The sequence below is a fragment of the Polypterus senegalus genome, chromosome 4 (genome assembly GCF_016835505.1).
Source record: "Polypterus senegalus isolate Bchr_013 chromosome 4, ASM1683550v1, whole genome shotgun sequence".
NCBI classification, from domain to species: domain Eukaryota; kingdom Metazoa; phylum Chordata; class Cladistia; order Polypteriformes; family Polypteridae; genus Polypterus; species Polypterus senegalus.
The window spans coordinates 251,310,695-251,382,783 of record NC_053157.1 but is presented as its reverse complement, the minus strand read 5'-3'; the positions used below and the strand labels follow the sequence as shown (position 1 = coordinate 251,382,783).

Here is a 72,089-nt window from a genome sequence, read left to right as displayed (position 1 = left end):
AATGTCATGAGTCTATGGGATAAACGTAAGCTGGCACCGAATGTAAAGCTAATTCCTAGCCTGACGAGACTAAAACTATATTCGGGGGAGGTGATGAAGTCAGTGGGCCTTTTCCACACCGAATGTCTGATAAAGGGACATACCCTTTGGCGTGTCAGTAGCTCCTGGGGTGTGCCAAAGAAAACAACATGAATTATTACCAAGCAGGCCTGCTCCCAAAGCCTGCTCCCAAAGATTCAAAGGGTGTGCAAAGGTTCATCAGATTCATTATATACCTGTCGAAATTCATGCCCCGCCTCTTAGAGGAGTGCGAGCCTTTGCGCAGGCTCCTGGATAAACACACGCAGTGGCACTGCAGGCTGCTGAAGCACCATAAGGCCGTGGACAAAGTCAAGCACCTTATCGCTGTGGCGGCAATACTAAGATACCGTATTTACGCGTGTACCACACGCACATTTTTTCCTGAAAATTATCATTAGAAAATCAGGTGCGCGTCATACACGAGGAAACTTCTTCTGCTTGGGCTCGCTCGCATACTTGCGCTCTCTCTTGCTGGCTTGCTCGCCCACTCGCACTTTCTCTTTCACTCGCTTGCTCACGCACTCGCGCTCTCTCTCGCTTCGCCCACTCGCGCTCTCTCTTGTTCGCTTGCTTGCCCACTCGTGCTCTCTCTCGCTCGCGTGCTCTCGCTCGACAGTGAAAGTATGATACTCTCACTCCAAAACTACACTCTGGAAGTAACCTATAAACCGGGCCTGATTATGTATGTGAGCGACACGCTGAGCTGAGACACGATACGCTCTCACGGAACACACACAGCATATGTCCAGCATTCACTGTGCAATGAACAGAACAATATAGAGGACATAAACCAGGCTGACCATTTGAATGTCACATGCCAGCGTCTGTCACATATCAAAGAGTCCCCCGAGAGTGACGAACACCTCCAAATCCTCAAGTCATTAGTGCTGACCGGATGTCCCGACACGAAGGTGGAAACACCAGTGGTCATTAGGGAGTATTGGGCCTACCTTGGCAGAAATCAGTCTACAGGACGGGCTACTTTATAAAGGCCAGTGTGTAATTATTCCAAAGCAACTACCTACAGAGATGCTATGGCCCATACATTGGAGCCACATAGGGGGTGAAGCCTGCCTTAGACAGGCACGTGAGACACTGTTTTGGCCAAATATGCACGGGGAGATTAAAGACTATGTAAGACAGTGCACCATGTGCAATGAATATGCACACGTTTAGCAGAAAGAGACCATGATGTCACATCCACTCCCCACACATCCATGGCAAATTCTGAGTATGGACATATTTAACTACACAGGAAAGGACTTTCTGATGATCGTTGATAACTACTCAGATTTCTGGGAAGTTGAACTATTGCCTGACCTATCAGCAGACACAACTATTAAGAGATGCAAGGCTAAATTGGCCAGGTACAGCCAGCCTGACCAAGTCATTACGGACACGAGTCTGCAATTTGCTTGCGGTATGTTTTCTCGGGAGTGGGGTTTCAAGCACGTTACTTCATCCCCAAAGTGCCCTAAAGCTAACGGCAAAGCAGAATCAGCGGTGAAAATTGTAAAAAGCCCTTGGAGATGAGTGAACCGTGCGGGTAAGAACCCATGGAAAGTGATTTTGCTCTGGAGAAACATGCCAACTATGGGCATGGACACCAGCTCCGCACAGTGGCTGATGGCCCGCAGGCTGTGAAAACTGAATGACTGACGCACTGCTCCAACCATGTGCAGTTACGGATGTCCCTGATTTTAAAAGGCAAGTCGCAAAACAATCACTTGATAAAATGATCAGAGACCTTCCCGAGCTGAATGTGGGACAAAGCATAAGAATGAAACCTCTTCCGGGAGACAGAACCAGCATATGGGGACGGGGAACTTGCCTCCAACAGGTAGCACCATGCTCCTATCTGGTAGAAATGGACGGAGCTCTGTACTGGCGCAACCAAGTGGACCTCAGGCCTACTGAGCCTACGCTCACTGAAAAGTTTCAGGCTAACACAGAGCCCAGCGAGGTACAGCGCCAAGATGTGCCAACAGAGGCCAAAGTGGAGGACCAGCCAGAGCATCCACCTGAAACCGACAGCGTACCCATCTCAGACAGGGAAGAAGATGAAAACTGAAAATGCATCTCGCACTATACACGCAGTGGCAGACGGATTCAGCCGCCAAAAACAGTCGACCTCGGAATATTTACTGGATTTGGTTATGTTTGTTCACTTTCATGAAATGTTCGAGTTAAAAAAACAGCAAAAATTTTCTGTGTAAATAAATAATAACTAATACCGGAATAAATGTGCTGGACTACAAAGTCAGAAGAACCAGATGGACTTCAATGTTGTTAAAACACTTGAAACACATCTGCAACATAGTTTTTTACAGAAATGAACTGTTTTGAACAGTTTCCTGGTGGAAAACAAACCGTCAAACATGTGTACACAAAGTGATTTTCAGCACTTGGAAAGTGTTATGGTGAATTCAGGTTACCTTCAACTCTAACTCTTTTGAAAGTCAAAATACTCTGGTAAAGCAGTTCTAAATGATGAAATCCCCAGTACCCTTATGGTTAAGAATAGTTTGGATGGTTTGCCAACTGTTTTTCAAAGTGCACTTCAACATCTCAAACTTACTTTTTGAAATTCCTATTGACTTGCATTGGGCCAAAACTGAAGTTCAGTGGAACTCAATGAGTCTTAACGTCTCTGTTGTGAACACTCTTGAAACACATCTGCGACATAGTTTTTTACAGAAATGAACTGTTTTGAACAATTTCCTGGTGGAAAACAAGCCGTCACACATGTGTACACAAAGTGATTTTCAGCCCTTGAAACGCATTATGGTGAATTCAGGTTACCTTCAACTCTAACGCTTTGGAAAGTCAAAATACTCAGGTAAAAGCAGTTCTAAATGATGAAATCCCCAGTACCCTTAAGGATAATTACAGTTTGGATGGTTTCCCAACTGTTTTTCAAAGTGAACTTCAACATCTAAAACTCACTGTTTGAAATCCCTAGGGAAGAAGATGAAAACTGAAAATGCATCTCGCACTATACACGCAGTGGCAGACGGATTCAGCCGCCAAAAACAGTCGACCTCGGAATATTTACTGGATTTGGTTATGTTTGTTCACTTTCATGAAATGTTCGAGTTAAAAAAACAGCAAAAATTTTCTGTGCAAATAAATAATAACTAATACCGGAATAAATGTGCTGGACTACAAAGTCAGAAGAAGGGGGATGTTAAGGGGTTATAATGCCACCTAGAGGCAGACACTATATAAACAGATTGGGAGTCCTTTTGGCAGTTGACTGTAATGCACAGTTAGAATAAAGCAGACGGAGTTCGCTTGTGGAAAACGGCTCCGCGTGGTCTGTAAACACAAACAGTGTGCCGACCTCGGACAGTCTGGCTGTGCAGTGTGGAGGCGGCCAAGACGGGGGTCGGCAAAAAAGAGTTTGTGCTGCAGAGTCTTACGAGTGATGGGTGAGCCGGGGAGACAGAAGGAGGTGGGCTGATATCACATGATGAGAGACCCTGCATTTTAACCTCTATTTTAACAGAACACTGCACATGTGGACACTTTTGATTTTAATTTTTGACTGTTTTTCAAAAACAGCATTCAAGCACTTTCCACCATCCCCTGACTTTAATGAGATTTGTCCGCTCATAACTATCGACGGTGTTGGTTCAACAGACTCCTATGTGGGAACAGGGAGTATGGAGGGGCCGGCATCATCACATATTACATACTGAAGGCCACATCAGAATCCATGTTAGTCCTCTTTATTAGTCAAATTGTCCATCCCATAATAAGTTGTTGTTTCCTGCTAATCAGAGTTGTGTAAATGCTATTGGTGAGACGAATTGACTGACTGATGTTAATCCACTCAAATAATGGATTTTTGTTTATGTCTTTGTCTATCCCAGTAATTTATCAGATAATTCAATAAAGAGCCCACCAGTTAGATTCTCTTAAGGTAACTGAAGACCACTCAGTCTAAGAAACAGAATCATAGGATTCATTAAAAAACACAAGGATTGTAGAAATATGAAAACTTCTTAAAAATTGAAAAGAGACGGGATACAAGGCAGACAGACATACAGACAGACACGTAACACACAGCAGCCGTTCACCACTCTCGACTCCTTCACAGTTTTATTGGTTGTCAGGATTTGTGAGACTTAATCAAGTCTGTTGAACAGGCTCGTCTACTCCTGCACCCTATGATTAACACACACAGATCCTAGTCACACCATTGGGTATAATTGATGCCGTGATGCCAGTCCCACTGTAATAGCCCACCTCAGACTCATTCCACTTAAATACATAAGAGTGACCCCTCCAGCCTGTCACTTCTCAGTACTCCACACTGGGACTCGCTGTCACCAGCACTAACAAATGTACAGATGTCTTTGAGACACATGAAGGCTCGTATAAGATTTGGTTTTATACCAGTTACCAACCAAGGGTGTCTTACTTCTGCCACACTTGCTCTTCTGTACCAGCAGACGCACCACATGCACTTCAGATCAGGTCATCTACCTCAACCTAAGCATATTCAGGCCTGGTCAGTACTTGGATTGGAGACCATCTAGGAAAAGCTCGGGTGTCTGCTGGAAGAGGTGTTGGTGAGGCTAATAGGGGGCTTACCCGGTGGTCTGAATGTGGATCCCAATGCTCCAGTGCAGTGATGAGGACACTGTGCTGTATAAATGGTGCTGTCCTTTGGATGAGGCGTAAAACTGAAGTCCCGACTCTCTGTGGTTATTAAAGATCCCTGTGTATCCTACATGAAGATGTCTTGGCTAAACTGCCCTCCAAGGCCTTGTCATTGTGTCCCCATAATCGTCCCCTGTCTCTCTTTAGCTGTTTCTCTCATCACTTCACCATTTAATAGCTCATGTGTGGTGAGCATACTGGCATAAAAATGGCTGTCGTTACATCATCAGGTGGATCCTGCACATTAGTAGTTGTTGAAGTGGCTCCCAACTCACTGTGTAGAAGAGCTTTGAGTAGTGAGAAAAGTACAATAAAATATAAATAAGTATTAATATTATTCAAGTGCAACCTCTCAGAGCTGATAACACCCTGGGCAAGAAAGCAGCAATTTCCAACATCCATTGACCTAATATCTACTTCAGTCACTCAAGAAATAAAGTCAAAGTATAGAAATGTCAAAGGAATATTGCATTTAATTAGCTGGTATGAAACATAAGTGATCAGCATGGACCTCAGCGTTATCATTGGCAGTGCACCACCTATTGGAATGTACTTCATTATTAATAAAATGATGAACTTTGTGGTGACATTACAGTTTCAGAACATGCTAACTGATAAATAACAGACTTATTCAGTGCATGGTCACAGATTTGAAATCAAAAACACATGAACTTTGAAGTCTGAATGCCACGGCTATCCTCAACAGTCCACTCAGGAGTGACTGACAGTTCTTTCCACCAATCAGCTTTCTTCTTTTGTTTACTGTTGGTACCTGCCTTTTCTGTGCTGTCCTTTCTGATTTTGTCCACGTCACCTCTGCCACTGAGCGTATGTCATCGATGTCACCTCTTTATTTTGTGATTTACACTTTTAATATTTTTCTGCCTTCATCCATTTCATGGCCGATGTACCCCTTTTAGATAAGCCATTGTAGGAGTCAAGCTATACTCACACATTTGAGAACATCAATGAAATGAAATGTAAAATGAGTGTGGCCAAAAAATGAAACATAAACTTACAAAATACAGAAAGTCCAAGCAGAGTGAACCAATGCCGAGTAGTGATGGGTCACATCTGACCTTCAGTGGTGGGGGTACAGAAGGGGCCACTTCTGCTTTTTGGAGTTTTCTGTCAAGTCAATGTAGCCGAAGCTTTGTGTAGCTGACACTCTCTCAAAGCAGAGCTTCTAATCGTCCATCGTGCTGTTGGAGTTTATTGTGCTCCTGTGGCCTCCAGCTTGTAGACTTGAAGTGAAGAAACGTTGTCATGGGTATCGATATGAAGAAGGTGATGAACACAAACAGAAACCTGAACCAACACATTCAGAGTATTGAGCATTCTTCACACACCACCCAGAACAGGTGTACTGCTACTCTCCAGTGTGGATCCTTCTGTGGCACCTAAGTGTGCTTTGACGTGAGAATCATTTGCCACACTGTGGCCAGCAATAAGGTTTCTCTCCAGAGTGAATTCTCATGTGATCTTTTAGAGTTGTGTTGTCTGGGAAAAGCTTGCCACAGAGAGAACAGCTTTGTCCCTTACTAGAATTAATTATTTTATGATTGGGAAGAGAACTGTTATAAGAGAATCACATTCCACATTCAGTACACCCTTAAGGCTTCTCTCCAGTATGACTTCTATGATTATACAGAGAATTGAGGCCTGAGAATTGTTTGCCACATTCTCTCAGATGTGAAGTCTGATGTGACTCTGTGAGGTGCTTTATAGGAAGAACTGCTTATCTCATTCAGAACAACAATAAGGTTTCTCGCAAGTGTGAGTTCAGATGTGGGAACTGAAGTATGCTTAAGTCTAAGAATCGTTTTCCCCATTCAGAACAGCAAAAATATTTTTCTGCAGTATGGATTTTGGTGTGTCTATGAAGACTTTGCTTGCTTGCATAACATTTGCCACATTCAGAACAGATATACTGCATCTTCTCTTCAGTGTGAGTTTGTGTGTGAACTCGAAAACACCTACTGTTGAAAAACATTTTTCCACATTGAGAACAGCAATATGACTTCTCTCCAGTATTAGTTTCAGTGTGCCTTTGAAAACTGAGTTTGTCAGAATATTGTTTGCCACATTCTGGACAACAATAAGGTTTTTCCCCTGTGTGGCTTATTCTGTGCCTCTGAAGATGGCATCTCCTTGAGAACGACTTACCACATTCTGTACAGCAATGAGGTTTTTCTCCTGTGTGGATTCTCATGTGCGTCTGAAGATTGCTTATATTTAAGAATGATTTACCACATTCTGGACAGCAATGAGTTTTTTCTCCTGTGTGGATTCTTCTGTGCGCCTGAAGATTGCTTCTCCTAGAGAACGACTTACCACATTCATGACAACAATGTGTTTTTTCTCCTTTGTGAATCTTCATATGCTCATTAAGATCACTTTTTTGCATGAATTGTTTGCCACATTCCAAACATTTTTTTCCAGTATGAATTTGGATTTCTTTCTCCACTTTCTGTCGATCAGTTTTGATGGCTTCTGTCTGTGTTACTCCAGTAGCAGGGAGAGAACTGCACTGCAAAAAGGCTGCTGTCAGGTTTTCGGATCCTCTTACTGATTTCTTCATACCTTTCTCTTTGTATTGAAGACAGGGCTGATCAAATGAAGGTGGAGAGAAGCTGCCATTATTCTGTAAATCTGAAGGAACACAAACATTTAAACTATTATTATTTCCCTGACATGTTTATCCAAGGTGACTCACAACATTTGAGACACAATTGGTTAAATTTCTCTTGTTTTTCAACAGGAGCACAGGCAGGTCACTCGACTTGCTCATGGTCACATGGTGTCAATAGCTGAATTTGAACCTGCAACTTCAGGGTTTGACATCCAAATTCCTAAGCACTACCCATCTGTTAAATGAAACAGTCTTATGGTGTATAAAATCTGTACATTTTGGTTTCCATTATATTTTATTCAAGACAAGACAACAGATGAAGTAAGACAAATTAAAGCAGGTTTTCTTCCCTTACACCTTACTTTTTGTTCATAGTGTAGTGCTAATTTGGTCTACAGCCTGGGAAAGAATGCTCAGCTGATACCTCAGGCTATGGATTACTTTATGGATGGACATCTGGAACAATAGTTTGGTTTACAGCCCAGGAAGAACTACTGATACCTCAGAGTACACCAAAGGTTTTGTTGTTTGGGAAAATGGACAGTGAATGAATTCATCAATCATTTTGACAGCCAGCCAATCAGGTGCATGTGTTGTGAAACCAAGGCTTGACATTTCATAATAAACATGCCTTGTTTTGAGAGAAGCAAAGAGAAGAAGCAAAGAAGAAGGAGAAGAGGAGGAAATACGAAGACGGTACTGGTCATTAGAAAGGCATCATGAACATCGATTGCTAAATCAAACGCCTCCCTGGGACATTCATCTTTGTCATCTGTAACTTTTTCGTAAGCTTTTTCTAAAGACTATATATATTCAGACTTTCCTATCAGTACCCATTTTCTAGTATTCTTTGTTCCTGTGATATTATTATTTTTCTTGTAACAAATACCATGCTGCTTTTAACTTGTAATGCTTTGTCTTAATGTCTAGAGTGATTGAAGTAATAAGTTAGATTTCTTTGAGCACCTGGTGAAAGCCGGATTTTTGCCATTATTTCTGTGGTGCGAGGTTTATAAGGCTGAGAGTGAGAGTGCTACTCAACAGAAGGGACAATACAATAAATGTTTTCTTGGCTGATAAATGGCCTATAGTCAAGAGTGCCGAGTCTTTGTATGTTTAAATGTATTCTTGTAGACTAAAATATTTGGGTCTGCGATATCACTAAAACATCGTATGTTGTTCATGCCGAAAATAAGTAAGTCTCTTGAAGTGCTGAATGACAGGCTGTTATTCCTATAGCACTTGTGTGGTTCAAAGGGTTAATCGGCGTGTGTGTGTCATTCATAGGGCACTGTTGTGGTTAGGGTCTCTGTGTGTGTGTTCATCTTAAAGTGCAACAGTAGACCAACCCGATAACGAACTTGACGAGAACACTTACCCTTGAGGAAACAGGTAAAAGGGCAAGTAGAGGGAAATACTACAACAATACACAGTACAAGGAAAGTGGTGGTACACTGGTTGGAGTTCTTTCCTCACACTAAGGTGCCATTTATGGTGTCACCACTCTGTGTGTGGTCTTCACATGTTCTGCTGCTGAATGTTAAATTTCTCCACCTTTCTCGCATATGTGAAAGAAAGGCCTGATCTGATCAATTGATCACAATTCAAAATCAGCCAATTTCCCCTCCAAATGACTTGACCAATGATCAGCAAATTAGTTGATCTTAACATCTGATCTTGAATGATAAAAAGCAAGCTAGGCAAAGGTCCAACATTACCAAAATACAGAAACAGCTCCTCGCCAGTCTAACAGTTTTATTGCCTTCCTACAGAAGATAACAAATTTGCAGTTTGTAATCCATCCATTATCCAACCTGCTATATCCTAACTACTGGGTCACGGGGGTCTACTGGTTTGTAATATTTGTACAAAAAGAAGTCAGTGATGGAGGATTCTCTGCTAACACTTTCAACAATACAAACCTTATTCGGTATCTGAGAAGTCAACACAAATGGGACTGGTGTGAAGAAGGAGCTGTTCAAAGACTGAGGTGACCATCAAGCTTAGTCTAGCTCAGTCACCTACTCTCACTCAGCCTCAAATAATGGCAGCACTCAGAAAACTCAACCTTATAATACTGACAGCAAGAACGCCAAAGACTTACTGTGACAATAGAAATTTTGTAAAATTTGTAAGCCTGGACAAACAGCCACTGGCAGTTCTGGGCGATGTCACCTTCTAGATCATTTAGATCCACGATTTAATCTGCCAGCGAGTGTTTATTGACTGATTAATTGACATGCCTTTTGTTCTGCTCAACTCGTTTTTGCTCCATTATGTGTGCATTATGGGTAAATGTTCTTTGTGTATGCTGTATGCCTTAGCACTTTATTATGGAATGTGAAGTTTATGCGTGGCTAAAAATACATTCATTAGTAAAAAAAAAACATTATTATTAAAGATATCAGCAGATCCTAATGGAATGGGTGAGCAATATCAGATCTAAACACTCAGATCAGCCTTCCTACCCAATAATGTGTCTGAATTTGGGGTTTCTCTTCGTAATTGTAATGTATGTGATGATATTTACATCCTCTAGAACCTAATCTGGACTAAAAAATAAACATACAAATATATCCTCTTGTGTTAGGGGGCACAGTGTTTAGCACAGCTGCTTTATTGTTCAGGTGTCCTGGGGTCAAATCTAGATCCCAAGATCATCTCCAAGTGAAGATTTCACACCACTGCCAACTTGTACAGGCAATGCTACCCCCACAAGTTCAGACTAAGAGCAGAACACAAGATGCTGAAAGAAGACCCTGAGACCCCCTTGAATGTCATCATGTCTCGCACAGGTAGCTCTTGCCACTGTTAACGTCAAAGTGCAAAAGATTATCATTAGAAAGATGAGGCACATATTAGGTGAGCACTGGCTTGAGCAAATTCACTCTTAATTAGTGCTCGGGGTGAGTATTTTATTCTTATTTATTTATTTCTTTTTGTGGACATTTCTACCTCAACTGCCACATAATTTAATAAATATACATGTCTTTAACAAAATATGACTTTGGATATTTTCATTGTACATAATGAGCTGTTGGCCTAACATACGTCACAACTTCAGTCAAAGCTTTATGATATTCAAATCATGTGCTCAACACTTTAGATTTTACCTGATTCATCAAGTTATTCTAATTTATCATTTATTAGGTAACCTACTGTTTGATATCATGCACCTGAGCAGGTGGTCTTTATCCAAGTTCAATTAACCGTGTTTTCAATTCTCATTTCAATCTGCTAAAAACATCAAATCACCCACCATTAGAATTAATAACTGTTCTCTTTCTTTTATATTAAATCACATTACTCACTTATTCCAACACTCCCAGGTGACTCTTCTCCTTCTCTCCCATTTCCCTCAGTGATTTTCTCTTCATACTCCGATAACTCTGATTTCAGCTCTGCAGGATTCTCCTGTGTATCCAGTCGTCCCGTATTAGTGGACCAGGGCTGTAAACTGGATGGAGATTCTTCGCATGCCTCTTGCTGGAAAATATCCTCAGTTTCATGCTTTTGAAGTTCAAGACCAAAGGAGAAATCATTCATATCCTCAGCTTTAATGGCAGCAGTCACCCACTTGCACTCCTCCTCATCTTTAAAAACTGAAATTCTTTCTTCGTGATCCTCCAGCTTCACACACACATCCTCTGGTGTGAGCCACTCACAGTCCTCTTCTTTAATGTCCACCATTCTTTCATCCACACCGTCTTCTTTGGCAGAGGCCATGCTCTGTGGGAAACTCTTCTCTCTAAGTGTCTGTTCTTCTCTTCTCAGATTCACTTCTCACAAGGACAACCCTGGGCTGGAGGTCATTAGACACCTCAGTGTATGGATAAGTGAAATGGTAAAGACCTGTGAAAATAAAAGTGAAATATTTAACTTCATAAAGTCAGTAAAAACTAATGAGCACACTTCAGGGTCACAGTGTCTTCCATTAATTTAGGGCCAAAAAAAATATTTTTCTTGATTTCCTCTTCTGCCTCACAGGTGTGACTATACTCATAGAAAGGCTTGATGTTGTGTTGAAAGGAGATAAAGGATCGTATCCATGAGGATATTCAGATTTTACAGAGTTAAAAGGGCAAATGTAGATTCTATGGTGGATTATATCATCGATTTGGAGAAGAGATACTCTTGATGGTAATTCCACGTCAAACCACCACTTTTGGACCTCATCACAGATTTTAATGAAACTAAATTCTCTGGAAATGTTCATGACATTATGAGGTAGTTTTACTAAAAAAACGGCCGATTTAAAATACAGAATTTTTTTGCTATTCAAATTTTAATATTATAATCACTCATTCATAAAGTGGTAATTTCCATTTTGGGGATAGCAGTATTTTCACAAACTACAGAGCTGGAAAAGAGCTTTAAAACGATATGAGAACCATTTATGTTTTAGGTAGAAATAGCCAGTCAGAACCCTAATCCTGCACAGTGTTCAAACTTAATTATCTTAAATCTCATTATTATTGTTGATCCAAGAAAGGTACAATTTCAGTTCCATGGGTCATTCAGATGATCAAATCAGCAGGCCAAGTCTCATTAAAATCTGTGACGAAGAGGCCGCTAAGTGGGATGATGTTACATGGAGTCACCTGCATGTGTAGATATAAGCTGTTGGACACTGCGTGTTGAGATACAAACCAAAGGCAGCTGGCATTAACAGCTGGGATGGCACTTACTTTTGCTTCAATGGAATTTGCACCAGTGAAAAGTTTTGCAGTAAAGTCAAGTCTGGTGAGAATGGCCATTACTGTCACACTATGAACTGATATTCGTCCACCTACTGAGGCCAAAAGTGCAGGAAAACTGGAGGCTCAGAAATGTCTGTGTGGTCTCACAGTCACAGCACTTCACTGGTACAATAAAGTAAAGGAGATCACGCTGAAAACAGGAGAAGTTTTAGAAGTGGATACCACAATTTATAACTGGCTGGATGAAGATGGAATGACAGAATTAACACAGAAATGGATTTAAGATTTAAAAAATGGAAATGTGCTTAATATATTAAATGATTGAATACTCTGTAGTTCTATCAGTCAGATACTATTTTGTAGTTTGTTGTTTTTCAAGCGAGTGCAACTCTTTGTAGAAATTCACTCGTGCCTCTGTCTGTTTGTGTGCGTCTTTCCTGTATGTTTTCTTGTTATAGACACGCGAAATAGCTAGCTCCATGAGACAGAAATATCAAAGCGAGCAAAGTCAGATACCTCAAAAGTCTAAAAAACTAAGAAAGACGAGATTAACTGGAAAACAATATCCCGGTGACTTTTATGAATCTGGACGACAACTTTTCTGCAAGTTTTGCCAGCACAAAACACACTGGACACAAGAAGATACTTGCAATGGCCGCGTCAAATCTAAAACCCATCACAAGAACAAGGAGAAATTAAGATTAGGAATCCACCTCCAGGAAACAACAAAATCGTCAGATGGAAGACGCCAGTCTGTGGAGGATTCTGTGTCCTTGTGTGCGGAGTCGGACATAACGCTCGAAAAAACGATTAAGATGCGTCCTTTCTTTATCAAGCATTGAAAACAGGGAGACGCGCTGCCAGAAACCGAGAGCAGTCTTCGTCAAACCCGTGTCTCTGGACAACATACGGAGGACGTTCTTTGAAATATTCTTGGCAAGAAAATGTATGTTGTAGTTGATGACAGCACAGACAGCCGAGAGCACCGCGTTCTCAACTCAGGGCCGGCACAAGTGGGTGTGCAAGTTGTGCATTGCATAAGGGCGCTAAGCTAGAGGAGGAACCAAAAGGTGACGGGGAAAAGCCCACAACAAATAAAAGGATAAAAGACATTAAATAAAATACCGTTTAAAATATCACAAAAATGTACTCGCAATGCCTGCCAGCTGTAGACTTTACTGTATCCCTCCAGCAGCACTTTTTGTGTTATTTCCCATTTAACAAATCAAAGTCTCCCTGTTACAGTGAAACCTTACGAGCAAATTTCCTGAGAAGAAAATACAAAAAATGAAATCAAACTACTGGAAATGTAACTTTACAGGACGCGTTCAGGTTTCATCTTGTGACGCCACTTTAACAAAGTTTGACGATGACGGCTTTAGAGGAAAAAACACAAAGAACTCGCAGAAATGGAGAAAAATCAGAAATGAACGAGCGCGTGCCCAACGGACAGTACAATTCGGAGCATGCGAGAAATCAAAAGGCGAAACAATAAATTAACGTAGCAGCAGCTAAAAAGTGCGCGATACCCGTCATCCACAATAAACTCGTAAAGGTGCGTGCGATTTGCGGTGCCTCCTCCAAAAAGTAGCGCACAATCCCCGGCTCCTAAATGCGAACCACGCAGCGTCAGGTACCTCCTGAAATTTAAAGCCGTTTAGCATATCATGGTCTTCCTCAATACTGGCATTCTCACCCGTACGCGATCCCCACGTTCGACTTTGTCTCACCTTCTGCACCTTTGCTTGATCTTCTGGCCGTGAAGAAGTCTGTGCGCGAGAGTCTCTCATAAGAACAAATACTGTAGTCAGTAACTGCTGCACGCGGTAGATATCTACTACGTCTTACACGGAACGCCCACAACTCTGCGACACGCCCACAAAGTCTTTCACGGGACGCCCACACCCTGACGATACACCCACAACACCAGGACACGCCCACTGGAAAAATGAACTGTCCGCTTATCGGAAGGCAGAATCAATGAAGCGACGGCCGCTGTAAGAAAGACAGCAATTGATGTTACCTGGGACAAGCAGAAATGTCTTTCAGTCTTCAGACTTATGCTATCTAACCATTTAAAACTAACGTAACTCATTTCTAAGCACCTTGTCAAAAAGAGTTACTGTTTCAAAAAGCTGCTGAATAAGTTTTATTTTTTCCTCAAGTGTCACATTATAATGAAAGTAAAAAGGCATATTATTATTCCAGTGTTTCAGACATGGCTGTCTGCTCGTCTCGCTAATCTTTGTTTTAACTTCGTTTAATTGTATTAGTTTATCTCAGCGGCCACTGTCCAATGATCGTAATTCTTTGCTTAACATATTTTCTTGCAAGCTTTCTTCTTGATTTTCATCTCCTGATGGGATATTATGTGAACTCCCACCGTTGTTTTATTCATCTCCTGACTTCTTCACCGGGACGCAATTGGGAAGATTTTTGGGAAAGGCCTGGATTTTTCAGAAGAGATGGTCTTCATCCTAACTGGAGGGGATCTTATGTATTATCCCAAAATAATGCAGCAAAACTGCCTGGCTGACTGTTTACAGCACCATCCAGGCCGCAGTCATGTGATCTTAAATCACAGGCTGCTGTTTATCCCACCTGTTACTATCCTGAAGCTGTTACCCAAAACCCTGTTGTGGGGAATCCAGCAAATTTAGTCTGTGATACAAACCTTAAATTACTTGATAACCAAAACCTAAGGTGTATAATTAGACCAAGGGATAAGACCAGCCCTTCCACCAGGGGCACCTGTAATAGAAATTTACTTCAAATTATTATAAAAAATATATCAGCAGTTCAGAAAGAAGCACAAAGTTTAAAATGCTGCTTATTGAACATTCGTTCTCTTGGCAGTAAAGCTGTTTTGGTAAATGATAATATATGAAGTACAAAATCTGATCTGTGTCTTCTCACTGAAACCTGGCTTAGTAAATGTGACACTGTTCCCCTAGCTGAGGCGTCACCAGATGGATACTCGTTCCTTCATAGGTCTAGAGATTCTGGTCGAGGAGGAGGCCTTGGAATAATTCATTGTAACAAAATGCAAATCACTTCTAAAAATTTAGGCAGCTTTACATCCTTTGAGGTATTCATTCTAAATATTAAAACAGATTCCAGCACAATTATAGTGCTAGTCTACAGATGATCAGGGCCATATGAGAGACACTCATAAAGCCATTGTTCTGGTTGGCTCTGTGCTCTCTCAGGCCAAGTGCCAAAGGTGCTAATGTCTCTAATCTCATTAATGGTAATTAGACTATTTTTATATAAAAAATGAGCTTTTGAAAGGCCTTAGTTAACAGTGACTTTGATCCCTGCTTTTTAATGGCACCCAGGAAAGTGTGTGATACTTATGGGGGGAGGGAGGGGGGAATTGGGGTGTTACAGGTGAGACAATGGCCAGAGTCGTTAATGTCTATGAGCTTATCTCAAGCCTCAGTGGCTAATGTTTCTTTAGCAAAGACTAAGAGAGTTCATAAGCTGAAAATAATTCCTCCAAGTCTTTTTGGGTAGAAAAACACAAGATTGAAATTGAATAAAAACAAGTTTCTTTTTTAAAGATGATAGGGGAATGTGTCAAGTAAAATGCTACGAATTATAGCATAAATTATTTTACTGACCAATTTGTGTTTCCCCAAAAATCTACAATTGCTTGACACAGTTTTTCAGATGGTATTGGTTACGCAGCTGATGTATATATGTATTTTGTGTGCCAAATTGACAATTTAAAGAATATACAAACATGATAGCATGTATGTAATAACAGTTAAGGCTGATATTATTATTAAACCTTTACTACTGATGATTAGATAGATAGATAGATAGATAGATAGATAGATAGATAGATAGATAGATAGATAGATAGATAGATAGATAGATAGATAGATAGATAGATAGATAGATAGATACTTTATTAATCCCAAGGGGAAATTCACATACTCCAGCAGCAGACTGATAAAAAACAATATTAAATTAAAGAGTGATAACAATGAAGGTATAATAGACAGACCATAACTTTGTATAATGTTAACATTTACCCCCTTGAGTGGAACTTAAGAGTCGCATAATGTGGGGTCTCCTCAGTCTGTCAGTGGAGCAGGACGGTGACAGCAGTCTGTTGCTGAAGCTGCTCCTCTTTCTGAGATGATCCATCTTCTTTATGCTGCCTTCCCAGCACACCACCGCGTAGAAGAGGGCGCTCACCATGACAGATGCAGATATTGCAGATGTTGAAGGACGCCAGCCTTCTAATGAAGTATAGTCGGCTCTGATCTTTCTTACACAGAGCATCAGTATTGGCAGTCCAGTCCAGTTTATCATCCAGCTGCACTCCCAGGTATTTATAGATCTGTACCCTCTGCACAGTCACCTCTGATGATAATGGGGTCCATGAGGGGCCTGGACCTCCTAAAATCCACCACCAGTTCCTTGGTCTTGCTGATGTTCAGGTGTAAGTGGTTTGAGTCGCACCATTTAACAAAGTCCTTGATTAGGTTCCTATACTCCTCCTCCTGCCCACTCCTGATGCAGCCCATGATAGCAGTGTCATCAGTGAACTTTTGCACATGGCAGGACTCCGAGTTGTATTGGAAGTCTGATGTATGTTGGCTGAACAGGACCGGAGAAAATCCAGTACCCTGCGGCGCTCCTGTGTTGTTATCCACAATGTCAGACCTGCAGTTCCCGAGACGCACATACTGAGGTCTGTCTGTAAGATAGTCCACGATCCATGCCACAAGTAGATTCATAATCAGAGGTAAACGTTAACATTATTCAAAGTTATTGTCTGTTTTTACCTGCATTTTTATCACTCTTTAATTTAATATTGTTTTTTTTTTTGTATCAGTATGCTGCTGCTGGATTATGTGAAGTTCCCCTTGGGATTAATAAAGTAAGTAAGTAAGTCAGTCAGTCAGTCAGTATGTATATGTATGAATCTATGTATCTATCTATCTACTCCCTTCTCAGTCAGCTTGTCCCAAAGTAGCAGAGGTTGGATGGTGTTGAAGGTGCTAGAGAAGTCCAAAAACATAATTCTTACAGCACCACTGCCTCTGTCCAGGTGGGAGAGGGATCAGTGTAGCCTATAGATGATGGCATCCTCCACTCCCATCTTCTCCTGGTATGCAAACTGCAGAGGATCGAGCCCTGAGGCTGTAGGTTCACATCCCACTACTGTCCCTGTCTCAGCCTGATTAATTCACTTGCCCTGCATGTGCGCCAATCGGATAACTTAAAGAACTATAATAAATGCATAACGGATGTTGTAAGTCGCTAAGGGTAAAGGCATCAGCATAATAAGTAAATGTGTCCTTGAGGCAATGCACATGAGCCCTGCATGTTAAAATAGCACCAAAATATATGACTCTCAGGATTACTCAACTGTATATCCAAACACTATGCACATATTTGGTTCTCTTTACACCAAGGAAAGATTTATCAAAGTGTGATTTTTTGCTTTATTACAGATTGTTGCATCTTTAAAATGAAGGGGACCTCCAGTCAGTACCTGAACTAACATGTGTAACTAACAGTGTAAGTACAGAACACAATTTAGCAGTACCAACAAAAGCCTCCTCGGGATTATGAATTTAATGTGTTTGTGCTTCTGCTCTGTGTATTTATTTGCAGTATTTTCATATGTTTCTGTATGCAGGCAGTGTGGCGCAGTGGCGAAGGACTATGTATGTGTTTATATATATATATATATATATATATATATATATATATATATATATATATATATATATATATATATATATATATATATATATATATATATATATATATATATATATATTATAGCAATGTTTGTATGTCTGTATGTATGTGTGAGACTTTTGCATTACAAATGAATGGTAGATCAACTAAGACAATATTTATAACTAACATGTGTAACTAACAGTGTAAGTACAGAACACACTATTAACAATACGACAAAAAGCCTCCACTGGACTATGAATCAAAGTTATTTGTTTAGAAAACATTAAGCTAGTTGGCAGTAATGACATACTTATGTATATGCAGACAAGGTGGCATGGTGGATAAGGAGTTGGAAGTCAAACTCTGAGGTTGTGGGTTCACATCCTGCTACTGTGCGTTGTCATTTAGGACACAATGCATTGTCACGCAATGTCACAAAAAAACAAAGAAACAGCGCAGTCCATGCAAACACACTGCCTCCTTGAGGTTAGATTCGCCCAGTGCCCCCTGCGCCACACAGACGGGTGAAGTGACTTGTTTATGGCCACATAGTGTCATTATCAGGACTTGAACCCATGAACTCAGTTTAAAAGTGCAGTCTTAAACACTACACCACAATGCTTGCTCATCTACAACGTGTATATTAATTGTCATAATATAAACTTGTCCAGGTCAGATTCCATTGTTAAAGTTGAGTTTAACATTTTCAACCTGTTCAAGTTTTGGTTGAAAATCTCAAATATTTATTTTTTCAAATAATGTTTGCGGATTAATGTACACACTGTAGAATATTTTGCCTTGCTGTTAATATATAAGAAGAAGAAGCTGGTTTGTGAATAAGTAGCTGACTGCAAGCTTATACTGGATGTAGCTAGAAGTGAATAAAAAGGCAGCTTAATGCGCACCTAACTTAAAATAATTACCACTAAACCATTTCACAAACATACTGTGGCGTGTAAAAGTATTCAATCCCCTTGAAAGTTGTCATAATTTTATGCAACACAAAATATTTGTACACATACTTATTCATTCCGTATTTTTTCTTATGCTGTAACAAAACATGTCCAAAGTCAAAATAAACTATTTTATGTAGACATTTAATTGAAGAAGAAATCTCCAAAGTTAGGTTTACATAAGTGTTTAAAGCTCTGTGCTTTGGAAGCTCCAGGTTTACACCAATGACAAATTAATTACAAAGGTGGCAGACATTTGACAGTCATATTAAACATAATGAGGTGCTGCTCTCTCTCTCTGGATATAAAAGCCCCCTTCATAGGGTCCGTAGTCTTTGGTGGACAGTCACTGAGAAAATGAAGACAGAGGAGCATTCTGCTGATGTGAGAAATAAAGTTATTGAAATGCAAAAGGTAGCAGGAAACAACTATAAAAATATCAAGAGTCTGATGTCCCATTGCGCACTGCTGGATCCATCATCAGAAAGTGGAAGGTTCATCACAGCACCCTGACTCTTACTAGAACAGGCCGTCCCTCAAGACTGAACATCAGAGTTAGACATCAACTGGTGAGAGAGGAGACTAGAAATCCAACCGTCACTCTCAGATGTTTGCAATGCTTTTTGGCTGAAACTGGAGTGAAGGTGCAGGGGTCCACAATTTCAAGAGCTCTCCATTAAACAGGCCTCTACAGGAGGGTGGCAAGAAAGAAGCCATTCCTTAAGATGGTCCACATAAAAGCACATATGGCGTTTTTCCAGTTAAATGTGGGGAGAAGGGTTTATGGTCAAATGAAACCAAAATAGAACTTTTTTCTCAGACTTCAAAGAGGTACAGAATGTGTGGTGTAAAACAAACACTGCCCATGCCACAAGAAACACCAGACCTACAGTGGAATATGGTGGTGGCAACATCTTGCTATAGGGATGTTTTTCATGTGCTGGGACAGAGAATCTTGTCAGAGTTGAAGGGACAATAGATGGGCCCAAATACCACACAATATTGCAGGAGAACTCGTTCCAGTCTGCTATGAATTTAAAGCTCGGGAGAAGATTCATCTCAAGATGACAATGACCCTAAGCATTAGACCAAAGTGACACTGGGATGGCTCAAAAACAGACAGGTGAATGTTTCGGAATGGCCAAGTCAAAGCCCTGATCTTAACCCTGTTGAGAATCTGGGGCACTGTTTGAAAACTGCTGTTCAGAGATACCATCCCACCAACATAGAGGGTACCTAGAAATCATGCCAAGAAGAATAGGAAGAATCACACCTGAGCAATGTGCAGAACTGGGGTATTTACATACCCCAAAAGAATGAAGGCTGTTACTGCAGCAAAAAGGTTCTTGACAAAGTATGAATATGTTGGGCTTGAATACTTAGGCAAACAATCACTTTGGAGTTTTTCTTTAGTTATTTGGAGTTTGATAACGTTTTGTTACAGCACAAGAGTTCACATTAAAAATACCAAATGGATAAATATGTGGACAAATCTTTTGTCATGCAGAAAATTAGGATGACTTTTAAAGGGATTGAATACTTTTGCATGTCACTGTATGTTTGTGAAAGGGCTTGGTGGTAATTCTTTTACCAGTATTTTCCCTTAATTCTGAAATGATCACAGGGCTGAAGTTAGGTTCGCATTCGGCTGGCATTTTATTCACTCCCAGCTACTCCCAGTATAAGCTTGCAGTCAGCTACTTATTCACACAGCTTTTGCAAAGCAGCTTCTTATTCTATTATAACAGCAAGGCAAAATATTCTACAGCGTGTACATTAACCGGCATCATTACAGACTGATCCATTATTTGAAAAATAAATATTCCACATTTTGGTCCTGCACGCGTCAAAATTGTTAAACTCTAATTTAATAAATAATCTGTCCTGGACAAGTTTATATATGCCAATGTCACAAAACTATGAAAATTAAGGTGTCCCAGCGTCATTTAACACTTTACAGTGCCCATTAAATATCACAGTAAATCCCATTTATCTGATCTTGAAGTGGGAATACATTGTCAGTTTCACCCTGATACTCGCACTGGGCAGAGCAAAACTCCGCTGCATCTTAAAAACGCATCTGTCTTTTCACAAAACTGTGAAGGTAAGGTGGCCCAATATGATGTAACTGACCCATGCAGGTCCTAAATGTTAAATGTTTAGCTTTTCAAAGAATTGACACGTTTAGTCAATTAAAATACACGTTATAGATGTGCAAGCATTGCGGTTTGGGCTTTGCACTTTCAACCCTTTGTTCGTGGGTTCAAGTCCTGAGACTGACACTGTGTGACCTGAGCAAGTCACTTCACCTGTCTGTGCGGTGCGGGTCGCCGGGCATAATAAATCTAACTAGTAGTAACTAAACGTTATGCTGCAAAAAGATGTCAATCGTAAATGTTGAATATTTTGCCTTTAGAATAAGTAACAGTTTTGTAAATACTGTGTGAACAAGTACAGCTGCGGGTTGCAAGCAAGCATGTAGATGGGACCGAATAAGAAGACGGCCGAATACATACCTAACTTCAGTCTCGTGTTCATTACAAACTCAAGGGTAGATTCTGTTAAATATTAATAATTACCACCAAGTCCTTTCGCAAACGTATGTTGTGGAAAAAAAATATATATATATATGTCTATACTAATAAAAGGCAAAGCCCTCACTGACTGACTGACTGACTGACTGACTCATCACTAATTCTCCAACTTCCCGTGTAGGGAAAAAGCCCACATATATTGAGTCTAGAAAACATGATCAGCAAGTCTTTGATAGGCTGCAACAAAATGACGAAAGAATGAGCGCATTTTTTTCCCACAAGCTGTGCGTGTGTGTGTTACTCAAAGGATTTCAAGATTTAATATGCACAAGGGGTAACACTGCATAAGCAGCCCAAACCAGAAAAGGCGGCTGGCAAAAAGTGGCCGACAGATTAAACACGTGTGCATTGAACTTACTGAATGCAGAGTTTCATTTCTTATGTGTCAGATTAATTATTATTTAATATGTCACAATTCCAGATCAAACGTGAGCACAACGAGAACACGGGAACAGGTTAAAGTGAAGTACAAGAATATACTTCAAACTAGTAAATATTGATATATAACTATTTAAAGAACTGTTGACATAAAGAATCATATATAATATAAAAAAAAACATTAATTTTAAAGCTAATAAGAAGGCAGACAAGCAAAAAAACAAGTTGAGGTCCATGCTGTCCAGACCTAACACCTACGGAAGACTTGGCTCTCCAGCAAAATGCCCATCGCCCTGTTTCTAAGGGCATTCCAGTGGGAAGCTCCTCCTCAGAACCAGTGTCAGTATGCAGTGGTCACTTCATTTCAGGTAAAGGATGGTCATTGCATATATTTGTCCTCAATGTGTGCTATAGGTAGGTTCCATATAGCCCTCTTTTTTGTTGGGTCAGTTGCAGGGAATGTTATATCCCTAGAACTTGTGTCTGACCAACGAGATATTGACGAAGGTCAAATATTTGATGAAGACACTGTGTCTGATTATTCATAAGGAGGAGAGATACATTTTCCAAATAATGTTTGATCAAACTCCACTCTGATCACTCCCATGTGCCCCAATCACATTTGGAAATTTGGAAATTGTGAGATTCTTTACGGAACTGTGGGTGCTTTTGCCTGTGTACCTGCAATGGCATGAAACGCCTCTTTTATTGTCTGCACACGCAGGTGTCCAGGAAACACTAAGAAACCATGAAGGAAATATTTCAGAGACAAACAGACTTTACGAATTGCCTGGCAAACTGCACTTTTAGACAGATTTTCCGCATATCCAACAGTATATAAAAAAGTGCCGCTCGCAAAAAACCTCAAAGAAATGCATACTGTCTATGTGGTCGTGAGAGCCCGACTTCGCAGAGTTTGACTTTGAATATAAGGTGCTAATAAATATTTAAGGTACAATATTGCCCCTCGGCTAAAGCGGTATCTTTCGAAAATAATTTCATCCCGGAACAATAAAGGATCTTGCCAATCATTCAAAACCCTCTCTATATGAATTTCTCTTCTTATAATTTGCGTACCGATAGCAATTGGTCGCTCATTCATGAATGGAGAAGCTATGACTGCATGAATTCCATGCACGGAAACTGATTAAGTGTGTAAGCTAATCCTTGTTTACATAGAACAGACCAGTGGGGCCTCATGTATAAACGGTGAGTACGCACAGAAATGTTGCGTAAGAACTTTTCCACGTTCAAATCGCGATGTATAAAACCTACACTTGGCGTAAAGCCACACACTTTTCCACGGTACCTCATACCTTGTTGTACACAAGTTCTCCGCTCCGCGGCACCCAGCGTCAAAGCAGTGCTACTGTTCCTGTGTGGTTACTCATTATTTTCCTGTGCGGCTTTATAAATACACTGAAACTAACCGCATATTGTTTATTAGTGTAATGCATCTGATTGTAATTAACTTGTAACAATATAATGGTCCAGGGAACAGCCATAGTATTCCAAATACCATAACTGCTTTATCGTTGTTACTCTCACTGCACCACCACCACCATCTTCTTCTTCTTCTTCTTCTTCTTCTTCTTCTTCTTCTTCTTGTTTCAGCTCCTCCCGTTAGGAGTTGCCACAGCGGATCATCTTTTTCCATATTACTCTCACTGCACCACTCGGAGTATTTATATCACTGTATCTGAGTGTGAATCACAGCAGCAGCTCATCGGAAAGAGAATTATTGGTATACAGCTTCAAGAACACGCTGTCTCAGCCACGGCAAAATGTTTCAAAGCCTTTCCTGTATGGACCTCGCGGTTCAGAAACAGTTTCATCCCAAGAACTTTAAATGCACTCAATCAATTGCTCTTTGTAGAACTGTTTGTACTTATAAGTACAATCACCTCACTGTAAACTTGTACTACAGTTATAATATTACACAACCTGAGCCACTTTATAAAGCGCGTATTTACATATGATGACGATATCATTTTTAAAATGAAATGCAGCAAAATATATTTGTTAAATTATACAGATAAAACTTTAACTTCATTTAAATAATCTATATTCTTCACTGAGACTGGCGTGAAGGATAGAATAATTAAACATGTACTACGAAGATATTTCAATGTTCCTTAAACATTTTGAAGAATCGGCGCTAAGCTTACAGATGGCTTAACGTCTATTACAGAGCTGATTGTGTGGCGATCGGTTACTTGGGGAAAGAAAAGCACTGACTGCAGTGGCGGCCACGACAATATATACTGAATATAAAACAGAAAGAGAAAATAACAACACAGTTAAAAATGCAGTGGCAAATTTCAACAAAAGTTAAACTCTTGTGTCATGAGCACGAGGTGGGTATGCAGTGTCTGCAACGGACATGGCCATCCACCGTGCATAAGCTACCTTACTGACATTGGCGGTCGAATGTCCAGTGCCACCACAAGCTTAGAGCCGCCCATGAGTACTGCTGCAATAAATTATTTCATCAAAGGTCGCACCCAATCACTGCGCCGTGTTCCCATGTTTAATAACATGCTTTAACTCCTATCATCATGAAAATGACATCACGTATACATCTCAGTATTTTAGTTATTCAGAGAACTGTAATATTACAAATGTCATGGACTCTGTGTCCAGTTGGAGGAAGAGAGCCAGTTTAAGAAGCAAGTAGTGATTCCCACACATAGATCACATACGAGTAGAAGATCAAATACAAAACAAAACATTTAACGTGCAACTTTAATTACGATGTGATTCGAGAAACTGGTTAATTAAACGATTTTAAGATGAAGTTTATGATGTTCTACTTTAATGACAAAATAAACTACGTGATTAAAGTGGAAATGTCGAGATTGAAGTTGACATTTCGTGCTTTTTCCTCACTGTGTGCCTTTTTTCTCTGTACCCTAATAAGCTGTCATATGACACTCAGATGGTGGGCTTACAACTCGGCTTTTCACTGCGACTTTGATATGTGACTTCATTTTTATTTCCGGCACTGTGCGATTTTGTGAGTGTGAGCTTTCAAGTTTCTCCAACACGCTATGCCACTCGATCAACTTCCTTTTGTTGATTACACCACAGTTTATTTGAACAAATAGTATATTTTTCCTTTGCCTCCACTTGGTATTCGCTGAAATTCTTATATTTTCCCCGTGCTTTTCCCATTGTCTTTTCAAAGAAGGCTGAGCTTAAGGGTGATTTATATTGATTTGCATATTCAATGAGGCGTAATTCTGGGAGGATTTGGGGCGTTACATAATGCGCGTGCACGAGCGTTAGTTTTCACGCTGGTCGGGATTTATGTAGCGGAAGAACGTGGAAGTTGGAGTACGCACAGATTCCTGTATTTGGATTTTTCTGTGCGCAAGCACATTTCGGCTTTTGTGCTTACGCCATGATGCACGGCATTATACATGAGGCCCCTGGTGTAACTGTGTGTGTGTCACCACTTTCATTCATCTCACTTGATGGTATTTCCTCCTTTCTCTGTCCTCTTGACGTTTTCCACTCCTTTTTTCTCTATTTCTATCACTCTCTTATCTCTCGCTGTTTCTAATTCATGTTTCTCTATTCCTAAGGCACCACAATTTGAGAATGAAAGATGCGAATGTGAGGTCTGCAGTGTCCAGTGGTTCAGAGGAAATCAGGACAACTGTGACTTGAAGTCTGTGACAGTGACAGGCTGATTCTGGTGTGGCGATGGACGCTCTGAGTCGTTGGCTGCTGCCTCTCTCTCACCTGACTGAGCTGTGCAGTCTTTACAGATTTGGGCTGAGGGCTCCAGTCACATATGGAAGAATAAATTAGCATGTGACATGGAAATATCTGTCCTGATGAGGCCCAAGTGGATTTGACTATCAGGGTAGCATCTTGACATGGCAGCAGACAAAGATTTAGCTCTTCTACTCCTATGTGAGGCAAGCCCTTATCACTTATCATGACATTACACTGTAACGGGCTAAGGACCCTGCCTGGCCGAGGTCCATTTTATACCTCATTCCTTTGTCAATAAATCAACCCCACTCTGAATAGTGTGGACCTCCCAGATGAGAGGCACAGAATGAAATGATCCAATATTCTGTAACTTGAATGATTGAAGTCCTCCCTTTCACAACACATCATCGGCTTTTCAAAATCAAACAGCACAGCACTTAAGAAGCTCTTTATTCCCCTGGGCTCTCATAATGTCCTATTAGTAAAGAGTCTCTAGTCCTTCTACCGCTCCAAACTACTTTGATAATCAGATCCATCACTTTTCTTCTTCTTCTTCTTCTTCTTCTTCTTCTTCTTCTTCTTCTTCTTCTCAAGTAGCCGTACACTCCATTATTTTACACGTATGAGATGTCATTGTTGGTGGTCTGTAGCTTCAATTCATGAACCTCCTGCACTCTTTTGATCCGAGCCTTCATGATAGCCAGCCAACATCCGGGGGGTGGGTCGGGGGTTGCACACATTGGATTTAGTGATTACTAAAGGGTTAAAAGTTGATGTGAGGCAGATTGTGGGTATCGGTTTATCAAACCATTTTCTGTAATTGTTTAATATACAAATACTGATAGATAAAATTAATGAGAAGTATATTGTTAAAAAATGCTTATTTGATTCATCTGCAGCTTCAAAGTTTACTAACATTTTAAACAACCAGTCATTTGTAGTGCTTACTACAATAGTGATAATAATGTAAATAGTAAGATGGGACATTTTAATGTTAAAGTGAGAGCTGCCGCTGACATAGTTGCTCCTTAAAAGACAGTTAAGAAATCCTCCAGCACTGTTACACCATGGAAGACCCAAAGAGTGTCTGACTTAAAGAAAACATGACAGAGAGCTGAGCGTAAATGGAGAAAAACTAAATTGATTGTCCAATATGAAATATTGAAGGCTAAAATAACAGAATACAATAACGTAGTCCATCTGGAGAGCTGGTGCTACTCCTCTAAATAATGCATTATACTAATAATAACAATGCTGGTAGTCCAAGAGTTTTATTCTCTACTGTTGATCATTTGCTAAACCCAAGTCACTGAATGGAATGTCTCCAATAAACTACCAGTGAAAGTTATGAGAATTTTGCTATATTTGTTAATCACAAAATTAATGATATTAGAAATAATATAGTACATCCCCCCAAAACTGGTCCTATTAAACCTCAGTATTCCATCCTAAGCAAATTAAATTATTTCACCAGGATAGTTTTACTGATCTATGTAGAATAATCTCTCAACTGAGACCCTCCACCTGTCTCCTTGACCCAACACCAACAAGTTTTTTCAAAGAAGTATCTGACGTGCTAAGTGATAGTGTGCTTGACATAATGAACTTATCATTAGATATTGGGGTCTTCACAGACTGTCTTAAGACTGCTGTTGCAAGATAAATAATCTCAACTCCTCTGTTTTTAACAATTTTAGCCATATTTCTAACCTGCTTTTCTTAAAAAAAATCCTAGAGAAGGCAGTCATTATGTAGCTCAATGACCACCTCAAAATACCTGCTATTCTTGATAAGTTTCAGTCAGGTTTTAGAACAAATCACAGCACAGAAACTGCACTTGTTAAAGTAATAAATGACTTGTGGGTTAATGCAGACAGAGGCCGTCTATCTGTTCTCATCCTCTGAGATCTGAGTGCTGCATTTGATACCATCGATCACAGTATTCTTAGAAATTACTTTAGTCAGTTGGTGGGCCTCTCTGGCAGGGTCTTAAATTAGTTTAAGTCTTACCTGGCAGAAAGAAAATTCTTTGTTAGTTTTGGTAATTATGCTTCAGGGACCCCTGATATTCTATATGGTGGTCCAGAAGGATCTCTCCTGGTCTGCTGCTCTTTTTGATCTCCATGCTTCCATGAGGTCAGATTATCTCAAGGCATAACGTGAGCTACCACAGCTATGCTGATGACACACAACTGTATTTATCAATAGCGCCTGATGACCCCGACTATCTTTTCTCACTGACCCCAATGTCTTATTTGTGTTTCTGAGTGGATGAGTAGTAATTTACTCAATCTAAATATGGAGAAAACAGAAATCTTATTAATTGGCAAAAATAGAAATAATGAGGTTATTAGAAATAAACTTCTTAGTCAAGAAAGTCAAGACAGAGATAACAAATGTAGGGGTAATTATTGACTCTGACCTACATTTTAAATCATATCTTAATCAGATGAATAGGACAGCATTTTTTCACTTAAAGAATACAGTAATCCCTCCTCGATCGCGGGGGTTGCATTCCAGACCTCCCCGCAATAGGTGAAAATCCATGAAGTAGAAACCATATGTTTGTAAGTTATTTTTATATATTTTAAGCCCTTATAAACTCTCCGACACTGTTTATAAATATTCCCCATACATTTATACAACATAAACCCTTTGTACTCTCTTATTTATTAGGTAAGATTAATTGAAATTATGTATATAAACACTGTTTATATACAGTAAAGCCTAAATATTATTTTAAAGATATTGAGTGTCTCCGATTTCACATATGTTACAGCCATTACGATAGACAGGCCACCAGCAATAAATACGTACAATGCAAGAAAAATAGTATACAGTAAATGTGCGTACATGTACTAAGTGCTGTAAGTAGAAAATTAATTATGGTTACTCACCAACAATGACACGATGACTTGTCCGATAACGATGAGTTTAATTTTACTACACAACAAAGGAGAGCATTACAGCCCTTCTAATGGAGCCACTTCAGGCGATTGTGTAGCACCGCCGTTGTTCTTCTTCTTTATTCCAAATCCCTAAAGCAGATTCCATCCAGACTACTGCCTTATTACATCCCCCACAACTCATTTTGCACCCTGGTTAAAAGGACACTGCGGCTGTAGATCTTATATTCCTTTCCTACTTTTTAAATAAAAAGAATCGTAGCCTCATTGATGCTGTAATGGCGTTCTACAGCGGTGTAGCTTTTCCCTTCCTTCAACAAATGCAAAACGTTTACCTTTTCGGCAATCATTAACATCTTCCGTTGGCGTTTGGGCACGGCCCCTGAAGCAGTAGCAGATCGTTTTGGAGCCATAATGAAGGGCTTGACTATGCACAAAGATAAACACAAAAGAGCACAAAAGTTAACTCTTTACACAGCGAAACACGTTGATGCTGAATGAGCGAGATGAGACTTCCTGGTTAACACTGCATTCAGCACGCAGGAACTTAAATGCATGCTCTGACTGGTTAGCTTCTCAGTCATCCACCAATAGTATCCCTTGTATGAAATCAACTGGGCAAACCAACTGAGGAAGCATGTACAGGAAGTAAAAAGACACATTGTCCACAGAACCCACGAAGCAGCGAAAAATCCGCGTTATATATTTAGTTATGCTTACATATAAAATCCACGATAGAGTGAAGCCGTGAAAGTCGAAGTGCGATATAGCGAGGGATTGCTGTATAGTAAAAGTTAGAACCCCAAATAACTTTGCAAGATGATGAAAAAAGAGTTCACACTTTTGTTTTCAGTCAACTAGATTACTGTAACGCTCTCTTCTCAGGACCACCCAAGAAAGACGTCAATCAGTTACGAGTACAGAATGGAGCGGCCATAATCTTAACTAGGAAAAGAAAATCCGAGCACGTCATTACACTGGTTACCTGTGTCATTTAGAATTGACTTTAAAATTCTGCTAATGGTTTACAAAGCTTTAAATCATCTCACCCCATCCTATACTTAAGAATGGCTTTCACCTTACACTGCAAATCATAACCTTCAGATCTTCAAATGAGTGTCTGCTTATAATTCCAAGAGCTAAACTTTAAAGAAGTGGTGAGACGGCCTTCTGCTATTATGAACCTAAATCTGGAATAGCTGACCGATAGCCTAATATGATGGAGCACTTTAAAAAACTGCTAAAAACCCACCATCCTTGTTTGTCTGACTGATTCTCCTCAGACTGACGATGGCTGAAGTCCAGCTGTTTGTATCACAGGACGAGTTCACCTGCTCGGTGTGTCTGGGCACCCTGACTGACCCCGTCACCATCCCCTGTGGTCACAGTTTCTGTCTGAAGTGCCTCACGGACTGCTGGGATTAGAGCCAACTGTTCAGCTGTCCTCAGTGCAGACACAACTTCACCACAAGGCCTGAGCTGAGCAGAAACACCCTGCTGAATGAAGTCATCAAGAAATTAAAGAAGACGACACTCAATTCTCCTCCATCTCAGAATTATGCTGGCCCTGGAGAAGTGGAGTGTGACGCCTGTACTGAGATGAAGTTTAGAGCATTGAAGTCGTGTCTGACCTCCCCGGCCTCCTACTGTCAGACTCACCTACAGCCTCACTTTCAAATTGCAGCCTGGAAGGACCACAAGCTGGTTGATCCTGATGGAAATCTGAAGGACAAACTCTGTGGAAAACATCAGAAAAGTCTGGAAATATTTTGTAAAACTGATGACACGTGTATCTGCACAATGTGTGGAGTGACTGAACATAGCGGTCATAAAATGGTCAAGCTGGAGATGGAAAAAGAAGAAAAACAGGAAAGTGGTGTTTAGTTTTCAATAGAAATAAACTAAATAACAGGAGTTAAGGGTTCTGTAAATGCAGTGTGGCAGAAGAATCTATTCACCCATCTTATAACCTTGATTTTCCAAGGCCAGTACTGAGTAGAAGCCTCTCCTGTTTATCCACGGACAACTAAGTGAGCCAAGTGAGCTCATCACACTAAGCGGAGGTTCTTTGCACTCTGATCAGTTTTTCTTTTGAGTATCTGAGGCACTGGTGAGTAAACTACAGCCTGCAGACCAGAACGGCCCCTGGCAGATTTGCTCAAGCCAGGTCTCAGTAAGTAGATACGAAGGTAACTGTGTGTTCAGTAGAATGTTGACAATTAAAACAACTTTACTTAAAGGTGAGCAAAAGTTTAGAAAATAACACCTTAAACAGCATTGAAGTGTATGGACTGCTCTTATATTTTTCAGTTTTATACAATGGAGAGTCCATTTGAAATTCTTTATTTATGTTGTCTATTTTTTCGTTGTCACTTGATTTTGATTTTGTTACTTAAATCAATTCCTGAGACGTCCTGAAGGGAGACGTCCACTTATAGGATAGACTGACATTTCTTGGTCGTTTGTTTAAGCTGCTGATGCCAGGCCTTCTTTGACTGGCTCTTAACTTCAGCTCAGTGTCAGCTCTCCTCACTGGGACTCTCCTTAATGTGTAGTTTTTGGTCTCATCTGATCAGGCTGATTAATCACAGGCAAATGACACCCACATATGTCTCAGTGTGACACTCTTTTATTACTTAGTGAGTGAACATAAAACCAAATCTCACCCCCAGCAACCTTCATGGACAAAACTTTGCACAGGAAAGAGGCTGGATTGTGTGCACCCAAGAAACCTACAAGGTCAAGATATCCACTCCTTCCTATAATTAGTTTTTGGAGGTCATAGACCTGTCTGCTCTCTGCCTAAATTAACTTCTGGCCCATTACAGGATGCCTATTGCCTCTGGTGTGGCCGTAACAAAGGCTGCAGTGAACCTCCAAAGGGTGATGTAGGGCCAGACTGTAATAGATGAAGACCACCTGTAATGGAGTTGGGTGCAACATTCAGCCCAACCTTGCTGAAGGAGAACAAGGTGCACAAGCAAGTTACACCATATGTAAATCACGTGTGTAGTCTTGATGAAGAAGGGCATCAACTGATCAAAGAATACCCAGCAGTCATAATTTTTTTGGTAACACAGTGTGTGTGAAACCTTAAAGACTGTAAGTTGCAGTATTGCCCCAGTGTGGCCCACTACCACAAGGGCCAAGAAGTCAAGAGAAAGTGAAAAGGATCAGGACAAAGAAACATGAAGAGCACTGAATGTCACACCATGTGTGCCGTTGAAGCTCTACATGGGCCCTGCGACAATAAGGACAAGGCATCACTTCCAAGTGAAGTCAACAGGAACCAAACCATCAATACACGTACTTTAATTCTGAGACCTACAAAGTGTAACGTGGTACTCAGGATAAGGCAAGTTAATGAATTCTGGGTATTGGCGTTACCATAAATGAAAGTAATAATCTGAGTGAAGGAGAAGACTTTAGCTTTTGTAAGGGTCTCTTTATAAATTAGTAGTAAGAAAAGTAGTACTAGGGTGTTAGCCATTATGAATGTCAAGAAAAGCCAAGTAAAATGACCCCTTTTATTGGCTAACTAAAAAGATTACAATATGCGAGCTTTCGAGGCAACTCAGGCCCTTACATTTCGCCTGAAGAAGGAGCCCGAGTTGCCTCGAAAGCTTGCATATTGTAATCTTTTTAGTTAGCCAATAAAAGGGGTCATTTTACTTGGCTAGTAAGAAAAGTAAAGTGGACTTGTATCAGTTTGGAGCAGTGACTCACAAACACACACACACACACACACATGCAGAGGGGCTATAAAAACACTCACAATCTGAACAAATCCACACCACCATGACAGTGCAGGGCCTGAAAACTTGATAAGTAGCTAAGAACTGATTATTTAACTCTCTGAAAATCTCAAAGTGTCATGAGAACATTTAACAGCTGGTGCTGAACGAATGAGGTTTCACTGGAAACTCTTTAGGTGAAAATGAGAGAAATAGAATTTATAATTTATGTGACAGAAAAAGAATTAAAGTACATCATCATATTGACGAGCTTTCTCCCTACATGTGTTATTCTTCTCATTTAATTAAGTTTTTCTCATAATCATAAAAAGCCGAATGCCTTTTTTTGTGTGCCAAGTCAATTCGCGACCCACCTGCCCCTCAATCCCTTTATCTTGACTCACCTCTCATGGAGTCCTGCGTCAAAAGCTCATTGAAGGATAAGGTTGAAAACCTCTGATGCTCCACTACACTCCACCAGATATTCTCTCAAACATAACCAACAAGTCAATGACAGGCATTCTCACCATCTAAACCCACTCTGACTGCCCACCACACTGATCCTTAATTCAGATGAGCCCCCTCTTATCAGCATTACTTACTTTTTAATGTCTCCTTTCTGAAATCTCGTCCCCTCTTCTGTCCTGATGCAGACTTTCTCATCTCGCTGTGTCCTTCCTGCTGATGGAGACTCGCTGAGCTTCACTGTCACCGCTGATTTCTCATCTGAGTACCCGAGAAAGGAGCTGTCTGATCTGACAAAGAGTCTGGAGAAGATCAGCCAGGGGTACATCATGACGAGGACTCCATCAGGTTAGTGTGAGGGTCTGGCGACATTGTGGTTGTTACTGAAGTCCATTAGGAGGACCAGAGTGACAATCAGAGGACATTGAAGAAGGCCTGCTCTTTAACATTTATCTGCCATCTTTTGCTGTTACATATTTTTCACTATATAGCGCCTTTCACAGTCATTAGCTGAGTTATAGCAGACTCTCTAAATAATCAACTGCTCTTAATCAGAAATTTTGGAATTTTAACTTGAAATGTTATACTTCTTACATTTCTTCCATATACTCTCTTAAAATGTCATTTTTCACTTAACTCTGGGATTCTTTTTATTTCCATTGCTCTGCTCATCTTAAGATTAATGAACAGAAATGTGTTTTAAAATGGCTAAGCCAGATCGGTGCACAAATGAATTGTTTATTTGAGAACAGTGAAGATATTAATGGAATCAAATTGAGCTCAGCGTCAGTGCTTTATAATATCAGAACATCTGAATCTGGCCCTCCTGTCTTCGGTGTCCATTACATTCTGCTGGATGGAGTCCACGTTAAAAGTTCACGTTCATCCATTTTCAGCTGTGCTCCCCCTGGGCTCTCGTGTTTTATATGCCTGCTGTTGTTTGCTCAGAGGTCATGTCTGCCACCGACATTTAAAAGGAGTTTACACACCAAAAGCATTTATTTTGATATATTGTGGTGGTGAAGATAAGCAAATTGCAGGACTGCATAAGAACTCTGATGGCTTGAGGACCACCTGGACTTTTCAGTGAGTGCAGACTCAGAGCACATTGACAAGTTCAAAGGTAAAACGCACTTCACAAATTAAGCGTTACGTACGTTTACACAAAAAGATAGCGAATTGTTTAAACACAAGGTCAGTTCAAGCAGGCCAGGGCACAGAGTCCAATCTGGGCGTCCACCACAACAGACGTATACTGCATATGTCAGTCTGTTATTTTCCAACTTGCTTAGACCTGAGCAGGGTGTTGGTGGTCTGCTGGCGCCAATCACAGCTAGCATACAGCGCAAGACAAGAACAAACCCTGGACAAGGTGCCAGCCCAGTATACGGCAAACACACACAAACACACACACACACACACCCGGCACACACATTAGGGCCAATTCAGTGTCACCACTTCATCTAACTTGCATGCCTGTGGATTGTGGGAGGAAACTGGAGAGCCGGAGGAAACTCACACAGACAGGGAGAACATGAAAACTCCACGCAGGGTGGACCCTGGTCTCGTTACTGTCAGGTAGCAGCACTACCACTGTGCCAACCTACTGTATATGTATAGTGTGAAAATAAGCAGAGAGAGTGGACATGAAGAGTTGGGGTACCACCCTGAAATACCCTGTTTAATGATGAATATGGAATAAAAAGCACAAAGACGCTGCACAATGATGACGTCTGCTGCAATCAAAGTCTGTCAAGTTAAAGTCACTTCTGAGTTGGAGCTCCGTCTTCCTCAGTCACAGATCTGTAATGAACACCCACTTCTGGTGACATTTTACAGTGGTGTCACTGAAGAGGCGGAGGTTAATTAGTGGGCTATGGAAGTGACATCACTCGTCTTGTGGCCTGTGAACTCATTGGAGTGATGACATTAACAGGAGTAGCACCCTCTCGACTCAGGGTGGGATTTCTTAACTAGACGGAACCCTGAAGATGTCCTTAACTCTACGTGTTTGTCAATATGTATCAAATACAGTATATTTATGACATTGTATGCAGAAGTAGGTAGTAACAAGTTACATTTACTCTGCTACATTTACTTGAGTAACTTTTTAAAAGAATTGCACTTCTAAGAGAAGCTTTACTGTAGCATACTTTTTACTTCTACTTGAGTAATATTATTTTGAAGTAACGCTACTCTTACTTGAGTACAATTTTTGTCTACTCTACCCACCTCTGATTGTATGTCAGGACAAAAACCAAAGCATGGAGTTCAAGGGACCTTCTGTAGACCTCCATGATCAAACTGTGGTGAGGCAAAGATCAACGCAAAGGGATGAAGGCAATTGTAAAGCTTTGAGTGTTCCCAGGAGCACAGCGGCCTCAAGAAGTTTGGAATCACCAGGACACTTTCTAGAGATGGAAAGTCTAAGGAACTGGGCAGGAAGGTCCTTAGCCAGGGAGATAACCAAACATCTAATGGTCACTACATCAAACCTTTAGCATGAGACAAACATTGAACTCTTTAGACAGAAGTCCAAGCAGGATGTGTGGAGAGGACAAGGCACTGCCCACCAACTGCCTAATGCCATCTCTACAGTGAAGATGGTGCTGAGAGCATCAGGCTATGGGGACAGAGTGACACGTCAGAATTGAGGGAAGAGTGCAGTTCTATTCTACTCTAGCTCAATTATAATATGAGTATGAACTAAACTAAGATCCCACAATACCATCTTTACAGTTTCCATTCCTCTTCTCCTTTCATTTTATTTTCAGTTCATGAAGCTCCAGTTTTCGCCCTCCAGCCTCCTGAACTTCAGAGCAAAGACGACTTTTTAAAATGTGAGTTTGTGCTTTGACTGAATGGATCATCACAATAAAAATCATTGAAGTTTTAATAGAGCAGGACAGGCTTAGGATATGAAAGTCTGAGTGTTGTGTGACTGAGGGGCTGAGAGTGATGGGGGTCCTGTGCCTGGTGCATTATGGGATAGAGAGACTCAGGCAGTGAATCACCAAAGCCGTCTGTTAAACCCGAGTCTTGATGTGTCCAAAAATAGTAAAAAAGAGTAAAATTAAATCCATGTCATGGGGTGCACTTACTTTTTCACATGACTGTATACACAGACACAGTATTGATTTCAAAATTAAGCACAATTGTATGTGAAATAAGTTAAAACTGAGAAAAGTCCTCGTCATCCTCCATTTTTTACCCCACAGAGCAGACACTTTGCTTTGAGTTCTCGACTTCACAAATTTTAAACATTAAAACAACAGAAAATGTCAGAGAAAATTATTGGGGATCCTTAGAAGTGACATCTCAAGCTGACTGATTCCTCTAATGAGTGTCACCGGGGTCTTCAGTCACTCAGTCAAGTCCTCACTTTGCTGTGTTGTGTCCTTGTGTGCCTCACACTGAACGAGGACAAGAGAAGAGGAGGAGATGAAGAATGTCACAACCAAGGATGGTCAAGGTGAAGACTACAAGACCACCTCCACAGAGCTTCATGTTCCAGTGAGCACAGCTGCTAATATCCTCAAGATGTTTGAGGGTCCGCAGGGCTGTAGCCCCCCTCCCTGATGAGACCATCAGAGTAAAGCTGACCTCAGCTTGAACAGAAGGCGAGTTTAAATGGAGGAGAAAAAACAAGAAAACATCAAGAGAGACTCAGGAGAACCTCCGAGGTCAAAGGACAACAGTGTCCTTTGCTGAATCTGTGAAGGTCACAAAGAAATCAGGAGATCATCAAGGTGTTTGGGAGCGAATGTCACAAAGGTGAGACCACCACGAATGGGGGAAAAGAAGACATTGGAAAGTTGTGAAGTGTCTGCTATGAGCCTTGAACTGAATCCAAGTCAACATCCATGGAAAGAGCTGAACATCACAGCTGGAAGAAAAAGGCCATCAGACTTCAGGAACAGTGGGCCTGGTGGGCAGTGAGAGGAGTAGAAGTTGCATCCAGAGCCACAGAAAGGGCTTGATGGCAGTTATTACCTCAAGATAATGAGCGACAGAACATGAGGTGAGGGTCTGAATCACTTTGTGTGAGCCACCGGAATTTAATTTATTGTTTCAAATAATCTGTGAAGTCAAAATACAAAGAAAGAGTCTGCTGTGTGGAATAAGAATGGCGGGTGACAGTCACTGGGGTCAGTTTACACTTATTGGACTGAAAAGTGGGATTCGTGTTTAAAAAGTGGAAGGGGACCAAAACTACTGGGGGCATCTCAGTGATACAGACAGTAGAGAGACAGACGTGAAAGGCGCTATATAATATAGAGATATTAAAGTTACTATATACTGTAAGAGATGGGAAAGAAATGATGATAGATGGACAGAGCAATGAGAAAGACAGAATATGACACATAAATATGAAATGAACTATATAAGAGAAAGATGAGAAGAGCACATAAATAATAAATAATAGAAAAGACATTATAACAGAGAGAAAATGACAAATAGGAAAAGGAGTTAAAGACAAATACAGTAGACCAGTGGTCCTCAACCTGTGGGGCAGGCCCCCCTAGGGGGCCGCGAAGTAACAAAAAGAAAACAAGAATCAAAAATATGAAAAAAACATCTGTTGAAACCAAAATAAATTAACTTAATCTACATTCTGATAATAGAACAATAAATATAGAGTTAGATAAATGTCGATAAAAGTTAAGTAGGCATAATAAAATATGCATCTACATTTCAAAAAAATGTTGGGGGGGCACGATTAAAACTGTTATGAAAACTCGGGTCGCAAATACTTACAGGTTGAGAAACGCTGCAGTAGATATACATGAAAGGCGCTATATAATAGTTAAAAAGGAATGCAGTGTGGTGTGGTGGTGAACACTTTGGACATGAAATTCTGAGGTTGTGGGTTCAAATCCCACTACTGACACCACTGTGTGACGTCAGCAAGTCACGTCACCTGCCTGGGCTACAATTGGACAAAGAAAAGAAAAGGAAACAATGGAATCTCAGATGATGGGAGTCACCTTGGATAAGAATGACAGTCACATAATAATAAGAGATGACAGGAAACACACGGAAGAAAGAGAGAGACAATGACAGATGGGAAAGGCACTATATAATAGATAGATAGATAGATAGATAGATAGATAGATAGATAGATAGATAGATAGATAGATAGATAGATAGATAGATAGATAGATAGATAGATTGATTGATTGATTTAAAAAACAGCAAATGCAGATTGGCAACTTCTATTAAAATAATTTATGTGTCTGTGAAGTATGGTAATGGATTGATTTTTAATTAACTTAACTTTTAAATTAACTTTAAATTTACTTTGACAGTAAAAAGTGTAATTTTAATTCAGCCAGTGGTCAGTGTGGACATTCCATTAGAACTTTGACCTCAACGGTGACCTTATGGTATTTATCATAATTTATGACGACTCAAATGACTTCCAAATGTCTGACCTGCCTGCCTTTCACTTTGTTATCTGTGTTCATCTTTTTATGATTTTCTTTTAACTCCCCACAGATTCTGTCCAATCAGATGAGCTCTTTACTATTAATGTCTCGTCAGCTCAGCTCCTCATTGGTTCTTGTTAATTGTCTATGTTGAGCTCCGCCCCCAGTCCCGTTACACACTCCCAGATTTCCTCACTCGTTTTCTTTTCTCTCCTTTCAGACTTCTGTCCCCTCACACTGGACATCAACACGGCAAACGGAGACCTCCATCTGTCTGAAGGGAACAAGAAGGTGACACGTGAGAGGACAAAACTCGAATATCCTGATCATCCTGACAGATTTGACTGGTGGTGTCAAGTTCTGTGCAGAGAGGCTCTGACTGGGACTCGCTGTTACTGGGAGGTGGAGGGCAGTGGACTCTTCATGAAGATTGGAGTCGCATATAAAGGACTTAGCAGGAAAGAACTGGGCTGGGAGTGCGGCTGTGGAAACAACGACAAGTCCTGGTGTTTGTGGTGGTCTCATTCCCAGTACTCTGTGCATCACAATAACAGTGGACTGTAATCAGCGCCCCCTACAGCCCCAGAATAGGTGTGTATCTGGACTGGCCTGCTGGTTCTCTGTCATTTTATAGCGTCTCACACACAATGACCCTCCTGCACAGGTTCAACACCCCCTTCACTGAGCCCCTCTATTCAGGGTTTTATGTTGATACTAAAAGTGTAACAATCAGCCATCTGACACCATGTGACCACTGACCAGTACCCTCCACCAGTCACTTGATTTCCCCACTCATGTGTATCTGTGTTTGCAGTTTGGAGTCAAAATTAATTTTACACTCTATGGGTTTGGTTGGGGGATCACAGCACCTCTGTGATTGAATTTGTGGATGACAATGCGGGGCGACTGTGACTGTCAGGGTCTCCATTATTATTGGGTTTGAGTAGCCAATCAGGTGTGTGTGTCATAATGAGTGGCGGTGACACCTCAGACCCACAAATACCCCACTGACCAGCAGGTGTCACTGTTGATTCACAGCCACAAGTCCTTCAGGCTGACACCCCAAAAACTACTGAGGCCCGCAAGTGTCACTGAATGTCACCTGTTAAGTAGGACAGGCGTGTGGTCCTGCTGGATTAGCACAACTGAAAGGCGCTATACAGACTCAGTATGGAGAGCTCTTGAATAGTGAATATATGTAGGAGCAGAGAGTGACAGATGAGACTGGAGTGTTGTCCACTCACTGGACATTTTGTGACCCACCATTGGTCACTCAAAGGGTCCTACACTTCAGAATGAATTCACTGTGAATATCTGAAGACAAGGAGTTTGGCGTTTTATTTGATGTCACATTAAACTTTAAACTGCACCTCCTCCTTGTCCCCAGATTTGTCACTCTTGGTACCCTGAAAGCTCCAACATCTTTAAAAAATGAATTCTTGGTGAGTTGGCACACACTTGACATGGGTGCACATGTGTGGCTTTGCAGTGGACTGGCACCCCGTCCAGGGTTGGCCCACCTTGTCCACAAACCTGAAATTGAAAAGCAGATAAGAAAGACAATTAATGGACAGAAGGGGTCACTGACTGGTCATTCGCCAAACTACTCCCCCTCTTGTGGCCACTCTAAATTTTACACCGCAATTTATACAAAAAGTAAATCTAAAAGATAAAAGCAGAAAGCATTCAGTGAAATCCTGAGCAGTGAAACATGAAAGGAGAGAATGAGAAACAATCAGAGAGTCCGACGAATGGAGACTTTAACAGGAGGACTGAGAGGTGGGACTGAAGTGCAGTGGCGCCCTCTAGTGGACACCCGCCATATTACACACATGGGAAAGGTCAGCAGTGAAGTGGGGAGAAAAGAATACAGTGCAGTGGAAAAGAAATAAGAATAAAGTAAAAACACCTGAAATAAAGAACTTTAAATATTATATCTAAAACGAATTAAAATTTAAGTGAATTAAGAGCAAAATAAGGGCGACACGATCACACAGTCACATGACCTTCAGAGCTGACAGGTCAGCTGATTCTTCTGTTGCCAAACTGCCCCCTCTAGTGGCCACTCTCAGTATTAAATGAATGGCAAGGCTGAGGGGGAGGAAAGATTTGGGTTTGATCAAATGGATATTTAGTGCAGATTTCTGAATATTGTCATTAGCTTTAAGGACAGTGCAGCTTTGTTAGGTTATGGAAGATTCTCTATGGGGAAAGAACATTTATTTGAATTAATCTTTTTAATAATGGTTATGTATTAACAAAATACAAATCTAATAATTCTTAACATTTTGTGTAATAATCTCCCAATGGTGTTTGGTGAATAAACAATAAGGATGACTGACATTTGTCAACTCTGCTCCTCTGTGACCTTCTGACTTGTCACCACCTCTGGTCACATCTCCTGTGTTGTCTGATCTGAAGATATAACACTCCGTATTGATGATCCATTTCTTAATAGCGCTGGAAAAGTCAGAATATGCTTTTAATTCTCAAGACAATGGGGTGAGTAACAAATAAGATGTTGATTTGGATTGAATATTTGATTTGTACGTCTAGCAGTGAAATCGATCATTTAGACCTGAGCAGTGCTCTCCATTCCACATCTGAGTGTCTGCGCTCTGTCATGTGTCCTGTGTGCCCTCGTATGCCCACTCGAGCCTGACCCCGCCACACTACTGAGATGTTCAGTTACTGATAAAGATGGACATTAAATGGTGAATTTGACACTCATGGACACCACAAGAAGTTGAAGAGCATTGAGGACTGAAGTCAGCTGTGATGTTTCATTTTGGGTTTCGTTTCTGCTTTAAGTGAGTTTGTGTTTTCTTTAAACTTTGTTATATTTTAGGAATTGTTTTGTAATTTTTTGTCGCTTGAGGTTATTGATATTTTATACCTGCCTATTTTTAATTTTCTTGTAACCATATTTTAATTCTTTATTTAATTTTTAAAATTATTTAAATATTCAGTAAGCTTTGTTTGATGTTATTGTGCCAGAGATGTTTTTGATTTTCTATATTTACATTTACTCACTTAGGAGACGGTTTCATCTTAAAGACATTACAATTAATCTATACTAATAAAAGGCAAAGCCCTCACTCACTCACTCACTCACTGACTCACTCACTGACTCACTCACTGACTCATCACTAATTCTCCAAGTTCCCGTGTAGGTAGAAGGCTGAAATTTGGCAGGCTCATTCCTTACAGCTTACTTACAAAAGTTAAGCAGGTTTCATTTCGAAATTCTACGCGTAATGGTCATAACGGTCAACAACGTCCACCATGTTGAACTTTCTTATTTATGGTCCCATCTTCTCGAAATTTGGTAGGCGGCTTCCCTCCACTAACTGAAACCAATGTACGTACTTATTTCGGTAGTATGATGCCACTGTCGGCCGCCATATTGAACTTTTCAACAGTCTTTGTTACTTATGGGCCCATCTTCAAGAAATTCTATCGATCAAAGAACTGTCACTTACCGAGTGGTTTCCATGCCCGGAGATACCACCTACATTTTCCATTCTCTTTGTTACATATTGCACGGCCATATCAGGCTCACTCTTGATATCCATTGTGTCTTATGTATTGAATGACTGGGACAGGTTCAAGGTGTGGACTGATGACGGTACAGGAGATAATTAGACTACACAGGAGCACTAGAAGAGTCAAATGCTTAAGCCCTTCACTTGTGGTTCTGCATGTGAGTTGATGGCTGCAGCTGAATTGTTCGGTTGTCGCTTTCAAGTGTTCCGAAATGGCCAAATATTTTACACCTTTGGACAACCGCCAATGCCTCTTAAACATCTTAGACTGACAGGTGACGATTTCAGTAGTGGACACTTTGATGTTTATGAATGTTTAAACTCTCAAAAGCTGGATGTGATTTTATCGATGAAACCGGTTGTGTGCTTGCAACGCTTGACAGATGCCAAATGTCACTTCAACACAAGTCCTACAAATACTGTCGTCATTGAAACAAACCATGAAACTCAAACTGATTATGACAGCAGCAATCCAAGCTGTGAGATTTGAGACAAGATTACTGTTCACATGGCCAACTGTACGTTACATGCTCAAGAGTAAGCTCAGCGCTCAGCTTGGTCATATTACAACCGGAGGGCCGAACTGACAACGTGGTATACATAGAGATCCTTAACAAATAATTATTGGCATATTGTCCCACAGTTTAAAAAGGTTTAATTTTCTTCTTAATAAAAATTTGAATGCAGTACTTCACCGCTGCGAAGCGCGGGTATTTTGCTAGTAAAAGATATATTGAAAACTCAAAAACTTTCTTTCTTTCTTTCTTTCTTTCTTTCTTTCTTTCTTTCTTGACAATTCCCACGGCCTGCCTTGAGTGCTGGTGTCATAGCAGCTGTGGGGATGCCAGTGACGTCATGGTGTCAGTGTCCCTCAGGGTAACGTGATGTTTGAAATGAGCCATTGTCGTGGTGTGTAAAGTCTGTATATTGTGTTCGATATTTTCATTATATTAAGCTCAAGACCAAACAGATGACCTTAAACACAGGACACTGGCATGCACAGTGCCATCTGTTGGGGCTGAGCAGGAATTCAGGAAACCCTCCAGCTGTATTGATGATCTGATCGCCTGTGGAGTGAAAGGCACCAGGACTACATTGGTGTACAGCTTGGGAGATGAAGACATGCTGAGGTCCAAGCTGTAGCTGATTACTTTACCACCTGTGAACAGAAGGAGATGCTATGGGACTGGAAATTACAGCCTGAGACAGGAGATTGTTAAAACATTAAAAACTTTATTACTTTAAAAAATGGACATAACTCAAACAAGATTAAAGAGTCTGAGCGAATTCATCCGTCATATTGACAGCCAGCCAGTCAGGTGTATTTTACAATCACATGTTGAATTTTATAATAAATAGGCTTCATCTCAGAAGAAGAAGAAGAAGAGGAAAATGACAGAATGACGTCAGCAGAGGACACCAGCCACGTGCCACCGTTTTCATGTGATTGTCAGCCAAGCATCTCATGAACAACTTCGAATGCTTGATCAATGCCGCCCTGGACATTCATCGTGACATCTTTAAGTTTCATAATCTTTTCCTAAAGACTTTATATCTCCAGACTTTGCTCTCCACGTTGTGTTTGATGCTTTTCTCTACTGGTATTATTGCTCTTTAATAAACACGATGCTGCTTTTAACTTTCTACACTTTGTCTTCATATCCAGAGTGATTGAGGTAATAGAGTAATTTGTAAAGAGCGCCTGGCGCAGTGTGAAGTGCCATATGATCAAAACTGCCAGGTTTATCGAGCTGCGGACGAAGAGCTCAGTCCAGTAATGAAGAGTACGTTAAAGTCAAACATTCACTACTGATAAATGGTTGATAGCCTGGGCTGTTGAGCCTTTGTATGTCTAAATATATTCATGAAGACCAAAGGTGATATTTAGGTGTTAGATAAATCGGAGATATCGCCCGTTGTTCGTGACTATGATAAGTAAGTCTTTCTGAGTGCTGGGGAGAGCGGACTGTGCTTGTGTTATTCATGCGCACTCGTGTGTGTTAAAGTGCTGAGAATAACGTGCTGTGTGTACGTCTTTCATACGGTACTTGTGTGGTGAGGGTCTGTGTGTCTGCGTATGTCTCTGTCTGTGTGTGTTCATCTTAAAGTGCGACAGGAGACCAACCTGCTAATGAACTTGACGAGCACACTGACCATTAAAGAAAAGAGGTAAAGGGTAAGGAGAGGGAAATCCCACAATTATACAGCCTTGAAGCGACACTCCAAACATCTGCGCTTTGAAAGCTCAACACGGCGTCCACACGTCAGTATTGAGCAGACCACTACTACTTGTGACCCCCTGGAATTGTGATATGGTCATTAAAAAGTGAAAGACTCCGAGGTCTGTGAACATCGATACAAGAAATGACTTTCACTGCGGACAATGTAGACATCTTAAATTAGAAGACAAACGTACAGTTTGTGTGTTTAAAATCTGTGGCGGTGAAGTGAATTTGAAAGAATTCACCCCAATTGTCTGGAAACTTCTGACGTCAACTGTTTACAAACTCAAATTAGAAGAAGATGGGATGGGATGGAGAAGGCAAATAAAAAAACAAAAAAGCAGAGATTCTTAAATGTACTTGGACTTATTGATTTAATGGCAGACAGTATGAAGCCAAGATATTTCATGTTCTGTCTGCTCAACTTCATTTCATTTGTTATTATACATCCATTCCTGCATTTCAGGCCTGCAACAGATTCCAAAAACAGTTGGGACGGGGGGACAAATTAGGGCGAGTAATAAGGTCAAATAATTAAATAATGATGGGATTTCAAACCGGGGATTGTAATCGTGATTTGCACCCATGAATGGCTGGGTCTCTGAGGAGCAAAGATGGGCAGAGGATCTCCAGTTTGTCAACACACGAGTGAGAAAATGATTGAGATTCAATCTTCACTGTACAATAAAGAAGTCTCATGTTCACCATGTCCAGAAGTGGCATCGACTTCTCTGGGCTCAGAGGGTTCTGAGATGGACTATCGCACAGTGGAAGTGTGTATTGTGGTCAGACAAATCAGGACTCCAGATCTTTATTAGAAGAAATGCAAAAGTCAAAAGCCTGCAGGGCCTGTCATGGTATGGCGTTGTTTCAGCGCCCATTTATACTTCTGTAATGGCAGCATTAATGCAGAAAAGTACTTTGGCGGGGCAAGATGGAGCTGAGGGCACAGCGAATAGACTGGCCTGCCTAAAGTCCTCACCTGACCCAGTAGAGAATGTGTTGAGAATTCTGAAACGAGAAATGTGACAATGATGACCCCATACTGTGGCACACCTTAAGATGTGTTTGGAGGAAGAATGGGACACAACAGCACCGGAAACGTCTTATCGCTTGGAATCCTCAGTACCAAAACGTCTCTGACATGTCATGAGAAGGAATGGCGACTTTACAAAGTGGTGAATACTTTACTGACCCCACTTGTTTGGAATGAGTTACAGGTCTGAAATGAATGAATGGATGAACATTAAGAAAAGAAATGAAATATGTCAGAGAAAACATGAAATGTCTTGTGTCTGCAATGAAATACAATTCAAAGGACATTTAAAAATAACTGCGTTTTATATATATATATATATATATACAGTGGAACCTCGATTCACAAATGTCTCGATACACGTACAACTTGGTTCATGACCAAAAAGTTCGCCAAACTTTTGCCTCGGTTCACGACCACACATTCGGTATACGAACAAGCCAGTTTCCCTTTCGGTTTGTGCGCGCCGATGATTTCCACACGTGTTGCATTGTTCTCGGTCAGATGTGCCTGCCTGCCTGCCTTCTGCTGAGAGAGAGAGAGAGAGAGAGAGTGCCTGCTCGTGCAGGGAGCCTGGGTATTTTGTGTCAGTGTTATTCAATGTTTTTACATTAATTTACTATTACACTGTGCATTCTATGGTGTAATTAACTATATTTGTGCTTAATCTTTAAAAAAAATTTACATACAGTTTGTACAGTCTGGAATGGATTAATTGTATTTTCATACAGTCCTATGGGGGAAATTGCTTCGGTTCATTACCAACTCCGTTTACGACCAGAGTTTTGGAATGAATTATGGTCATGAACCGAGGTTCCACTCTATATATCTATATATATATATATATATATTTGCATTTTCCATACCTTCCCAGTTATTTTCTTCTGATTTGAGGTTGTATGTATTTAATCAAAGACCTGTGAATCCTTCATTTTCCCAACTAACGAGACCACCATGTCAATACATGACACTGCACACTGGTGAATGGACCACTGGACTGATGCTTTGTAGATGTCAGTAAGACCAGAAGAAGCCTTTGTGAAGATCTCGTTACAAAGCAGGATCCAAGTAAGAGAGACATTTTTGCAGTGCTAAACACCTTCTCTCCCTTTCCCTGAATTTCCAGAAGGTTTCCCAATTGTGGAAAACAACCTGTGTGGTCTCAGTGCTAAAGAAAGGGCATTCCAGTGACCCTGAGGACTTCAGACCAGTTGCTCTTACTTCAAACATCAAGAAGACCTTTGAGAGGCCGGTCCTAAAACAGCTATGGCCTCTCGTTTCAGCAGATCTGGATGGTCTGCAGTGTGCCAATTAGACACATATCAGTGTGGAGGATTCTGTCGTCTGTCAACTCCACAGTCCTACTCTCACTTGGGCAAAGTCAGCACCACAGTCAGATCATGTTCTTGGGTATCTCCATGGCCTTTATCACCACTCAGCCTTACCAACTATTGAAAAGTCTCAAGGCTATGCATCATGATGCCCCCTTCTGTCTCCTGGACTATGTAAATAACAGACGAGAGTTTGTGAGGTTCAAGGGTTGTGTGTCAGAACTGGTGTTTGTGAAGATGCAGGTTCTACACGATGCTCCCATCTAGGCTTCTGGGGAGCTCTCGAACCCAACACCTTCGGTAATGTCACCGATGAGCTAAACAGTGAAGATATCAACAATGACGCAAGGGGATGGTGCAAAAAGTGCAAAATGCTTTTATTAAAAAACAAACCAAAAACAGTGTCCAAATAAAAAAGCGCAGTGTATCAAATAGTTCTTAAATAAGTAATCTGTTAAAACAGATGTCAACTGTTGAGTTAAAATCCAATAAAAACATCCTTTTAAAATAAGGTTAAAATGATAATGGCTGGAAGCAGTCTTGTCTTAAAACTCTGTCACTTTCTTCTTTCTACTGGCGGCTTCTTCTCCCTTAACCTCCATTCCTGGTCTTTCCTTTTTTCTGACCCTCCTGTCCACCTCGCACTTCTACTGTATATTACAAGGACGTGGATCAGGTGTGGCGATTAGCAACTCCTGGCAACAATTACAGATGCACCCGGGAACTGCTCCAGCCACACTACTACGCCCCCTCTAAGCCACGACTGCTGCGATTATCTATTTAGAAAACTGGCCTTTTTCATTTGAGCTGTGGACCCGCTATACCACAGTGGTGTGTAATACTGGAGCACATTTGGCAAATGTTCTGCCTCTCTTCTTGTTCACCATCTACACAACAGACTTCCAGTACAATCCCAGCACTTGCCACCTGCAGAAATTCTCAGAAGACTCCTCCATCATTGGCTGCATTAAATATGGAGACGAGTCAAAGCACAGGAGGCTTGTGAACGACTTTGGTTTGTGGTGTTGGGAAAACCGATAAACAGTTGGTGGTGGACTTCTGGAAGGCCAAAGAGCCTTTGAGACCACTCACTGTTCAGAGGGAGGACGTGCATGTGGTGCAGAGCACAAGTACTTGGAGGTCCATATGAACAGTAAACTGGACTGGTCTGACCACACCGTGGTGCTGTACAAGAAGGGCCAGAGCAGACTGGACTTCCTGAGAGGACTCAGGTATTCTGATGTGTGCAGCAAGCTGCTGGAAATCTTCTAAAAGTCAGGAGTAGGCTGTGGGTTGTTCTACGCTGTGGTCTTCATGGGCATTCAAACAAAGCACAAGGCCTGAAGAAACCAATCAAAAAAGCTGCTCCATCACAGGGCAAACCCTGGGCACTGTTGTGGAAAGAGGATGGGGGCAAAACTGGAGGTCATCAGGAAAAAGCCCTCCAGATGGGGCTCTCTGGGGGGCACTTTAACCCACAGGCTCGTTCCACCACAGTGTGCTAAGAAGTGCCTTGGGGCTCCTCGCTGCCCTCTCCAAAGCTTCATCCTGACATCCTGAACTAAATGCTGATATTCTAAGTTCATTTGGCTATTTCTGCACAATTTACATTGATTGATTGATTCATTGATTGATTGATTGTGTTATTTGTCTTATGAGTCCACATCCTTGATTTTTATGTTTCTGCTGCTAAATGTGTCCAAAGTTCCCCTTGGGATTCATAAAGTTTATCTAAATTAAATTAGGTTCCCTCTTTAAGATTTCTTGCTTGACGTGCCAGTTAATGTGCCCTCACTTTGGAGGGCAGCTTTGGGTCAGAGAGGACCAAACTATCAACTTTCTTGAGTCTCCAAATGAGTTCAGTCTTGTAAAAGTGAGAAGTTTAAATGAGACCATTAATCAGGAGCTTCTCACACATAACAAACAATTCAACATGGCAAAGCAGGCCTGGCTGTTTAGTCACTTGTTAAGAGTCCTCATTTCTCTTGGCACACTCATGCCACTTTAACGATGCCAAGCCTTTAAGGATGATGTCCAGTGCTGTGTGGAGTTGTGTTGTGCTTAGGGGAAGAACCTTGTTGGTAGTGGAGTGCACTCATTGTCTTTCCAACGTGCTCCATAGTCAGGTCTTTGGTCTGACGTTGTCTTCCTCAGCTCACTCTTAGGCTCTTTGCCTTGACTCTTTTTGGCTCAGGAGTTTTGGCACTGAAGGCCCCAACTCAGCATAATGGCTATAAAGTCCCCCCAGGGGGCTTCAGAATATCCAACTCCAATACCTATAAGGAGGATACAGGCTGCTTTGATTTTGAATAAAACCGCAGATCAGCCAAAGGTGATGGGGTCGGCTTTGTGGCTCCTTATGTTGAATGGACGGTGTTGTTGTGTCAGCCACTAATATCCAGAGATGATCTGCTGGACAGCAGTATGAATAATGTCCACCTGCTTTGTGAGTTTCAGTTAGAACTGTCATCTGACAAGAGGAAATGTGGCTAATAAGATGTTTGCACATCGAGAAACTGCAGCAGGACTCAATAGCTAAAAAATCAGAGCAGACATTGACAAAAAGTGCTAAATGGAGTTATAATGAAAATCACCAGCAGTCACCGACTCGAAGATACAATCATGGCTGAAATTATCGGCACCCCTGGAATTCTCCCAGAAAATTGTTGCAATTACAAATGTTCTGGTATACACGTTTATTTCCTTTATGTGCATTGGAACAACACAAAAAAAAAAAAAAAAAACCAGAAAAAGCCAAATCTGACATCATGTCACACAGAACTCCAAAAATGGGCCGGACAAAATTATTGGCACCTTTTCAAAATTGTGAATAAATCGTTTTTTTTTTTTTTTTTTCAAGCATATGATGTTCGTTTGAACTCACCTGTGGCAAGAAACAGGTGCTGGCAATATAGCAATCACACCTGAAGCCAGTTAAAATGGAGAAAAGTTGACTGAACCTTTGTGTTGTGTGTCGGAGTGTGCCGTACTAATCATAGAAAACAGAAAGAAGAGCAGAGAATTGGCTGAGGACTTGAGAACAAAAATTGTGGAACAATATCAATCTCAAGGCTACAAGTCCATCTCCAGAGATCTTCATGTTCGTTTGTCCACTGTGCACAACATAATCAAGAAGTTCACAACACATGGCACTGTAGCTAATCTCCCTGGACGTGGACGGAAGAGAAAAATTGACAAAAGACTACAATGAAGGATAGTCTGAATGGTAGATAATCAGCCCCAATCAACTTCAAAACATACTCAAGCTGTTCTGCAGCCTCAGGGTACAACAGTGTCAGCTCGAACTATCCGTCAACATCTGAACAAAATGAAACGCTATGGCAGGAGATCCAGGAGGACCCCACTGCTGACACAGAAACATAAAAAAAGCCAGACTGGAGTTTGCCAAAATGTACTTGAGGAAGTCAAAATCCTTCTGGGTGAACGTCTTGTGGACAGATGAGACCAAGGTAGAGCTTTTTGGTGAACCTCATCATTCGACTGTTTACAGAAAACTGCATGAGGCCTACGAAGAAAAGAACAACACAGTACCTACAGATCAAACATGGTGGAGGGTCGAAGATGTTTTGGGGATGTTTTGCTGCCTCTGGCACTGGATGCCTTGACTGTGTGCAAGGCATCATGAAATCTGAAGACTACCAAAAGGTATTGGGGCACAATGTATGGCCCAGTGTTAGAAAGAGGTCATGGGTGTTCCAGCAGGACAATGACCCCAAACATACCTCAAAAAGCACCCAGAAATGGTTGAAGACAAAGCGCTACAGAGTTCTGAAGTGGCCAGCAATGAGTCCGGATCTAAATCCGATTGAACACTGAAAATTACTGTTGGGAGAAGGCGCCCTTCAAATCTGAGAGAACTTGAGCAGTTTGTAAAAGAAAAGTGGTTGGAAATTCAAGTTGAGAGGTGTAACAAGCTTGGTGATGGTTAGAGGAAGCGCTTGAGTTAAGTTATTTTTTACAAAGGGCGTGCAATCAGATATTAAGTAGAGGGTGCCAATAACTATGTTCAGCCTGGTTTTTGAGTTTTGTGTGAAATTATGTCAGATTTGGCTTTTTTCTCTGTTTTTTTGTGTTGTTCCAATGCACATAAAGGAAATAAATGTGTATACCAAAACAATTGCAACAATTTTCTGGGAGAAATGGTGTATTTTCTGGGAAAATTCCAGGGGTGCTGATAATTTCAGCCATGACTGTATGCCTTAAATCTCGAAGTTAAAACTGCAAACAAACTAAAAATGGTATTTCTCTGACTTGATCATCAATCCTATGAGTACCCACAGTGAAGTCCATGGAGGGTTGAATCCTCAGCCTAAGGCCATCGACTCAAAACCGTACAATAACTTAAAGTAGTAACGCCAAAAAAATCTACACTTAAAACTTTTAAAGTAGACAAAGCAAGATTTGTCAGGATCCGATAATCAAACGACGTACCGTCTCCAAAATCTAGACGGTGAGCCATTAACCGGTGAGAATAAGCGTGAATTTATACTCACACACTGAAGATGATTAACAGTTGGATCTGCAATCTTGGATTCTGCCTCACATATGATGAAGGGTGTGTGGCTGAGTGTCGGTGATGTGACACTTAATTCTAGGGAGGCAACAGTGCAACACGTCCTAGCAACACAGTCAAGAAGGATAAAGATACAAAATGGCAACAGGCCACACTTACAATTTAGCAATAAAAACAGTTTATTAATTGTCAATTCATTATTAACACCAAATGCTCATGTATTAATAATCTCTAATGTACAAGGCCTCCAAGAACTCAAGGTAAAGAAGAAGAAAAAATATTTAAAGCAAAACCAAAATGTCAAGAACGTTCACATTGTAACAGGCCTGGCTCATTTTTGATTAACTCTGCTGGTTATCTGATGAAACACAGAAAGCAAGCTGATGAAATGTCGGCTAACAGGAGCGCCGCAGAACAATCCCACCACTCAGGTGAGTCCTTCTGAATGAAGACAGACCAGGGAGGGCAGCTGGCTTTGTTCACGTCTTACAAGTCTGTCCTTCTCAGGAGGGTGAGCTGGCATACAGGGTTGATGTGGAGCGACTGTCAGAGTGGTGCAGAGTCAATAACCTGCTCCTCAACACCACAAAAATGAAGGAGCTTGTTCTTGACTTTAGAAAAAACAAAACTGACATCCAGCCACTCATTATTTATGGCGGGGCCTGTGTGGCGAGGGTCCTGGTGTTCAGGTTTCTGGGTATTGAGCTGGAGGATGACCTGACCTGGAGCGCCAACACCAAGGAGCAGAGACTATTTTCTGAGAATCCTTAGAAAGAACCATCTCCCCAAAAATCTGCTCTTTGCCATTTATCACTGTTCCATCGAGAGTGTGCTCGCGTATGGACCGTGTGTGTGGAACGGCACAAAGGAAAGCGCTCCACAGGGTCATCAGGGCAGCAGAGAGAACAACTGGTTGTGCCCTCCCCACTCTGGAACAAATCTACACATCCTGATGCCGCAAAAAACAATAGACATTTCACAGGATCACCACATCCTGTGCCTGTTCCAGCTTTTGCCATCGGGCAAGACATACAGAGCAATGAAAACCAGGACAAGCCGCCTTAAAATCAGCTTATACCCAAAAGCAATCAGGGCCCTGAACTCAGAATAAAACTGCTCGACATCATTATCTCAGTGTGCAAAACAGACCTTAAGTCAACCAGTGCAATTCATATATATAACAAGTGGAAATTTTATATTTTGTAAAATAATTGATATTCAGTTTGTTATTATTTTCTCTCTTCTCTCAATAAAGATCCATCTATATAAACGTCCATCCTGCTGTTGGAGTTTATTGAGCTCCTGTGGACTCCAGCTTGTAGTCTCGACGTGAAGAAATGTTCTCTTGGGTATCGATATATGAAGAAGGTGCTGAACTCAAACTGAAACCTGAACCAACACATTCAGAGTATAGAGCGTCGTTCACACACCACCCAGGATATACTGACATGGAGCAAAGTAACATCCGTTATTTTTTTAGGTTAATTTTTCAAATTAACAGATGGGTCAGGATAGGTTCCTGTGTTCTTCTGCTTTGTCTTCCCTTTCTCTCCGATATGTCAGAAAATAAAATCAGTTCATTTCATTTTCATTAAGTTCTGCATTCATTATGGTGTCCCATTTCTCATAACATTAATTTTATTATTTTAAATAATATTGCTTCTACACATTAATTGATATTCTTCTGCTCATATTCAGCTGACATCACTAAATAACCCTGATAATGAAGAAGTCAAGAACAGCTGTCTGCACTCAGCCCAGGCGTCAGGCCATCAGATAACATCCCAGAGATGGTACAAGTTCATTGCTACTCAGATAAGGCCCCATCTCCAAAGCTACGAAACAAAAATATTCCCCTTGTTGTTAGTGGCACCTGCTGGTAGTTGGCACTGCACTGTGGATTTGATTTCTCTATTTTTTATTATTACATAGAAGTTTTTCAGATGTGTTCTGAGATTGAAGTTGTTATCACCACACAGTACTGTTGCTACCTCATTCTGTTGTCTAGTGTTTGTATTCACTGGTGCAGAGATGATCAGTCCCTGTATGGCCAACGTCCTGGCAGTACAGTTTCTGAGTCCTTCATGAAATCTTATGTGTTGCTGATGATGGCTGATACAGGAGGACCACTTTCAACATTCAGAACAGCTAAGAAACTTACCACCAGTAGGCCAGTCATTTATGACTATGAAGGCTACTGCTGTCTGAAAAGAGTTAACCACATTTAGGACAACGATGTTGTTGAAGAAGATTCTTGCTGTTTGTGAAATACGTGTTGTATTCCAGTCTGTTCATTCCAGTGTGAGTTCATATGTGGCTCTGAGGTGACCTTACATCTAGGATCTGTTTGCCACTTTCAGTGATTTCTTCACTATTCTTATGTGTTTATTAGCTACATTCAACTGGAGTCCTTTACCGCATTCAGAAGATTTTTCTTCATTTTTTTGCCTGAGGATTCAATGGAAAGATCATTGAATTTGACATTTTTGGGACAGACTTTACTCCAATATGACTTTGAGTGTGTCTCTGAAAACTTTCTCTGGAAGAGAACCCTTTACTACTTTCAGAACAGGTGTACTGCTTTTCTCCATTGTGGATCTCTCTGTGGCAGCGAAGTGCGCTTGGATGTGAGAATCATTTTAGTGGGAGTTTGTGCGTTTACTTGAAAAGAGCAAATGTTTAAAACCTTTTTCCACATTAAGAACAGCAATATGGCTTCTCTCCAGTATCAATTTCTATTTACCTTTGAAAACTGCATTTGTCAGAAAATTGTTCGGCACATTCTGGACAATAATAAGGTTTTTAACCTGTGTGGACTTTTCTGTGCCTCTGTAGACTGCTTCTCATTGAGAACGACTTACCACATTCATGACAATGATATGGTTTTTCTCCTGTGTGGATTATTCTGTGTTTCTGAAAATTGCTTCTACATGAGAATGACTTTCCACATTCTGGACAGCAATGAGGTTTTTCTCCTGTGTGGATTCTTATGTGGTTCTGAAGACTGTTTCTCGTTGAGAACGACTTACCACATTCTGGACAATGAGGTTTTTCACCCCTGTGGATTTTTCTGTGCCTCTGAAGATAGCTTATACATGAGAATGACTTTCCACATTCTGGACAGCTGTGAGGTTTCTCTCCTGTGTGGATTCTTATGTGGTTCTGAAGATTTCTTCTGCTTGAGAACAACGTACCACATTCTGGACAACAATGAGGTTTTTCTCCTGTGTGGCTTCTTCTGTGGTTCTGAAAATTGCTTCTCTTTAAGAAGGACTTTCCACATTCTGGACAGCAATAAGGTTTTTCTCCAGTGTGGATTCTTTTGTGACTTTGAAGATTGCTTCTCCTGGAGAACGACTTACCACATTCATGACAACAATATGTTTTGTCTCCAGTGTGAATCTTTATATGCTTATTAAGATCACTTTTCTGTGTGAATTGTTTGCCACATTCCAAACAACATTTTTCTCCAGTATCAATTTGGATTTCTTTCTCCACCTGTTGTCGATCAGTTTTGATGGCTTCTGTCTGTGTTACTCCAGTAGCAGGGAGACAACTGCACTGCAAAAAGGCTGATGTCAGGTTCTCTGATCCTCTTGCTGAATTCTTTATACCTTTCTCTTTGTATTGAAGAGAGGACTGACCAAATGAAGGTGGAGAGAAGCTGCCATTCTTCTGTAAATCTGAAATAAAACAAACATTTTAACTATTATTATAATTATTATTTTCCTGACATGTTTATCCAAGGCGACTTACAACATTTGAGACACAATTGGTTACATTTCATTTGTTCTTCCAAATGGAGCACAGACAGGTCACGACTTGCTCGAGGTCACATGGTGTCAATAGCCGAATTTGAACCTGCAACATCAGGGTTTGATGCCCAAATTTCTAACCACTACCCACCTTTTAAAATAAATGAAACAGTACAAGTAAAGTGGTAGCACACTGGTTGGAGTTCCTTCCTCACACTTAGGTGCCATTTATGGTCTGGCCACTCCATGTGTGGTCTTTACATGTTCTGCTGCTGTCTGTTCAATTTCTCCACCTTTCTCTCATATGTGAAAGACAGGCCTGATCTGATCAATCAATCACAAATCAAAATCAGCCAATTTTTACTCCAAATGACTTGACCGATGATCAGCAAATTAGCTGATATTAAAATATGATCTTAATGATAAAAAGCATGCAAGACAAAGTTCCAACATTACCAAAATAGATAAACACATCCTCGCCAGTCTAAAAGTTTTATTGCCTTCCTATAAGAGATTTTAAAAATTGTGGGTTGTAATATATGTGCAAAAAGAAGTCAGTGATGGAGGATTCTCTGCCAACACTTTCAACAATACAAAGATACGTCCCGCTAACAGAACTGCAGAATGCATAAAGAAATTGTCAATAAAGATAAAAATGAGATTTGAGTCCGCAGCATCAGAGATGAATCTTTATCTCTGTGAACCTCATACCACAAGAGATGCTGGGCTTTCTGGAGAACCAATAAAAGTCGCCATCCTACTTGTGCCCTCCTTATACGAGTGGGGACAGCGAGGGTCTGTTCAGTACGGCAGCACATGTCACACTGTACTCAGAACATGCAGAGATGCCTATATTCTTAGATAAGACCCTGAACCATTCATCAAGACTGTCTTGTTTTATTCTCGTTGTAGTAGACAGCTACAAATATCTAATTGAGCATTTTATTTGATTAGAAATGTGGATTATTATTAAGACATGCCTTTAGTATTTTTCACCTTGTTTTTGTTCCATTATGTGTGCATTATGGGTAAATGTTCTTTGTGTATGCTGTATACAGTAGCACTTTATTATGGAATGCGAAGTTTATGCATAGCTAAAAATAAATTTATTATTTGAAAAAAAAAAAAAAAAAAGGAAAACTATTATTATTATAAGGCGACACGGTGGCGCAGTGGGTAGCGATGCTGCCTTGCAATAAGGAGACCAGGGTTCGCTTCCTGGGTCCTCCCTCCGTGGAGTTTGCATGTTGTCCCCGTGTCTGTGTGGGTTTAGTCCGGGTGCTCCGGTTTCCTCCCACAGTCCAAAGACATGCAGGTTAGGTGCACTGGCAATCCTAAATTGTACTTGGTGTATGGGCATGTGTTTGTGTGTGTGCCTTGCGGTGGGCTGGCACCCTGCCTGGGATTTGTTCCTGTCTTGCACCCTGTGTTAGCTAGGATTGGCTCCAGCTGACCCCTGTAACCTTGTAGTTAGGATATAGCAGGTTGGATAATGGATGGATGGTATTATTATTTTTGATATCAGCAGATCCTAATGGAATGGGTGATCAATATCGCCTCTAAACACTCCAATCAGAGCCTGTCTACCCAATAATGTGTCTGAATTTGGGATTTCTCTTCTTAAATGTAATGTATGTGATGATATTTACATCCTCTAGAAACTAATCTGGACGAAAAATAAAGATAGAAATATATCCGCTTGTGTTAAGGGGGCACAGTGTTTAGTACAGCTGCTTTATTGTTCAGGTGCCCTGGGGTCAAATACTGTCCACCGTTGTTCTACTTAGGGGCTGTGAATGGCATTTCTAGTTATTCTCGCATTTCTGGTTATTCATCACCAAAACCATGCAGGTGAAGTGGAGTGGTGACTCCAAACTGACCCGATGTGACTGTGGGAGACGGAAGGGCCCAAGATCATCTCCAAGTGAAGATTTCACACCACTGCCAACTTGTCCAGGCCATGCTGCCCCAGGAAGTTCAGGCAGAGAGCAGAACACAAGATGGTGAAAGAAGACACTGAGACCCCCTGAATGCCATCATGGCTCGTACAGGTAGCTCTTGTCACTGTTAACGTCAAAGTGCACGAGATTACAATTAGAAAGATGAGGCACATACTGTATTAGGTGAGCACTGGCTTGAGCAAATTCACAATGATATAGAGCACAGGGGTGAGAATTTTATTCTTACTTATTTATTTCTTTTTGTGGACATTTCTACTTTAACTGCTACACAATTTAAGAAATATACATGTCTTTAACAAAATATGACTTTTGATATTTTCATTGAATGTAATGCACTGTTGGCCTAACATGCGTCACAGCTTCAGTCAAAGCTTCATGATATTCAACACGTGCTCAACACTTTAGATTTGTCCATATTCACCTAAGTTATTGTAATTTATCATTTATTAGTAACCTTTTGTTTGTTATCACGCAACCGAGCAGGTGTTCTTTATCCAAGTTCAATTAACCGTGTTTAGCACTCTCATTTCAATCTTCTAAAAACATCAAAGCACCCACCGTTAGAATTCATAAATGCTCTCTTTCTTTTGAATTTAATCACATTACTCACTTATTCCAGCACTCCCAGGTGACTCTTCTCCTTCTCTCCCATTGCCCTCAGTGATTTTCTCTTCAGACTCTGATAACTCTGATTTGAGCTCTGCAGAATTCTCCTGTGTAGCCAGTCGTCCCGTATTAGTGGACCAGGACTGTAAACTGGATGGAGATTCTTCACAGGCATGTTGATTGAAAATATCCTCAGTTTCATGCTTTTGAAATTCAAGACCAACGGAGAAATCATTCAAATCCTCAGCTTTAATGGTAACAGTCACCCCCTTGCACTCCTCCTCCACTTTAAAAACTGAAATTCTTTCTTCGTGATCTTCCAGCTTCACACACACATCCTCTGGTGTGAGCCGCTCACACTCTTCTTCTTTAATGTCCATCGTTCTTTCATCCACGCCATCTTCTTTGGCAGAGGCCATGCTCTGTGGGAAACTCTTCTCTCTCTTTAAGTGTCTGCCCTTCTCTTCTCAGATTCTCTTCTCACATGGACAGCCCTGAGCTGAAGGTCATTAGACACCTCAGTGTAAGGACAAGTGAAATGGGAAAGACCTGTGGAAATAAAAGTGGAAGAATTAACTTCATAAAGTCAGTAAAAATAATGAGCACACTTCAGGGTCACAGCGCCCTCCATGAGGTTTGGTTCAAAGACACATTTTCCTTCATTTCCTCCTCTGCCTCACAGTTTAAAATTCCAAATCAAACAATTCAGATGTGATCAAAGTGCACTGCAGACCTTCATTAAAGGGAATTTGCATACATTTCAGTGCCACCATGTAGATGTGAAAACACTTTATCTACACAGCACCATCATGTTTGGACACAGCAATGGCAGGTCTATTAAAGACGTCATAGTTAGGACTTTGTTGGCTACAGACTGACATGAACGTCAAACAGGAGTACGGGGTCTTCACATCATTGACACATTCACACGTTTCAGTGCAGGAAGTGTTGTAAAGACAAAGTATGTGAAGAAAATGGCAATACATATTCTACACTAAATTATGCTACATATGAATTGCCTTATATAGAACTGCTCCAGTTTTTATCATTTATAATTATAAACAATGGGTCATCAAAAGAAAAATACTAATAAGAACACAATTTATTTATATAGCACCCTTTCTATGCTAAAAATTCAGAAAGAACAACAGGACTGATATAACATTGGCTACAAATAATATCTTCAATAAATAAAGATAAATACAAGATATATAAAACATTCAACTAGAATAAAAAACAATAATGCAGACTAAAATACAACATATAATACTACAAACAAATCTTGAGAAAATAGCATAAATTGTGATAAAAATTCAATCCCCGAGTACCTGAACAGATAGAGGAGGTAAACTGACAGAAGGGGCCGAATGTCAGGTCTGTTTAATGTCCTCCTAAACTAATGAATGGAGTCAGCTGATGTCAGTAATGTCAGTCCACAGTCAGGGCGCTATATACAGCTGAAGGCCCTGCTAATAAATAAGAATCATTTAAATTTGGGAACACTATTTAACATAGGATTAAAGTAAGGTCTGATGGCACAGAAGGCTGGAGGAAAAAAAATTCTGCAGGGGGTCCGAGGCCACGAGACCACCCAGCCCCCTCTTGGCATTCTACCCAACATCAATGACCTCAATCAGTCCTCACTGTATTCAGGGTTCTCATGGAAGAATTTGATGATGACGGTTATATGGACTTCTGGCCTTTAATCCGTCATGTTTGTGTCAGGAATCTTGCTGTTGAGTTTTGAATCAGCTGGAGCTGTGATATAAGATTCTCTCATTATAAATTTAAGATAACTTAATTATTATATTATAAATTAAGGCACAAGGGTAGTCCTGTACATGACATAAGCCACATAGTGTCTGAAAATGGGTCCAAGGATTTCATCCTGATACCTAATGGCAGTCAAGGTGCCCACCGTTGCCTAGCCTGTAGAGGTTTTTGTGTTCCTCCATGGATGTGCCTCCACAAACTGACCATCACTGACCCCCCACAAACAGGTCAGGCTGAGCGATGTTACAGGCAGCATGATGTTCTCCACGACTTCTCCAGACACTTTCATGTCTGTCACCTGTGCTCAGGGTGAACCTGCTCTCATCTGTGAAAAGCACAGGGCGCCCGCCAGTAGTGGAACTGCCAATTCTGGTATTCTATGGCAAATGCCAATCAAACTCCACGGGGCCCACTAGAGGACTTCAGGCCCTAGGCCACCCTCATGTAGTCTGTTTAATTTTGTCAGAGGTCAGAGACATTCACTCCAGTGGCCTGCCTGCTGGAGGTCATTTTGTAGGCTCTGCCAGTGCTCATCCTGTCCCTCTGGTCCTGCTGATGGGATAAGGACCTTCTCTGGCCTTGTCCAGCTCTCCTGGAATCTCCTCAATGCCCTTGAGACTGTGCTGGAAGACACAGCAAACCTTCTGGCAATGCCACATATTGATCTGCCTGCCATCCTGGAGAATTTGGACTACCAGTGCCAGCTGTGGAGGGTACAGGTATGGCCTCATGCTACCAGTAGTGACATTGACCGTAGCCAAATGCAAAACGAGTGATAAAACAGGTGAAGAGGGAAAAATGTCAGTGGCCTTCCTCCACCTGTTAGACTATTCATTCATGTCTTGGGGGTCGTCTCATTGTTGAGCCCCCCTCTAATGCACCAAAGCAGCTGAAACTGATGAACAAGCCCCTCTGCTACTTCACTGACCAGATCAATAGACCACAAGTGTCATTGACTTGATGTGATACTTGTACTAAAAAGGGTTCCTTTAATTTTTTGAGCAGTATATTTGAATGTAATATTGTGCTTTTCTAAGTCACTACACACATTACTGAAATACACTCAATGATAGTTTAGATAGCCTCACACTTCAGTCCTTCACAAATGCAGTAGTTTACAAACATCATATTTTATTTCTCTTTCAGAAGCATGAAATATAATTGTGTTGAATCTCAACTTATGATGACATTTTTGCTACATATGTACTATTGAGGGACTTATTTTTTGAAACTATCAGATGGTTACTTTATTTTAACAAGTGATGTAAATAACCTGTTTACTCTTCACCCTCAGATCACATTCTGTGTGTTTATCAAGCATTTTCTACACAATACTGTAATTACTGTACAGTTCACTCAGTGAGACACACAAACACACTCACTATGCATACACACTACGGGTGCCGTCATTGGCTCCCCTGTGGATTGGACTGTTGAATCGACACAATGGCTGTACATGCTGGGGTCTTTGGCACATGTCGTCTCTGTAGCATGTGAGGTGTCACCAATGGTTTATCTGCTCCTCTCCTCCTCCCTGTTCCAGTCTCAGTTCAAGGTTGTCGAGACGACAAAAGTATTCTTTTCTGAGATGTTCAATATGTTGAAAAAAATTGTGTGTGGCCAGCATCCAGCGTAACGTTTGGTCTAAATTCTCCACTTCTGTTTTTGTAGCATTATAGTCCATTATCATTTCTGTCCATGGCATCTCCTATCCCTGTGCAAGTCACATTGTGCACCAGGAATTTGTCATTTGTTTTGATAAACTTTAATGTCTTCACTGGCCTATTCTGTGTGGCCAGCAGTTGAGATGGGAGCTCTGGCTTATTTGTTCTTATTGTGCTAAGCATTGTTACCTTCATCTTGAGGAGCTCCTGTCCAAGTTTGTGTAAAAGTAAAAGTTATTGCATATGGCGTTGTGGCCATGCAGCTTATGTCATGTCCAGAGTAACCCTCACACCTTAATTTGTCACAGGAGTTCCTCCATCTGACTTCACTTTGTTAATGAAATGACATCCTCTGCTCTTCTGTATCTCTGTGCTTCACCTTCAGCAAGTTATTCATAGCTATGGACTGGCTTATCTTTATATGAAGATGATACTTAGGTCTATTTCAGTGTTAAAAGTGACACTTCATCACACCCTTCTCAACTCACAACTTACCTCAGTGAAATTAAATTTAAAATTAAAACCTGAACAGAGCAAAGTGGCACTAAAGTGTAACTTAAGGAAACAAACTCCTCTTCAGCCATTCTGGGCGATGATCTCCTCAGACCTTCTCGGTGTCACTTTGATTCCTCCTTTTCTTATTTCACCATGTAAGCCACATTAAGAAACTTCCACCGGTGTCACATTCCTTATGTTTGCTCATTCCTCTTCTTTTGTAATACTGAGAATCTTCTGGCTGCTTTTATCACATCCCACAATGATTATTGTAAGTCACTACTGGCAGGTGACACTTCTAATCTTATATCACAGCTCCAGAGGATTCAAAACTCCACTGCAAGAGTCCTGACACGGACCACCAACAGCGAGAACATCCCAGCCATCCTGCTGCACCTTCACTGCTCCCCGTGTCTTACAGGACTGAATATCAAATTCTGTTCTTGACCTGCCCACCAAGGTCCTCTAATTCTGTGCCCCTCACTAACCTGCACTCTGTGGGTGACAGCAGGGCCTTCAGCTGTATATAGCGCCCTGACTGTGGACTGACCTCCTGAAGTTAATGACATCAGCGGACTCCATTCCTTAGTTTAGGAGGACATTAAACAGACCTGACATTCAGCCCCTTCATTCAGTTGTCCCCTTTATCTGTCCAAGTACTCGGGGTTTGCATTTTTATCACAATTCATGTTATTTGTTCTAGATTTCTTTGTAGTATTATATGTTTTATTTTAGTTTGCATTATTGTCTTTTATTCTATTTGAATGTTTTGTATATCCTGTATTAATCTTTATTTAGTGAGATATTATTTGTAACCAAGGTTATATCAGTCCTGTTCTTTCTAAATTTAGAGCATAGGAAGGGTGCTACATAAATTCTGTACTTATTAGTATTTTTATTTTTTTTCCCCCTTTGATGGCCCATCGTTTATATTTAATAAGTGACAAAAACTACACCTGCCAGAACTTTCCAAAAATAACTTTACGAAGGCAGTCCTGAAACGACAGAGACATCACTTCTGGTTCTGTAACTGCAGGTCTACAACCATAGACATAGAATTACTAGACACCTCATTACCAGCAGCATCGTACGTCAACGTTGCCGCCATGTTGCGAGTGGCACTACTGTGGAGTGAAGTAATTGATAAAGATGCCTCACACATGTGCTGCTTGGGATTTTACAAATCGCTGTACGCTCCAAACCAGATCTTGTGGGATTTCATTTCATAGGTAAGGCTGAACAATTGTTTTGTCATATTTGGCCATTAGAAAATCCCATTTTATAATCTTAACGTTAACTACAACAGGCTAAGCTAGCAAAGCTATGCATTTGTGCTCTATTGAGACTCCAAACAATATTTTGGCTAAACGTATTTAGTCACTAACTATGTAGATTTTTGTTAGCTGTTAACATTTCTGAAACTTTGAAGGTTTCCCAAAGAAATCCACCTCAGGAAGCAGTGGGAGGTCAGGTAGCCCTGGGACGGGATTTTGAGAAAGCTGTCCTGTGATGTGTGCCGTGCTAGTTTGGTAACAGATGCTGTACCGGCATCATATGATCAAAGCTACCACTCGCTTACATTAAAAAACAAAAGGAGGTCTGATGATTCCTTCTGAGGGTCCAGAGAAGGTGGTCAAAGTAGCTGAGCGTGTTACAACAACAACAACATTTATTTATATAGCACATTTTCATACAAACAGTAGCTCAAAGTGCTTTACATATTAAAGAATAGAAAAATGAAAGACATAATTATAAAAAATAAATCAACATTAACATCAAATAAGAGTAAGGTTCAATGGCCAGGGGGGACAGAAAAAAAAAAAACTCCAGACGGCTGGAGAAAAAATAAAATCTGTAGGGATTCCAGACCATGATACCGCCCAGTCCCCTCTGGGCATTCTACCTAACATATTATGCGTGTTATGCGACAGTCGACAATTGGGCAAGCTGTCAGTATATCTTTGATCAATCAGTTTGTTCGGGCTGAAACTGGTTCAGATGATGTTTTTTTTCTCAAGGAGCACATAGAGGAAACAGTTTGAAATTGACTACCATCATTTTATACTCATGTCTTTAGTATTATCCTGGAAGCAGAATTTTGAAGAAGTTGTAAGTGATGGATACGTTTTTGTGGGATGCCACATACAATAGCATTACAGTAATCTATATGCGAGATGACTCAGGCATTAACTAATACTTCAGTACTGTGTTGGGTAAGAACAGGATGAAGTCTCAATGTTTCGGAAATGGAAGAAGGCAGTCCGAGAAATGTTAGTTATATGGGAGGAATTATTTAATAATAATTATTATTATTTATTAATTGCCATTATTAGTGTATAAATGGATATAAATATTTGCATGTAAATGATTCACCAAAATCTGTTTTATGTAAACGAAACGGTTTTAAACATTATTGTTTTTTCATCAGAAAACCCGGTTTCCACGTCTACCTGTATTAGTTTAAATGGCACTTTTGCCACTCGCAACATGGCAGACACGCCGACATATCGCATCGACTGGACAACATAGTGAATGCAGCGTCTATCTATATATGTCTATGATCCACAGTCAGTCGATTTGATCAGCCCTGTCACTACCCAATCTGCGTAATATGTGTAATTAGTGTCATATGTTCAGTGGATTTAGAGAATTAGGTTATTATCCTTGCAGCAGAATTTTGAAGAAGCTGTAAGCAATGGATACGTTTTTGCGGGATGCCACATGGAACAACATTACAGCAATCTATACGTGAGGTGACTCGGGCATTAACCAATACTTCAGTACTGTAAGAACAGGAGGAAGTCTAGAAATGTTTTGGAGAGGGAAGAAGGCAGTCCGAGAAATGTTACTTATATGGGAGAAATTATTTAATAATAATTTAATATTTGCCATTATTAGTGTATAGACCTAAATAATTGCATTTAAATGATTCGCCAAAATCTGTTGTATGTAAACGATATTGTTTAAAACGTTATTTACTCATCAGAGAACCCGGTTTCCACGTCTACTTGTATTAGTTTAAATGGTACTTTTGCCACTCACAATATGAAGGACGCACTGACGTATCGTATTGACTGTGCAACACAGTGAATGCGGCGTCTATCTGTATATGTCTATATCTACGTCTACAACTGCGGTATGGGGCTGTGGCTCTGCAAGTTAATAGTATTGAAAATAAGACAGGAACTAGGGGACCGTGCGGGAGTGAGCTGCTAAACAAGCGCGTGCCCGACAAACAGCACAGTTCGGAGCAAGCGCGTAATCAAAAGGCGAAGCGGTGCGGAAAAGTGCACGAGCGGGAAGAGAGCAACAGCAATTCCGATTTAACGCGCGCCTCCGCCAAATCAGATGTAACATTACATTTCACGGAACAACGACCGGAAAATAAATTATAGCAGCAGCAGCAGCTAAAAGTGCGCGACCCCCGTCATCCACAATAAACTCGTGAAGTTGCGATTTGCTGTGCCTTCTCAATATACCGCTCAATCCCCAAATACTGAAAGTAGTTCTAAAGGATACAAGATATTAAATAAAACAATACCGTTTCAAATATCACAAAAAAATCACACATGTACTCGTAATGCCAAGCCCGCTGTAGATTTTACTGTATCACTCCAGCAGCACTAACTTGTGTAATGTTTGTATTTCTATTTCCCATTAAACAAATCAATCTCCCTATTACAGTGAAATCGTACGAGCATCTTTCCTGATAAGAAAACACCAAACAATTAAATCATTTACATTATTTTTACTACATCTCTGTATGAGTCAAACTGCTGGAAATGAAACCTGAACGTGCCCAGTGAAGTTACATCGTGCGACGCACTTTAACAAAGTTTACCGATGGCGGCTTTAGAAGAAAATGGGGGAAAAAACACGCAGAGTTCGAGAAAAATGAGAAATTAAAGACGGGGCCGTGCGGGAGCGAGCGACTGAACAAGCACGTGCCCGATGGACAGCACAGTTCGGTGCATGCGCGTAATCAAAAGGAGAAACGGCACGTTAAGTGCACGAGCGCGAAGAGAGCAGAAGCAATCCCGTATTAAACGCGCCTCCGACAAGTCAGATGTAGCATTACATTTCATGGGACACCGATCAGAAAATAAATTAACGTAGGACTACCAGAAAAGTGCGCGATCACCGTCATCAACAATAAACTCATGAAGGTGCGATTTTATGTGCCGCCTCCGCCTCCCTCCCCTATGTACCGCTCAATCCCCAACACTTAAAAGCGATCCACGCGGCGTCAGGCACCTCCTCAAATTTAAAGCCGCTCAGCATGTCGCGATCTTCCTCACACGATCCCCACGTTCGACTTTGTCTCACCTTCCGCACCTTTGCTTGATCCTATGTTTCGTGAAGAAGTCGGAACGCGAGGGTCTCATAAGAGCAAACTATTGATGTGCTGCTTGATACTGACTTGTCGAGCTTTCGCAGCGCCGCTTCGAGGCTTGTTTGAATTGTGCCCATCACGTGATTTTGAGGACGCTTGCGTCATGACGTCACTGAGATCCGCGCCATAGACATATATAGACACCGCAGTCACTGTATTTCCTGGTCGACATTATACGTCAGCGTGTCCGCCATATTGCGAGTGGCAAAAGTGCCATTTAAACTAATGCAGGTAGACGTGGAAACCGGGTTTTTTGATGAAAAAACAATAACGTTTAAAACAGTATCGTTTACATACAACAGATTTTGGCGAATCGTTTAGATGCAATTATTTATATTCATTCATACACTAATAATGGCAATTTTTAATAATAATAATAAATTATTATTATTATTATTATTATTATTATTATTATTATTATTATTATTATTAAATCATTCCTCCCATATAAGTAACATTTCTCGGACTGTCTTCTTCCATCTCCGAAACATTTCTATACATTGTCCTGTTCTTACTCAACACAGTAGAAGTATCGGTTAATGCCCGAGTCACCTCACATATAGATCACTGTAATGCTATTCTATATGGCATCACACAAAACGTATTCATCGCTGACAACTTCTTCAAAATTCTGCTGCCATAATAATAACCTGCTGTTCTAAATCCACTGAAAATATCACACGTATTCTCTCTCAACTTCACTGGCTCCCTGTTCACTACAGAATACAATACTAAATCCCGCTCTTAACATTTAAAGCTCTCCACAACCTCACTGATCTCCTCCAGCCTGACACTCCTCTCGCTCACTCAGATCCTGTAATTTGAGAGTATTCAGTCTGTCAATGTGGTGCAGCCTTAGTTTGTGGAAGACAGACACAACTAAAGACATGAACATAAAATGACGGTTGTCAATTTCAAACTGTGTTTCCTCAATTTGCTCCTTGAGAAAAAAACATCATCAAGTTTGAGAAATGTTAACAGCTAACAGCAATCTACATAGTTAGTGACTAAACACGTTTAGCCAAAACGTTGTTTGGAGGCTCACTTGAGCACATAAATGCATAGCTTTGCTAGCTTAGCCTGGTGTATAGCTAAAGTTAAGATTATAAAACAGGATTTTCTAATGGCCAAATATAACCAAAACGATTGTTCACCCTTACCTATGAAATGTAATCCCCGGGATCTGGTTTGGAGCGTACAGTGTTTTTTGGTTTTTTTTAATTCCTAAGCAGCACATGCGTGAGGCATCTTATTTCATTCCACAGCAGTGCCACTCGCAATATGGCGGAGACGTTGACACACGATTCTGCTGGTCATGAGGCGTCTAGTTATTCTAGGTTTATGATCTGCGCAGTCAGCAGCCGATTTGCTCAGCCCTACATATGCTGAACGGCCCCAAGTAAAGCAGTTGGCCCTGCTGCATCTGTAAGGTGTGCTGACGCAAATTTAAATCCTAGTTGGGGCTCGTGTATGGTCTCTGCCCAAAGTTGTTTTAAAAAAATGACTTTTCAAAAAGAGTTATGTAGTACTTGTCTGTAAGTTTTGAAATACATTTAGCTGACATAATTAATGATTCACATGAGGACCTTGTTTCTTGTTGTGTAGTCTTGTCCACCTAGAATCTGTAATAAATTAATATGCATTTATTTGCGTAAGGAAGCACGTATTATAACAATCCAGCGTCTCTTCTACCCCATGTCGATCATATCAGAGAGGCTAAGAAACGCTTCACCAAAGCCGACTTGTATCTGCGCAGGACACTCCTCATTAAACGTTTTTACTACTCAGTGATTCCCAGATCTGTAGCTGATTTGTATTATTGATTTCCAAAAAGCAATGTGAGTAAAAGCGAGCTCTGCATAACTAATCACAACTGTCTTTAAAACAGAATCAGCGCCATCAACAGTGTCTTCTGCAATTTAGGGAAAGCCTCGGGATTTCTGCGTTAATGAGACAAAAATGTTGAAAGAAAATTTGAGAATTCATCCAGAGGTGGACATGAAGATCACTCAAGTACTGACAAGAAGGAGCAGCTGGATAAGCACATCTGGAGCCAAACTTTCAAAAAACGTTTGACTTTGACAGCGACATCCTTTCCTTCTGAATTCATCTTCTCAAAGGAGGTTAAATAAGTAGACTTCCGAAGTGCAGCACAACAAAGTAAACCATTGATGGAAATAGAATTATTGAAAGGCTAGGCTGCAGTGGGCTGGCACCCTGCCCAGGGTTTGTTTCCTGCCTTGCACCCTGAGTTGGCTGGGATTGGCTCCTGCAGACCCCTGTGACCCTGTAGTTAGGATATAGTGGGTTGGATAATTGATGGATGGATGAAAAGCTAAGCTTTTGAGATTTCTGTTTTCTTAAACCATCTTCAGTCCCACAATCCCCCGCAGTCACTGACACGTTTAACGTTCTCTGCTCCTCACCTGTCGTGTTACCCAAAGAATCAACACGGAGTTTCATTGAAGACTTTACCATCCGTCCTGTCATACGCATAAAATAAGACACACATTTCTCCTTCATACGTGTTCAATAATAATAATAATAATAATAATAATAATAATAATAATAATAATAATAATAATAATAATAATAATAGTAAACTGGCAGGATTGAGAAAAAGCTCAAGATGGTAATATTTATGAGAAGAGCCTTCATGTCATCAGGGTGTGGAGGTGTCTTGTCTCCCGTTACGTGAGCTCGTCTGCCGCCCCTCACTTACACTTTGTTATTAACGGGGTTTATTTATTGTAACTTTTCTGGATAAAATGTCCCTTGGATTTCATCACCTGTATAATCTTTTAGTTTATGTACAGGCTTGTGTCATTTTAAGGAGCCCACAATAATAAATATTTACTCTGTAAATGTCTGCTCATAACCTTATTCGAATACACCTTTTAATTTTGATACTCTGACATGATCACTGATTTTCAAAGTGCACAGAGTTGGTTTTCTTTGGTCAGACGCACCACAGACGCTCAGAGCATTTTCTGGAGTAACATCTGCAGGTCTTGTTTTAAGTGTGCTATCAAAACTGTGAGTGTAACTCTGCAGGAAGTCTGATAGGATGTCTATATACCTCAAAGGATTTACATATGTAAACTATATCCTCATTTTGGACATTAAGGTCCTATTGAATCATACTACTATACAGTACATACTCTTACATCACCGTTCAGGCAAAAAGTTAAATACTGTTCTGTTTTAGTAGTTTTTACACCGGTGTGTTATGAATTTCTCTGCCTTGGTCTGTTTGTATTTTCTTAGGAACTCCACCCTGTCTAAAAATCAAACTAACACCCCAAGAAACTTCTTTCCCTGTATTGGCCTTTTACTTACACAGGCCAAGCATATTTTGAGAGCACATCAATACAAGTGAAGATAAATTGATATCCATCATTGAATTTTAAGTAATAAGACATCTCCACCAAATCTGCTGGCCACTGGTCACCGACAGTTGAAACAATTGTTCTGTTTCTCTTGAACCTCCACCCTGCTGGTTTGTGCCCACTGTATAGGTATGTCATCCATTCATCCATTCCAACACATCTTTTCACTTGAGATTTTCTCCTCAACTGCCACACTGTGTCCAACTAGGACTAGGATTCCTGCTCTGCGCCATAGATGACTTACCTTGCATCCTCACAGGCTCAAAGTTGTCCTCGGCTTCCAAAGCTGCCCGGCTCGCTCTTTTGAGACTACGACTAAGATGGCCGCTCCTCTCCAACTACAGCAAAGATGGCTGCCCACTTCCATTCAGACGACAGCCAAAGTGCCTGCTGCTTATCAAACCACACACAGCAGGTACAGACTAGAGGGTTGGACTTCAGCTAAATAGGCGACATCATCACAGGTTACAGAAAAATGTACGGTGGAGCGGGACTTACACCGATCAAATTACTGATCATTATTGAAACTGTTTAATACTACTTTATAGATAGATAGATAGATAGATAGATAGATAGATAGATAGATAGATAGATAGATAGATAGATAGATAGATAGATAGATAGATAGATAGATAGAAGTACAAATTTGGTTAAAAAATAAATAAACTGTATATAGCCACATAAATACAACACAAATTGAGCATGTATTCTTCCATTCATGTAATGGATAAAAATGTGCCTCTTTGTGTAATAAAAACTAGAAGAAAGAGCACTACATAAGCAATTGAAGCAATGTGAGTAACAAACAATAACGTTTAACGATGAACGTTAGATTGATTTAAACATGACGAAAAACAAAATAAATTAAAAAAAGTTTCAAATAAAGGACCAATAATGGCGGTGGTCACACCAAGGTGACCAGAGTTGAAATCTCAAGTCCTCCCTACCCAGAGCCTGCATGTTCCCTCCATGTCCATGTGGGTTTCCTCCCGCTGCTCCGTCTTCCTGCCACACTCCATTGGCTGTTGTGAGTGGGCTCACCCTGCGATGGGCTGGCGTCCTGTCCAGGGATTGTTCCTGCCTCGCCCCTGACTCTTGCTAGGATTGTGCTCCACCTTGACGCCTGTTAATTCTGTATTAATAATATGCCACATGATTAGTTTCATAACTGGAAATCTCAGTGTATAGTAAGAAGGTAACGGTGTCGCTTAACATTACTGTTCTCATGAGGCATGGCTGAAACAGGGCGATGCTAATATGCTTTTATTACTTTCAGTTAAATGTGGCACTTGCAAAAAAAATACATTTATTAAACAGCCTTTTGAAACAGTAATTTTTTTGACCAGATGCTTAGAAACCTACGTTAATTTAAAATGCTTAGATAGCATAAGTCTGAGACTAAAAGACATTTCCGCTTACAGCGGACGTTGCTTCATCGTTGTAGCCTTAGGGCTCATTTATACTTCACGCTCAGAACGCGTACGCGTCCGCATCATGGCTGCCACGCGTTCCCAGCATTCATTTCACGCGTCCTCTGAGCAGGTCTTCAGAAATTAACGCGACTCGTGCGCGAGTTGCAGTACCAGCAAAAAGTCGGGGGGCGCAGTGTGCTAAAAGTCGGAACGTGACGTCAGAGTCTCTGTTTACTATCTACATGTGACAGCAAGCCTCTATGGAGATCCTTCGGGGATCGATGTGCGCGCTTTGCTGTTTGATGAATGGTTCAAAGTGTTGAAGCAAAATGCCGACATACAGAGGCATTCGTGGTGCTTTTATATTCAAGCGTCGCATATTCCCGATCGTAATGACACGATACATTTTAAAAGTCTCACATACCATCTTTTGTGCCGTCTATTTTTTATTTTTTTACTTTACCTGCTGTCAGGTACAAGAAGCTCGTAGCGATGAAAAACTGGGATGACGTTTACGATGGTCTGCTTTAATAATAAAGTAAACTACGAGGTTAAAGTGGACAATTCGAGATTAAAGCCGAAATTTCCAGTTTAATCACAAAATACACGTTTTCACCGTGTCCTTTATTTTTTTCTCAGTGGTTCAAATATAACGCTATACATTATGTTGCTGTTGTTAAGTTGCAAAAATAAAAAAAAATTAAAAAAGACGACACAAAAGATGGTATGTGAGACTTTTAAAATGTATCGTGTCATTACATTCGGGAACTATCTACATGTGACAGAAAGCCTCTATGCCGATCCTATGGGATGGATGCTTCGATGATGGTGAAGCAAAATGCCGACATACAAATGCATTCGTGGTGCTTTTATATTCAAGCGTCGCATATTTCCGATCGTAATGACACGATACATTTTAAAAGTCTCAGTGCCGTCTATTTTTTTTTTTTTTTGCAACTTCACATCGGCAACATAATGTATAGCGCTGTATTTGAGCCACTGAGAAAAATAAAAGACACGGTGAAACGTGTATTTTGTGATTAAAGTGGAAATTTCGGCTTTAATCTCGAAATGTCCACTTTAACCTCGTAGTTTACTTTATTATTAAAGCAGACCATCGTAAACGTCATCCCAGTTTTTAATCGCTACGAGCTTCTTGGACCTGACAGCAGGTAAAGTAAAAAAATAAAAAATAGACGGCACAAAATATGGTATGTGAGACTTTTAAAATGTATCGTGTCATTACGATCGGGAATATGCGACGCTTGAATATAAAAGCACCACGAATGCATCTGTATGTCGGCATTTTGCTTCAACACTTTGAACCATTCATCAAACAGCAAAGCGCGCACATCGATCCCCGAAGGATCTCCATAGAGGCTTGCTGTCACATGTAGATAGTAAACAGAGACTCTGACGTCACGTTCCGACTTTTAGCACACTGCGCCCCCGACTTTTTGCTGGTACTGCAACTCGCGCACGCGTCGCGTTAATTTCTGAGGACCTGCTCAGAGGACGCGTGAAATGAACGCTGGGAACGCGTGGCAGCCATGATGCGGACGCGTACGCGTTCTGAGCGTGAAGTATAAATGAACCCAAAGTCGAATGGGGGTCGCGTACGGGAGGGAATGAGGAAGATCGCGACATGCTGTGCGGCTTTAGATTTGAGAAGGTGTCTGACGCCGCGTGGTTCGCATTTTAAGTGTCTGGGATTGAGCGCTACGTGGAGGAGGAGGCGGCACAGCAAATCGCACCTCCACGAGGTTATTGTGGATGACGGGTGTCGCGCAATTTTTAGCCGGTGCTACGTTAATTTATTTTCCGGTGACTGTTCCGTGAAATGTAATGCTACATCTGACTTGGCGGAAGCGCGTTAAATTGGGATTAGTGATGGGATGGTCGGGACTGACATGTCGTCACCGTGCCAGGCCGCTTGGCGGCTTGTTTCAAATGCGCCCGTCACGTGATTTCGAGGCACGCTAGCGTCATGACGTAATTTGGTTC

At 40.8% G+C, this 72,089-nt stretch overlaps 1 protein-coding gene across 1 annotated transcript; it reads right to left on the bottom strand.

The window, feature by feature from the left end:
* Positions 1 to 53,076: 53,076 nt before the first annotated feature.
* LOC120528472 (zinc finger protein OZF-like) lies at positions 53,077 to 65,328 on the bottom strand. Its single transcript, XM_039752641.1, has 3 exons — positions 65,218 to 65,328; positions 56,964 to 57,508; positions 53,077 to 54,320 (listed from the first exon to the last, which is right to left on the bottom strand). The coding sequence occupies exons 2-3, from the start codon at positions 57,376 to 57,378 to the stop codon at positions 53,440 to 53,442; spliced, it is 1,296 nt and encodes a 431-aa protein (XP_039608575.1). The 5' UTR covers positions 57,379 to 57,508; positions 65,218 to 65,328; the 3' UTR covers positions 53,077 to 53,439.
* Between the last annotated feature and the right edge of the window lie 6,761 nt (positions 65,329 to 72,089).

Excerpts from the sequence above, each read along its gene's own strand:
- LOC120528472 (XM_039752641.1), bottom strand. The coding sequence starts at position 57,378 with ATGGCCTCTGCCAAAGAAGATGGCGTGGATGAAAGAACGATGGACATT. Across the intron at positions 54,321-56,963 it reads ACCTGGGAGTGCTGGAATAA|ATTTACAGAAGAATGGCAGC; the intron begins GTGAGTAATGTG and ends GTTTTATTTCAG.